The following is a 72,089-nucleotide window of genomic DNA, read 5'->3' as shown; positions in this document are numbered from 1 at the left end:
AAATGATCCAAAGCAAGATGGTAAAATGTTTGGTTCTTCTGCTGAAGCCTCAGCTTCTCTTCATTGTGAGAAGTTGTTGAAGGAGTTAAAGGAAGATTCTTGATCAAATTCCTCTTCTCACAGGTCCCGACGAAAAAGCTTCATAGGGGGCTCCTCTTCGTCATCTTCCTCTCTTCTCCTCCTCCGGGAAGAAGGGCCGGGCCGTGGAGGTCGGTGGTCCTCTTCACTCTCCGAGGAGTCCTCTGGCGGCGCCTGGTACCGTTGGAGTCTGATGAAACGGGAAACCGTCTCAATGAACCGAAGATGTGTTTGAAGGGGGTCATCTTCTTCACTGTCTTCTTCCTCAGAGCTCATGGTATCATACCCAGAGAAGTCACTAGACGCCTCAAGAGACTCACTAGAAAAAGACCCATCCTCATCCTTATCAGAATCCTCTATCTCCTGTTCTTCATTTACCACCCCTTCTGGAACCTCTGCCTCATTATCATCCTCCTCATCATCATAATCCTCTAGCTCCTGCTCCTCGTTTACCACCCCTTCTGGGACCTCTGCCTCATTATCATCCTCCTCATCATCATAATCCTCTAGCTCCTGCTCCTCATTTACCACCCCTTCTGGGACCTCTGCCTCATTATCATCCTCCTCATCATCATAATCCTCTAGCTCCTGCTCCTCATTTACCACCCCTTCTGGGACCTCTGCCTCATTATCATCCTCCTCATCATCATAATCCTGTAGCTCCTGCTCCTCATTTGCCACCCCTTCTGGGACCTCTGCCTCATTATCATAATCCTCTAGCTCCTGCTCCTCATTTACCACCCCTTCTGGGACCTCTGCCTCATTATCATCCTCCTCATCATCATAATCCTCTAGCTCCTGCTCCTCATTTACCACCCCTTCTGGGACCTCTGCCTCATTATCATCCTCCTCATCATCATAATCCTGTAGCTCCTGCTCCTCATTTGCCACCCCTTCTGGGACCTCTACCTCATTATCATAATCCTCTAGCTCCTGCTCCTCATTTACCACCCCTTCTGGGACCTCTACCTCCTCATCATCAGAACCCTCTACCTCTTCCTCGTCATTAATCACCACATCTACGACCCTAAACTCATCATCAGACTCCACATCAACAGAAAAATCCTCCTCTACATCATCCGAGAACAGCCCTACGTTCATATAGAAAGGGAAATCAACCTGATCCGCGATCAAGATCCAGAACTCCAGGGCAGGATCAGATGGAAGCGGGGCGTCTGGAGCAGTGAAGAAAAAAATCATTAGACCAGGAACATTAATTAAGGAACATCAAATCACAATACTCAATGCTTTATTTTAGGTTGCTGAATGTGCCTGTGAGAGTTAGTCAGGTTTAAGGAGATTTAATCAATAAAAACATCAATCTGTGCATACATACATATTTTTATGTATATATGTGTGTATATGGTCCTCGGCATCATTGTGGGGACCTTTTTTGTTATTTCACAGTCACACTGAGGAGCGATTGTCGTAAAGGGAGGACATTTTGCTCGTCTTCATGTGCGTTTTGCTGACAGCTAGGTTTAGAAAAAAGGCTACAATATCCTTTAAATCACGAGACTACCACAAAATTGAAAATGTATTTTAAATTCAAATCTTTATTTTACTAGTTATTGGGGTTTTGATTTTTTTTTCAGGATGTTATCAATATAAAAATACGCTCCAAATGGTCCATTTACTTACTTTATTTCTATTACGCTCCCTACTATTACACTAAACTACCCCTAGGGGGCATGCTTCCACATTTGGGAGCAACTGACCCAGACTATTCATTTGGATTTGTTCAGATTAAAGGACATTTTATGCTGTGAGTAAACCTTTATTAAACCCATACTACGGAATTAGAAAAGGTTTGATCTATTAAGTATTTATTTGTCAGAGAAAAAAAACTGTGTTTCCCTTAACAGAAATAAAGGCTTAAAAGCCTCAGCTTATCAGACCCCTTCCTCAGTGCATCCTAGAGTAGAAATCAAGACCTTAATCAGCACATAGAAAGCCCAGAGCAGAAATGGACATTAGCAAACTATGTAGAATAATTTTGTTTTTTTTTTCTAAAAACTGTAAGAAAGGGTCATATTCAGAACTTTTAATGGGGTTAGGTGAAACCATCAGTGTTGAATGTTTCGAACACCTAGAAAAATAAGTCCTCAATGAATAAATTGTATTATTACTGGTGACAGATGGGATGAAATTATTCACCTGAAAATTCAAACAAAGGCTGCAGAAAAAAAAAGACTAAACCCAGATAAACGTTTAAATAATATATGGTTCTAAAGTGTTATTTTAATTCTACCTTCTCCCTGTAAAAGAAACATATCATCCTCCTTTCTAAACTCTTAATTAAACATTTATTCTCTATGCTTTTCTCACACGGTTAACAATGGCAGCACTTAGAATAAACACAGTCAAGCTCTAAACATGTTACAGCCCAAAAATGTAAAGGATTTCATTTTTATTTCACAATCATTTTAAACCTTATAGTTGTTTATTGTTGTATCCATGGAGACCATACTTGTTCTTCAAGGCCTTCTCTGACAGAAGGGGCCAGATGCCACCTTGTTTTTAAAGGATTGGAAACCAAACTCACCAAAAATTATTCTTTGGAACCACAAACTTTTAAAATCAGTCAAACATTATTAGCACATTTGATCTTCCATTAAATTCAAAATGTCACCTTATCTATGCCACCTTAAAAAAAAGCCTAAAGTTGTTTAATGCGTTCAACTAAGGTATCCATGGAGACCATGTGTTTCACAGCATTTTTTTAAAATCCTCCTCTTTAAAGTTTTAATGTATTTAACAAAACCTATTTTATCCTAAAACAAATAATTTTGTATTTTTTCAACCATTTCCACATTAACTTTATTAAATATTAATCCTCTCAAACCAAAATGTACTTTTTATCTCATTTTATCTCTGTTATCATTTCTCCCATTTCCAACCAATAAAAACTCGATTTAATACATAATAACCCTTAAAAACTTTTTATTAAAACACTAAATAAAAACCTATCATTTCCTAAACACATTTACTAAACTAAACAACTTGAGAATCTTAATTTCTTCTTTTTTCCAGCTGTTATCAGGTTTAAATTCAGCCAACTTACAAAATACTCAAAATGTTCACTTTTTTATTAAATAGAAAAATAAACAGTTCGGCTTGATAACATATTGTGTTAAATGTCCTTCAAATATATTTCAATATTTATTGAATGTAATTTCCCCAACATTTCCACATAGAGCAAAACGCATTTTTTAAAATCATAGAGCTAGCGCCACCTAGTTTTCAAACATTTACTTCTAATTCAACAAAGGTGTTTCTCTCAAACAGAAATAAAAGTTATTTTCAAATCATTAAATCACTGTTAACATTTAATCCACTAAAAACATTTAATCCTGAGATGTCAGAGATGCTACATGCTAAGCTAGCTGCCACAACGTCATGAAAAAAACATCAAATTAATAATTTTTCACGTAACATTTTTGTAATTAACAAAGTAAAAGAGTACAAACAAACCTTCCAGATGATCTCTGGAGTAGTTGTGCTCCTCTGGTGCGTAGTTCATCGTTAGCAGTTTAGCAAACCACAGACTGTAGCAAGTTCAGCTTCAAGGTCCAGGCTGGAAAGTAACCCTTAAAGATCGGCAGCGACTTCAGAGACGCTCCGTTTCCATGGCAACCGAGGAGCCTGCGCATGCGCGTGCGTGAGAAGATTTAAAGAGGCTTGCTAATTGCAGCAGCTAATTAGCCAAGCACAGCACGTTTTTTCTGCAATAAGATAGTTTCATCCTCACCTAAACGTGAGTTCAGTTAAAGCTTGAGTTTAATAAGGCAAAGGAGCGAGTTTTAAAGCTCACTGGCAGCTTTCTAAGGCAGTTTGAAATATTCGACAATAAATCTGAATCTGGAAATAAATTTCACTCTGAATGAGAGAGTTGCATTTTTTTCATCGCCATTACGATTGCTGCCCATTTCAACACACCCATTCAGATGGAGTAAAATAATCCCCGCTGCATACTGTAATTGCAGCAACCTTAAAAGCTTTAGGTACATATCCCTGTAACAGAGATAGATTAATCACATCTAAAATGGAGGAGGAGATCAAAGGGAATACCTCCTTAAATAACCTGGTTGGAACTGGATCTAACATACAAGTTGAAGGCTTTGATGAAGACAATAATTTGGTAATTCAGAAAGTTCAACTGGATCAAAGCAGTCTAAACCCGGTTCAGATTCCATGACTACCTCAGGTACAATCGCGGATAGAGGAGTGCTTATGATCTTATTTTTAATAAGATCAATCGTATTTATAAAGAATCCCATAAAATCATTGCTGCTAAGAGCAGGTGGAATGGACGGTTCAACAGAGCTATGGCTCTGGGTGAGTTTGGCAACTGTATTAAAAAGAAATCTAGGATTATTCTTATTCTCCTCTATTAATGAGGAGAAGTATGCTGCTCTTGCTTTACAAAGGGTCCTCTTATACAGCAGAAAACCATTTTTCCAGACTAGGAAGAACTCCCGCAGGCCTGTGGAGCGATATTTTCTCTCCAGTTTCCTAGCATTTTGCTTCAAAGTACGTAGCTCAGCATTAAACCAAGGAGCAAGCTTTCTATTTTTAACGGTTTTCATTTTCAAGGGAGCTGCGTTGTCTAAGGCAGTATGCACAGAACTAGCAACCCCATCAACAAAATCATCAACCTGTGAAGGGGAATAAGCTATGCTTTTGCACTCTGCAGCACTGCTCAGCGACACAGAGGAGAGAGAAAGTGAAGCAGATTCTTTAAAATTTATAACTGCACTATCTGATAAAGATCTACTAAAATTGAACCTTCTTTTGGGGGAGGAGAACTCTGTTAAAGTAATCCTGAAGGTTATTAGAAAGTGGTCAGAGAGGACAGGGTTGTGAGGAAATACTGTTATTTCTTCACATTCTATGCCGTATGTCAGCACAAGATCCAAAGTATGAAGACGAGAATGTGTGGGACTATTTACATTTTGAACAAAGCCAATAGTGTCTAAGATAGCATTAAAGGCTGCTCTTAAGCTATCGCCTTCAATGTCAGCATGGATGTTAAAATCTCCCACTATGATGACCCTGTCAGTATTTAATACCAAATCAGAAAGGAACTCTGAAAACTCATCTAAAAATTCAGAGTAAGGACCTGGTGGACGATACAAAGTTACAAAAAGAAGAGGTTTTCTTGCCTTGAAATTTGGATGAGGGAAATTAAGGGTTAAATGTTCAAAAGAGTTGTAGGTATTAACTGTTTTGGGAGTAATCAGTAAGTCAGACTGGAAGTTTGTTGCTACTCCTCCTCCTCGCCCAGAACTTCTGGGTATGTGAAAATTTAAATAGCTTGAAGGAGTTGCCTCATTTATGCTCACATAATCCTCTTGCTGCAGCCAGGTTTCTGTAAGGCAAAACAAGTCAATGTGATTAACACAAATCAAGTCATTAACTAGCAGACTTTTAGAGGAAAGCGATCTTATGTTAAACAGACCACATTTAATTGTTTTAACTTTTTCCCCAATTGGAGTTATTTTGATTTTAATTAGATTATCATGATTTACTCCTTTGGGAATCTTTGCTAATTTATTAGATTTTGGTCTAGGCAAGACACTGTCTGGATGGAGTAAAGAGTGGGTAACAGTAGAGAAGCTGCAGAGATGTGTGTTAAACTACAACTCTGCTTCCTGGTCTGCACCCTGGGTGGTCAGGGTTTTGGAGGACTAATAAATGTGGCCAGATTCCTAGAAAGAAGAGCCGCACCATCCAAAGTGGGATGGATGCCGTCTCTCCGAATCAGACCAGGCTTTCCCCAAAAGGATTGCCAATTATTAATGTAGCCCTCATTATTTTGTTAATAATATACACTATATTGCCAAAAGTATTTGCTCACCTGCCTTGACTCACATATGAGCTTAAGTGACATCCCGTTCCTAATCCATAGGGTTCAATATGACGTCGGTCCACCCTTTGCAGCTAGAACAGCTTCAACTCTTCTGGGAAGGCTGTCCACAAGGTTTAGGAGTGTGTTTATGGGAATTTTTGACCATTCTTCCAGAAGCGCATTTGTGAGGTCGCACACTGATGTTGGACGAGAAGGCCTGGCTCTCAGTCTCCGCTCTAATTCATCCCAAAGGTGTTCTATCGGGTTGAGGTCAGGACTCTGTGCAGGCCAGTCAAGTTCATCCACACCAGACTCTGTCATCCATGTCTTTATGGACCTTGCTTTGTGCACTGGTGCACAGTCATGTTGGAAGAGGAAGGGGCCAGCTCCAAACTGTTCCCACAAAGTTGGGAGCATGGAATTGTCCAAAATGTCTTGGTATGCTGAAGCATTCAGAGTTCCTTTCACTGGAACTAAGGGGCCAAGCCCAGCTCCTGAAAAACAACCCCACACCATAATCCCCCCTCCACCAAACTTTACACTTGGCACAATGCAGTCAGACAAGTACCGTTCTCCTGGCAACCGCCAAACCCAGACCCGTCCATCAGATTGCCAGATGGAGAAGCGCGATTCGTCACTCCAGAGAACGCGTCTCCACTGCTCTAGAGTCCAGTGGCGGCGTGCTTTACACCACCGCATCCGACGCTTTGCATTGCACTTGGTGATGTATGGCTTGGATGCAGCTGCTCGACCATGGAAACCCATTCCATGAAGCTCTCTGCGCACTGTTCTTGAGCTAATCTGAAGGCCACATGAAGTTTGGAGGTCTGTAGTGATTGACTCTGCAGAAAGTTGGCGACCTCTTCGCACTATGCGCGTCAGCATCCGCTGACCCCGCTCCGTCAGTTTACGTGGCCTACCACTTCGTGGCTGAGTTGCTGTCGTTCCCAAACACTTCCATTTTCTTATAATACAGCTGACAGTTGACTGTGGAATATTTAGGAGCGAGGAAATTTCACGACTGGATTTGTTGCACAGGTGGCATCCTATCACAGTTCCACGCTGGAATTCACTGAGCTCCTGAGAGCGACCCATTCTTTCACAAATGTTTGTAAAAACAGTCTGCATGCCTAGGTGCTTGAATTTATACACCTGTGGCCATGGAAGTGATTGGAACACCTGATTCCAATAATTTGGATGGGTGAGCAAATACTTTTGGCAATATAGTGTATATATCAGTGTGTGAGTGTGTGTGTGAATGGGTGAATGAATGTAGTGTAAAGAGCTTTGGTCAAGTCTCCTAACTTAAATAAAGGCGCTATATAAGTCATGCCATTTACCATTTTTAAAAATTGAGATTTTTTTGTGAGGAAATTACCACTAGGTTACCACATAACAGTGTCATGATCTGCTGTGAAAGCTGGCCTTAATTACTCATGCCTTTCACCTGCTTAACTCTTTCCAGCTCCTAATTATCACTCATCTCATCCACCTGCCAGTTTCCCTTATATTGGGCTCTGTTCCAGCTATCATGGCCAGATCATTAGATTTTGTTGTCTGTACATTTCTGTTGATTCAAAGGTTTATATCCTGGATCCTGGTGGCCAGAGGAAAGAGGGGTTTTGTTTTGTTTCTGCATGGTCTCCTGCACGTCCACTGTTCGTCCCCTGCTGAGTCCTCAGGGTTTTTGGCTCTTTACGCGGGGAGCATCAGTTTTTATCCCTATAAGCCTGGCTCCAAGGTGGAGACCAGTTTAAAGGTCCTGCTCAAGTTCTGGTTCCATATACTGTCTCGGCTACCCTCTTCCACTGAGCCTCCCTGTCTACACCTGATCCTGTCTGCTCCTGTACGTGTCCGACTGGTCACGCTTTTGGACTCTTTCAGACCCTGAACCTGCCTGAGAACTCTGGGATGCCTGGAAGCCTGGATCCTGCCTGTTCTGTCTGTTCCTGCCTGTTCTGTATCCCTGTCCAGGATCGGCTTCTTGCAGGTCCCCTGGGACTGCTGCAGCGGGGACACTCTGGGTGTCGCTTGCCGCGTCAGTCTTCAGTCCAGCGACTGGATTGCACCCCTTTCCAGGGAGATGGACTGAACTGTTTAACCAGAGTGTCAGAGATTGGGCGGTACCCCGCCCCCCTCCTGCAACACCCGCGAGCCGCAGATCCTAGCAGCTTCACTTTCGTTTTGTTTGTTGTTATTTAATAAACATTTTGAACTTTCCTACTGGCTGTCTCACCTTGAATACTGGGTCCTTATGTCTGGTTTTATGACAGTTTCTATTATTGGCCACCACCTACCAGCAGCTTACAAAGTAAATTGTAACTTTACTTTGAACTGAACTCAAGATACATGTAGATAAGAGTTTAGTTAAGAAGATTTGCTTGCTGTATTCTAGGTTTTGTTTTCTGTTGTATGACAAGTAATAAACTGCTTTTTACTAGATAATAACTCATTAATTTATTGCTGTTGGTGAAATGACTGACTTGTCTCTTTGAAACACAACACTTACCAAAAATCTTCATAAAGTGTTTCTTGTTACCTAGCAATATATTGTAACTTCCTTTGTTATTACCATGTAATTACAGGGCTAGTGATGTACTGCAAAAGAAAGCTTTACCAGATCAATCTCCCCATAAAAGCTGATATAGCTGCAAAGGGTGGAACAGCTCGATATTTAATCCTAAAGTTTAGCCGAGATGATACACATCAAAGCAGTTTTGGATTTAATGTATCATTTATAAATTAAAGTTAAGTTTTGCAGTAGCCTCAGCCGAGGTTTCTGAAGAGGGAAGTTAAGCTTAAAGCAATAGTGAGAAGGATTTTCAACCTCAGGAAATCTAAAAAAGCTGGCCAACAATTAGAACAAGGTTGATTTTTTTTCCAGTTGTTCACTGAGAATAAAATCTCCATACCTTTTTTAATAAAAAAAGGAGTTAAAACCTTCTTTTTAAGATTTAAATGTATATAATTTTATAAACGTAATACAAATGAATAGATGCCATCAGGAAAAATGCGATGTCATGAAGATTCATGAGTTTGAAAAGGTCAAGTGCGTTAATAATCTTGGCACAATTATTTTAGGAAATAGTTTGATTCACAGTTATTCTTCAGCTTCGAGTGAACTGCGGTCTGCTCAGTATAAAAAAGAAATAATCAGTAAACTTTAATCTTTTGAATGAAGATTCAAGGCTGCTGCAGATGTACATTATGTCTTTAGTTGTATTTGCGCATACAAAATGCTTTCTCAAGGACTTATGACAAAATCCAGTTCTGTAAACTGTGCCATAGTTTATGTAGGGGTCAGTGAAAGGAATCATGTGTCACAATAAAACACACTTAGTTCCCAGCTGAGAAAGGAAGCACCTTGAAAACTAATACAAATACTAGATAGTTTAGCTCTCTGGATTGGACTCTGAAGCGTATCTCAGTGGTATTTCTTATCTGTGATTGTTAATAAGGCCTGAGCAACAAAAACACAGCAAAGGTCACCGGTGATTAGAATGTTTCTTATTCTTATTCCCTCACAATATTTTTTTTTTTTTTTTTTGGAGGTGTTATCATACTGTAAATGAAAACTGAATAATATTTGCTAAACATTTCCCCTCTGGTGGAATTGCAGCATTTCTATAGAAATAAAAAGATGTCTCTGCTGGAGCTGCTGCCTCTACTGTGTTAAAATAGGTACACAGATTATGAAGGAGTATAGGGCTTGGTGGTCATGACGTAAGCACTTTGCGTCGCCGCCATCTTGACGGCCTCTTTTACCGTGGCTCAGACTACTGCCTATGACTACTGCATACTGTACTCCTTCTCAGCCGTGTTTTAATTTGATTAATTTCACCTTAACTTGATTTCAACCATGGTAAACCGTTGCTGTATTGTGGGCTGTAACAGCTCAACACATGATCGCCATGGGAAAAACATAGAAAATGGGTTAACTTTCCACCGCTTTCCTGCCTGAAGGCGTAACCATGGAGATCAAGCTTCAGAGATAAAGAGTCGTCGGCTAGCTTGGATCGCGGCTGTAAGACGACCGAACATAACTTTCCACAGTATTCCAATGTCATTGAGAGTGTGTTCCCTGCATTTTCATTCTGGTAAGTTAAAGATGCACGGTTTTATTTTATAGCCTACTTTGTTTCTTTCCTTCAAAGTTGGGATCTTTTATGGGAAAATAATAAAAACGGCAGCGGGAAAAGGCTCAAATACTTGAGAAACCCGGAGGGTTGGCAGTTAACGTTACTAACTACACCTTTGAAACACATAGCAGCTAGTTAAAAGTACATTACATGCGTGAGTGGTTGTTAGCCGTTACTAAACTAGCAGGTTCCAGAGCCCGTCTGATCACGGCTTACCTTCGTACGGATTACTGTGTTCCCACTGTTTGCTGGCTTTATGATGTGCAGCTCCTGAACCCATCCATTCATGAACTGCATATGAGACTCCAAGGACTTGTAGCTTCGGAACTGTTTTGAAGTATAGGCGCTCACTCATCGGTGCTCCACTCATTGTTTGGAACTTCATATGGATCCAAATGATTAATAATGCTGATTTTGTCAACATACCGGTCCGTGGCTTCTCTATTTAATGTGTCCTGGTAAATTCCAGATCTTTTTCGGGATTTTAACATCTTTTTTCTCTCTACTTCTACGTCTCTTCTTTCAACAACAACATTGTATCAGAGCTATGTTTACGTTTGCGTAGCCGTCAATATGGCTGCGACGTCCCACAATACAACGTGGATCCCGAGCCCTATTGCAGACAAACAAAGAACCCAAAACGACTCCCTATTCCATTCTGGTTCAATTTGCATGTTTTCTAAGTCTATACAAGTTTTAGGGCTATTATATAAAGCTTCAAACTCAACACTAATTCAGACATTTTGAATTGAAAAAGCTTCCTGGAAGGGGAGCTTAACATATTCAAAATTGGAAACCAAGTCCAGTGGATTGTTTTTTTTTTGTTTTTTTGTTTTTTTTACTTTTTTGGAATGACTATGACCTGGATGACTGAGAATCATCACCTGCACACATTGATTTCTGTAATCGTAAACCAGTCTGCCCATTCTCAGATTGCCACTTCACACAGTTTACATTGATATTGCTCTTAATTTTCACTATATTTAAGGAATCCATGACTTTAAGGAGCCCCTTTTAACTACAGTAAGTGAAGGATGAAACAGGGAGAGAGTAGCTAGAAAGCGTGCAAAAGGGAAAGTAATCAGTGATCAAATGATGAGGTGATGGAGTGTGAAGGGATTTAGGAAAGCAGGAGAGATATATGATGTGATGAGTAGGAAGATGGAGAGAGAGCTGGAGCTGGTTTGGAGGGGGGTGAATAGAGGGTACAAGGCTTTATTTAGTGCATGTCTGCAGGTGTTGCCTAGTAACAGAAAGGAAACAGATCGAGGATAGAAAGCTTGAGAGCAAATCCTCATTTATCTTTTTGCTCAAACTCTTGCTGTTGGCCTTAACCTCTGGCAATACCCCAGTACAACCGGTACACAAACGAACACACACCGTGTTTCTCTGTGTCATCCCCCTCTTTGCACCCTCTCTTGCTTACCCGCGGCAAAGGCCCAGTCCCTCATTAACAGTCAGGTTGGTTGCTGTCCTCCTGTCAGAAAGACGCCTGGAAAAGGAGGGCAAGGGGAGAAAAGGGACAGATCAAATGGAGAAAAGTCGATTGAGGAGAGAAAGAAAACTGCAAAAGATAGGGGAAGAGGGGTGGTCATAGCCATCATCGTCTTTATTTATACATCCATCAATTTTAATGGAAATCTGTGCCTTGCCAGAGTTAAATGAGGACAGTGCAGAAATTTTATAATCTGCAGCATTTATAGGAGCTCCAATCTTAAGATTTTATAGCAGATTGTCTAAACTCAAAAATACAAACCTTATACCATAACGCACTATAACGCATTGACAGGTCTTCAGACTACAAATATTTCAGAATTGCTGGTTAAGTATGAACCAGTTTTAGTCTTAAAGACTCAAAGACATCCCCATCCTTTTTACACATTTCACAAAACAAAACAGAAAGAGACAACGCCATTATTCATTTGTCCAATAGACTTTTAGAATTTTGGGCCAAGTGTCAATCCTTGACGTTATAGACATAGACACGCTGGGTGAATAATCATTGGCTCTATAAATAACCAGTGCAAGCGTGATAAAGGTTGAATGCTTAGATGATAGAAGGCAGCTCTACTCCATGTCCCCATTCTCCAAACCGCCAGTTTCTGCCACCAACGTTATCCATTTCTCAGGATGCAGTGCTCTACATCGCATGAACTGATATCTTCTCCCACAAGGTAGTAGTTCCAGGTGCAGGTTTCAGTGTTTGTTACATTTCCTGAGTTATTGGGGTAGAAGTACATGTTTTTTGGCCCAGATATTAATTTCTGCAAGACTGGAGAACCAGTTAGAAAGGAAAAGAAAATGCTATGTTCGTGTTGCCTGTATGTTTGGTTTGGTTTGAACGATTTGAAACATTACCTTATGAAGATTATCAAACAAAAAAGCAAAATAAAGTAATATGAACATGACAAGGATCTGTAAACACATCTGCAGGATGTTTTGACTGCAGATCAGCAATCTGCATTGACAGGATATTTACATAAATAAGCAAAAAACTTCTTTATTTAGTTTCTACTGACTGCGGTCTTACTTACTTCCAGGGTTTCCGTTTCCTGTATACATGAGATCGGGATTTTTCAATATTCTTTCACCATTTTCTTCGTAAACAATTGGAGCAGATCAGACAGGAAATGCTCAAACAAGAGAAACACCACAAATGTTTGTTATTATAACTGAAAATAACAGTGTGGTTTGTACAGTGTCTAAGCTTGACTCTGATTTAGTACAGGAGCAGAAGAAGATGCTCTGAATACAGCTGTTCTCTTGGATATTGGTAGATAAGTTTAATGTCTTGAGTCCAGTTGATTCAAGTAAGGCTGCCTGTGGTGTTGTTGAGATAAGAGAGGGTAAATGATGGGTTATTTAACTGAGCTGAAACTAAAGAGATAATGGCCCTTTGCCAAACTGTTTGATTGCTTTGTCTTGAAGACTTGTCTTCTGTCAGTGTCTTTCTAAAGGACCTAATCCTGATTTATTTTAAAGAAGACACCCAGGGTGTCATTTTCTGCAGGTAAAAATATTACCTGTTTAACCTTTGTTTAAATAGAGAATTACTTTAAGGATCCTAAAATACCTCTAGGAAGTCCCAAAATACGGGCTGCTCAGTGGAACAGTTGGTAGCACTGCTGCCTTGCAGCAAGAAGGTTCCCGGTTTGATTCCCAGCCCAGAACAGGCATGGATTTTGCATGTTCTCCCTGAGCATGCATGGGTTCCCTCTGGGTACTCCGGCTTCCTCCCACAGTCCAAAAACATGACCGTTAGGTTAATTGGCTTCTCTAAATTCTGCTTAGGTGTAAGTGTGTGTGCGAATGATTGTTTGTTCTCTTTGTCTCTGTGTTGCCCTGCGATGGACTGGCAACCTGTCCAGGATGTACCCCACCTCTCGCCCGCTGACAGCTAGAGATAAGCACCAGCAGCCCTCAGGACCCCAACCGGAATTAAGCGTGACAGAAAATGGATGGATGGAAGTCCTAAAATATCTGAACCAGTTTAAGTAATTCATCTCCTAATTGTATTTTCTGTAATCTTTTATATCCAAACAAATGTAACCCACCCACACACACACACACACACACACACACACACACACACACACACACACACACACACACACACACACACACACACACACACACACACACACACACACACACACACACACACACACACACACACACACACACACACACACACACACACACATGTTGTGTCACAATATCCTTGTGGGGACCTTCCATTGACTTCCATTCATTTTCCACTAATTTATATGGCCTAACCGTGACCCTTGCCCTAACCCTAACCATTACCGACACATACCTATCCCTAAACCTAACCTAAACTCAATTCACACCTTAGTCCTAAACCTAACCCCCACCCCAAGAAGAGAAACTTTCCTTGTGGGGACCAGTTGTTGGTCCCCACAAGTACCTATGAGTCCCCAAAATGTAGCATATTCCTAGGAAATTGTCCCCACTAAGTATTAAAGACATGGCCACACCCACACACACACACACACACACACACACACACACACACACACACACACACACACACACACACACACACACACACACACCAACACACAAACACAAATACACATCACCTCTGTCTTTAATTGTCTGCCACATGCATGTACCTTAACAAGATATACATGTCTGTAAAAAGCACACCTTTAACAGCATTTGTCTTACTTCATGCATCTCAATTTATCTAAATAGCCCCCTAGACAGAAAGATCACCTTTTGTTAAGACCCAAAAACGCTAAGAAGCAGGGCTTGAATCTTAAACACTATTTACATAAGACCTAAATTTGACTATTCTGCCTTAAAGGAAATGATTGGGAATCGATCCTGTAGCTTTTGCTGGTAGAGTGCAGTCAGAGCTGATCGAATGACTCCAACCTGATCCAGTTGCACATGCGTACATTTGGACAGCCAAATCAAACTAGACCAAATAATAAACACGTCTGGATTCACATTCACACGAAGCTGGCTTCTTGTGAATGCTGCTTGTGAAAGAGACTAAAAATAAATTTTTCCCAAATGCACTGTGCCATATAAAATATTTATAGCCAGCTCTAGTCTGCTGAGAATGGTAAAGATGCTACGTAGAGAGAGAGAGAGACAGAGGGGGAGGACGTGGCTGGCAAAGCTTACTGTAGATCCCATCCTAATGCCAGACCTTACGTAAGAACCGGTTGCAGTTTGGTAGGGGGGAGTACAGAGTTTACTCTGTCTGGGTTTAACACATATGTGTGTGTAGAAAAGGGGATATCTTTCTACAAGAATTTGTATTTATTACTCAAATTTTGCTCTGCTAGCTTTAACATTCAACTATGGTTTTTCAAAGCTTGGATTTGCAGGTGTTAATTTAGATTTCACTCAAAAAAGATGCGGAAATATTTTCTCTTCACTTCGCTCTTTGCTTTTTTTTTGTCTTACTTCAATGCTTCAGATGCTGAAAGTCCGTTCCGTCCGTCCGTTCATTTTTGATCTGATGACAAGGGACAGATTTTAAACCTGTTTTGAGGGTCTGAATGTCCATATATGCAACGAACCCTTTGTATTACATACACAGCCAAGATAGCATGTGCATTCCCCCCCAGTTATTAAAAATTCAGTGTATACCTAGGAACCTCTGGCTTACTCTTGTTTCTGTCACAAAGGTCCCTAAGGGTGTATGTTATCATTGACCCTTAAAAATATCACAAAATTGTAACATATCTCATTCAACTTGGCAACAATAAAGGACAATCATGCCATAATTAAGAAAACATAAATCAATAAATTACATAAATATAAATCATTGGTGAGATAATGGCTTGAAAGTGAGCTATTAAATGCTAAAAAAAACTGATAAAAACTAGAAATATATATAGAAATTGATAAATAATTTTGATATAATACATCTTTTATGTTAACTGTTATATTTTTATCTGAACTTTAATTCTCATTTCTTAATCAAACAATGAATATTTAGTCTTAGCTTTTTTACTGAAATGCTGTATATTTGTCTTTATTTAAGTACATTTAATGCTGTTTTATTTCACCTAACTTTCTTATTTTTTGACCATTCAAATACTTTTAAAACATGCTTTTCTACATCCTTTATAATTTATTTTAGTTTGGTTTTTATTTTTAATAATCCATGTACAGCTAGTTGTAAACGTAAAAAGCAGAGGGGTGGGCTTACCCTTGCAGCTTCTATTGACAAGGTGTGTATATATATATATATATATATATATATATATATATATATATATATATATATATATATATATATATATATATATATATATATATATATATATATATATATAAAATTGTGTGGTATATTTACTTATTTTATACATTATTAAAAAATATATATATAAGTACACATGTATATAAATATCAGCACCAAGTGGCTCTTCTTCGTTAGTAGTAGTTCGCTAAAGGTTGGCTTACAGAACATGCAGCCTAGTGCAGAGCAACAGGGGATTATAACCTTACATTCCCAAATGTATTATTGATAACATCCGACTATAAGTTGGTATTTCTTGTGAAAATATCACAGCTTGATTTTACATTAAAAGATCGTCGTCCGTTGATTGCAAACTGATCGACAGGGAACACATACTGGATATGAGCTGACATCGCACCTTGTCCAAACCTTGCAACGCCCGGCAAATTTACAAAGGTTACACAGGATGATCTACCAGCTGAAAAGTAATGTCTATATACTACCAAATATCTTAACTCATTAATTTAAAAAGAATAATTTAAACTTGTAAAAAACATGATATTCAATTTTTTTTACATGGATCTTGTGCTTAACCCCTGGACCATCACTGCACTCCAACAAAGAAGGGTTTAAATCTTAAAACCAATATTTATATTTTATAACAGTTCAAGCTTTGAGTGGGTTGTTCTTTCACTCAGCGTCATGTTTTAGTGCTCGTATGCTTCAGATAATGATTTGATTTCTAAGTGAGTCAAGTTACTTTAATAATTAATTTATCCAATTATTAAAGATGCACAAAAATGAGTAACTACGTAAAAAAGGCATGTGTCTGGTACTGAGCTCTCACATAGTTGTTGAATTTATTTATTTTTTCTCATATTCCCTTTAAACAGTTTGCTGAAGTTTTTTCTTTTTCTTTTACAGTTCTTTTTATAATGTTTTTTTTTTTCACTCTATAATACAAAAACAAAATGCATTGTGTTCCAACAGCAAAAACAAATTTCAGAGTGAACACCAAATTCCCCAGAGAGATGCCACTCAATCAGTCATGGAAGAATACTTCATATGTAGGGAACAAAATTGCATCTTGCAGAGGGAGACTTTAACTCATCATATGCTGGAGATGTAGCATTGCTCAGCTTAAGCTCACAATTTCTGCTATCCCATACAGCTAAGAGGAGCACAGTATTAAGGTTATTTCCTTGACAATGTTATGTTCATCATGTGGATACCAAACCATTTTTCTAGATTGTATAGACAGCATAAAAATCTATTACATTATAAACTCCATTTCCCACTGACTCTGTGGCCATAGGAAAACATGTATTCTTGTGTGCATGAGAGCGTTACATGATGTGCTTAAATCCAGTGTGTGGGGGCAGAGGAAATGGAAAAACTCCAAATCAAATCTTTTCTAATGAAGTGTAAATGACTGAGAGAAGAAGCTGTTCCTCTCTGCTTAATAACTGACTTTCACAATGTGTATCTCGTTTTTGACGGGCTTGGAGATGGGAACAATTGTTTGTGCAATTTTCAGCAAGACAGCAGAAGTTGCAGTGCAACAGTTTTTCTTGTAAGCACACCACGCTTTTGTTTTTTGAAGAAACTGGTTTGTTACTCATCCAAACCTCTTATTTTTCATATGTTTTAATAATCACATAGTAACAGACAACTCCCAGCAAAGTTTGGACCTCTCTGAACATGGATAATGTTGTTTGGTTGTTCTTTCTATTGCTGGTACTAACTATTTAATCAACCAAAGCTTAGAAGATTGCTTCAATAGTCATTTTTTTTTTTTTTTTATCAACAGAAAGCCAATAGGGTCAAATGCATACCTTATCTCAAAGATTTAATAATAAAGAAAAAAATACACCTCAAGTCTCACACAGAGGAACTATACCTTTAAAGCAACTTTTTATGATGGTTTAACCATCAAATTGTAATTAATTGTAATAAATGTGCTAAATGGAAACACAATCTTAAAAAAAAAAATTCATGTTTTTCGATTAAAAGTTTTTAGGTTTTAATGGGGCGGTTTTTTTGGGGGTGTCTACATTTTTATATTTCTCAAAATTGAAATGGAAACACCTATTTACATCACACAAGGGATGTGATCTTAAACTGGACCTTACTGCATTGTAAAAAGGCAAAGAAGAAGACATGCGTTCGTTGGAGGATGATGGCGCCCCCTGGAGCTGTGGCTCAAAAAATGGACACGTGTTTACATCTGAGTTATTGGGTGAACAAACATAATCAGGTGCAATTTTGATCACAGTTACTTTTTAATGGAAATACCACATTTGCTTTACTTTGCATTTTTGAATTTAGCATAATATCGACATAGTTTTGCATATGTGTATTGGAAATGCAGGTTATGTCTGTATTAAAGTCTAAAAGTTGATCCTTACATGTTTTACCAGTACTATGCAAATGAGAATTTATTTGTTTGCATAATGGGTTAAAGGAATAAGGTGGACACAGAAATCTTGTGTGCTTCTATAAAATTACCACCTTGGTTTGTTTTTTGATAATCACAGAGACATTGTTTTTGGTCCCTTAGGAGAATTTTAAAACTTTCCTTTTTGATAAAGCTTATAGTTAGAGTGGCTAAAGTTAACCTGAGTTATCTTTATAGTTATGCTGCTATAGGCTTAGACTTCTAGAGGACACAGGGACCCCTATTTCATCATTCTGCCTCATTCTATCTCTATTCCTCCACTCTGCAGAATCTGTTAGTTCAATCTCTGACGTTATGCTCTCTCTGCCTTTTCTCATAGTAGCTTCTCCTCATCTGTTCCTGTTTGGCTGTGACTCCATCCTGGAGAGAAATATCAGCTGTGCTGCTGCCATCAGCACCTTTGTTTATAGATGATGGACATCGGCCTGTTTCTCCATTGTAGTCCTGTTTCTCTGACTGTGACTGGCAGGATGTGCTCTCTTCATCCTCTGACATGGGAGCTGGCTCGGAGCTTGTCTGCCTGGCTGTGTGTTTCCTGGATGGGGCCGCCTTTTACAGCTGCTTTTTGTATCTCTATTTCTGTCTCCTTGAACCCCAGTCGGCCTCAGCAGATGGCCGCTCACACTGAGCCTGGTTCTGCTGGAGGTTTCTTCCTGTTAAAAGGGAGTTTTTCCTCTCCACTGTCACTACAAGCATGCTTAGTGTGAGGGATTGTATTCCAGTCAATTAGTCAATGCAATCAACTGGTTTTCCTTAGACAGAAAATCAGTTTGACTGTATGATCTGGTGACCTGTAAAGTGCCTTGAGATGACGTGTTGTGAATTGGTGCTATAGAAATAAACTGAATTGAAGTGAATTGAGAAGTTTGAACAGTTAACTCAGGCAATATATAAAGTTAATGTTTTAGCTAGATTTACAGGAGAAATTCAGGGCTTTTGAGGTGAGTCTTCATCAAACTGACAGCAAAGAGGAAGAACAGTGGAAGCAAGGAACAAACATGAATCGGCCAACTGGTTCCCTGGAGAGGAGACAAGAGGTGAGCAGTGAAGCCAAATGACTCAGAGGTAGTAGATCTGATTTCCAGTCATGGAGCAAAACAACCTTTCATCTACTCCTCTTCAAGCTGCTGAACTCTTCCGCTACTCTATAAACTGCAGATCATCAGGCCCAAATTTGGCCTGACAATCTCCAGCTGTGAGGACACACCTAGTTACACCAGGAAATCAGATGTTTTGACACGCTCACACATCAATCTGCACACTAGCCTGTGGTTAAAATGCCTTGCGTTTGGAGAAAAATAGTTCAAAGCCTTGGAATTGACATTCTTTTAACATAGTTCTTATTTTCCATAACCAATCATTACATTTACACAAGAACAAAATGTGACAGGTGCACCGTCAAGTTATACTGACCATTTTCCCACAGGTTCTTAGTTAAAGTCTTATATGTAAGTTTTTCGATGCTCTGATTTTCATCCTCTATTTCCTTCCGAATATCTAAGCTTGGAGAGTGAACCATTTCTAGGTAATTGGCTTTTTGATCATGCCAACGGAATCTTAATCAAATATAAATCAGATCTAATTAAAATGAGATTACACATTCTATTCTGATAATCTTAAACACAATCACCTTACAGTAGCCATAAGGCGTTATTTAAAATCTAACAAAGCCCTCATTAAGCGCTTAGTTTATTGGCAGTGTTTCTATTTTTCAAGATGTTCTCAATAGTCCAAATGGTTAAGAATAAAACTCTTTCTCTGTCACGTAAAGTGAAACAGAATTACTGTAAAATTATTGAAGAAAAAAACGTTTTCAGCCACCCCAAAGTTTAAATACACCTCAAGTCTCAGACCAAGGAACTATACCTTTTAAAGCAGCTTTTTATGATGGTTTAACCATCAAATTTTCAAAATTATAATTAATTCTAATACATTTGCTAAATGGAAACACTACAATCTCTAAAAAAAAACTCATGTTTTTTTATTAAAAGCTTTTAGGTTTCAATGAGGTGGTTTTTGAGTGGTAGTTTTTTTGGTTTTTAACCGAAATAAAGTAATCATTCATTCATTTCAATCCTATTTGTCTCCTTTTCTCTTATACTGTTTAAATGAGATAAAGTCAGCTCTCGTTGACTTCTTTGCATGCCTGATTTTTTTTGTTACTTTCCTATTTTGTGGATAAGCCAATACACACAAAAATGCTCCACTTTATAATGGTAATGCTCATTTCGCTGTTGTAAGCTGTAAACCTCTTAATTTTGTTTTGTATACACTCAGTGCGTACAAAATGACAATAAAGTTTGTGTAAGTCTAAGTCTAAATGCGGTTTAGATGTAATGAGAGCTTTTGTTATGGTGCTTTGTCAAACAGCTGAGTGTCGATAAATTTCCAAACAGTCATGAGTTCTTCACTCTGTCAACAAAACAAGGCAACTCAAGAATTACTTTCTTTTTCATAACCAGAATCAATTTTATTAGTCAAGCATTTGTGCACAAAAAAGGAATTTGACAGGTTTTTCATTGCTTACATCATAATCAACACTCTTCACCATAACCACGGTATATACATTAGAAAGGCACTAGTCTGCATCTGCTGATTGTAACTGTAGATAACATCTCAAGGTCGGGGATTCCGTCTTTGCCTCAAGCAGACACATGTTCATGTGTGTCAGAGATAGATACAGTAGCATTGGGAAAGCAACAGCTCTATGTTGGTCCGTTATGCATTCATTGCTCTGCAAACCCAACTTGCCGGTAAAAGTCTAAACAACCTCTGATTATGACGTGTGGGGTCGACACAGATGTTAGCAACTATGTTTTTAGCCCTGGACCTGTACAGGTCATGGATGGAGATAAGGTCAGCTCTCTTAGACTTCTTTCCATGACAGATTTTTTTCGTTACTTTCACTTTATCTTGTGGATAAGCCAATACATAGAAAAACAGATTTGAACAAAAAAGACTGAATGATGATTCAGCAAAATACAGTGAAGTTGTGTCCTGGATGCCTTACTTCGAGCACATAAGCTGAACCTCATTGAGATTCAAAACTCACTGGTGGGACTATAACTGCTTGTTCCTGGCAATGCCTCTATAACTGCTTTGACCTGGCAATGCGTCGGGAAGCTTCAAACTGATGTAGAGTTTAGCTGTAATGAGGTGTTTGGGTTTCCATGGATGAATAAATGGATGCAGCATACCAAATCTAAATGAAACTTTACCTGGAAATTATACTGTATACTTGATGACATTATTCCCCTAAAGCTTTAATCACCTCTAACATCTCAAACTGAAAATATTGAAGAAAGCACATTTAAAGACATCCCCGACTAAGTGAACATGTTGGCCTAAATATATGGTCATTTTCCCATGTAATTCAAAAATGCTGTTTTTAATATATTAAATAGTCATAATTAGTTAAAATGTATCTGTTATGTTTTTTACCCACGAAGGATGCTCTTTTTTCACATTTGCAATGCATGCTACATGATGATGCAGTCAGGTCTTACTGAATAGAAACAAACAAGTGTGGTTGGCATGCGAATGACTGTTTAGTATATAAGCTAGAGCTAAAACCATGAGCTTAAATTAAAATCAAACTGGAAGACAATGAACGACTGTTTAAATCAACAGGGAAGCATCCTTCACTTTTAACACATCCTTCTGATACATCTGGGAAATGTTTTATGCTGATGCTAACTGTAATGCTATACGTTCACACAGCAAGCAGCAGGAGCAGCACAAACGCGTGTGCTGCTTCATTTTTTATGCTTGTACAAGTTTAGTTCTGACGCGCGGCTGAAGCATCTTTGCTGCTTTAGCTGCGCGGTGCAAAGTGGGTCTGATGTCCGTTGGATGGAGTTACCCTATCCTTTCTTTGCCCGTTACAATGGCACCTATATTTGCTGTGATTAGTGGGTAAAAAGTAGTTTTAAAATGTTTTTCAGTGAGAAAGTCCTGAAAACTTCATCTGTGCAGTCAGTTCATCCAGATTACCATCCTGCCTTCAAATATTGTTTTGCTGTCAGGGCCATTCAGACCCCCATAAACCGGTGTTGCTCTGTCACTAGGAATCCCATTCAACAGCAGCCTCAGCCCATTCGCCTCTTACTACTGTTTGTGGCGGCTGGAAGTAAATGTTAGCGTTTTTCACGTATGTAATCCAAACTGCAAGCACCAGAATAATAAAATCAAACATATTTTCTGGCAGGTCTCAACATTTGAAGTTATTTTAGGTGTTGATAAACTGTTTCAGAGGAGTAAACATAGCACTCTGCATCAGCAGCGCTGTGTCTGTCTCCCTGCCAGCTCCCAGATCAGCTTCTCTGATCGGTTGATGTGGCGTGTGGAGCAGCAAAAGTTCAATTTTTCCAACTCTAGCAGCTGCTGCTTCTGAAGTGCAGCAGCGAAGCTCCTCACGAGTTCAGAAGCTCGTGAGGCGCTGCTTCAGCTGTCAGACGTGCTGCTCCTGATGCTCAAAACACGCTGCGGGACCTTTTGTTGGGCCAAGATGCACAACAACCATTGACTTTGCATGTAAACTAGCTGCTTCTGCTGCCTCTGCTGCTTTACGTGTGAACATAGCATACGTAGAAACTGTAGCTCTTTCTATTGCATAGCTTTTTAGCTGAATATCCGACTAGTGGACTCGAAATTTCCACGATGCAAATTAAAAAGTAGGGATTATCCATCGTGAATAGACGAGCAGATATATCCCAGAGTGCTTTGTGAGAGCTTTACTCGGGGAGGTGGAGTTACCTGACCCACAGGGAGCGAAAAGTAGCGATCATCTTTCTGAACGGTCAATTAACTGAGTTCACTATAAAGTCTACTATATAGTCACCGCTCGGTGTAGTGATTGAGGGATTTAGGGGTTATGGTGGACATTCGGACATAACCTATATGTACATCCATTTCAACAAGCTTCAGTTCAAACAGAAGAAGCTGGAGGATTTGTTACCTTTTTTAGGTTTGAAGTGACTCATTGCTGTTTTGACTGGACAGAGCTAGCATGCATGATTTATCAAGAATGCAAAACACAGTAAACAACATGCAAATCTCCCTGGGAAAATATTTTATTCAAATTCATATTTTTTAATATCCAACCAGGTGTTGATATCTGCAGGCAGGAAGGATATTTTTTTTAATCTTAGACAGAGGATCCTTCCTACCTACAGCTATTAACACCTGGTTAAAAATAACGTATGAATTAGTGCAACATTTAATTTGCCTCTGGGGTTAATAAAGTATGTTTAAACTGAATTGAACTGAATAAAAACTCAAAAAGCTTACTGTATTTTTACTGAAATTTATTTACACCCAAAATAAATATTTCTTAAATAAAGTAAATCTTTTTAAAGAGGTCGTATCATACAGATATTGTTTACTTTCAATTATATAAAAACAGTAATAACTTACTTTACTTTACTAACTTTTTATGTTTCTGGGTGCTGTTGGAGCTTGTATTACAATCTTGAAAGTTGAACAAATATACTATCTTTTATATGCCTTGTAATATTTTACATCATGCTCCAACCAAAAACTGCATTTAAAGGTTAATTTCTGCCCTATATGGATAATACTCCACTTAGAAGCCCTTAGCCTTTTTAAAATCTTTGAGTAAGCCACTTTCATGTATCTATCTTACTAACCACACAAACTGTTTTCTTCACCAGTTTCCTGGAAGGTGATGTTCGTCATTCTTTAAAAATAAAAGCAATAACCTGAATACATAATTACAGTCACGGTCACCTTTTCTCAGCTCAAATTTGCTGTGTCTTCAAGTCTTAGTGAGGCTGTTTTGGAAAAATGTCCATGTCAAAGTAACCTTGAGGGGATTAGGCATTGTTATCTAATGCAAGAATAATATTAACCCCCATGCTCAAGTAGTACACTGTGATACACATGCAAACACAGAGTTAGCTTTTCTGTATGCTTGTGGTGTTAACTAATCAGAAAATTAAGCTCATTTGCTTGCATCAGAGTCCTCGGAGCACCCAGCAGAAGCTTGGTGTCATCATATCTTCTTGGCTCACTATGATCTGCACCATGTTCACACTCTCTCTCCCACTAATGAGGAGTGGGTAAATATCAACTAGACCAAACCAAAAGAGCTCGGGGATCAATTAACAGGGACGTGCCCACAATGTTAATAGCAGTGAGTCACTGTTAGTGGGTTTAAGTGCCTTCTAGAAATGTACATAACTCATTTCATGAGTTTGTGCTAATACCTAATGACAAAGATCTCGCAACACAAATTAACACAAAGAAAACCTATTAGCTTAATATGTTTCTGCATCTCTTCTCATTATATCTCTCATAAAATCAAAATGATTAGTATTTTCGTTCTTACATGATTTAAACAAAAAGCAATAGGATCAGTTTCCCAGACACGGATTAAGACCAGCCTAAGCTTTTTTTAACTCAGAGAGTTTAATTAAAATGTGCTTTTATCCCAAGACGAGGGTTAATCCGAGTCTAGCTATTGTGTCCGATAAAGGGCAGGTTAATGAGATTTAGAGGAGCAAGTAGACAGATAGAGTTATCTTTAGGCAAAGACACTGGAGCTGTTTTTAGATTGCCTTCTTTAAAATAAATTAAGTTAAGAAGCTGTTATATTCTTTACGAGCAGCAGCTGATCTTTTTTTCAAGGAAAAACAACATAAAAAGCCACTTATACAGCAATAATAACAATAATTTTAAGTAAAAGCAACAAAGTGGTGGTTCTCTGTTAGACCAACAAAACCAGAATACTGAACTCCCTTGAAGACATATTTGATATGTAAAAATGTGATTTAGGGTAGTATGTAGTAACATTTATTTGAGTTAATTAAAAAAAAATTTAGCTTTTAGGAATTCATTTTACATTAGTTCAACTTCACTGTACTTTTTACTTTTACTTAAAGAGGCCCATTACAGAGTTTTCTAATGATACTATATATTTTACAACAGGGTAACATACCTCTAGTGACAATGTCCACTGTTAACTGTGTTATAGTTTCACATACAAATATTTAAGGCTTAGGAGAAATAAATTAAATGTTGACAACCCCCCCAACTAATTGTAAAATAAACTTTAAGTTTCAATTTGTGTTTAAAGCATTGTTACATAAAGCAAGTTTGTTTTTCTTTTAGTAAAGTTACCCAACGTTGGTAGAGTAGCCAAAAAGTTTTACTGAACTAAGAGAGAGATTATTGAAAATCATTACCCAGTAAAACTACACTTAAAACTATAAAAGCTCTTTTTTATGGGAATGTTAAGGAAACAGCATGGTGTTATTTGCACTTACTGTAATTATACAAACCAGTTCAGACAGATTCCTTCTAGTACATTAATGGGTAGTGGACCCTTTTCACTTGTGATATTTCATTCTGTGATCGCTGAAAAAGCAACAGTCTTATTTAAACTCCCCGAGTTAATGCAAAACATTAAAACATATCCATAAAGCTAAAGCCATTAGCTGCCATAGAGCATAAAAATGTGTGCTGAAAATGTTTACTCTGTAACACAACATCTCCTATAACTCCTTTTAAAGGTGTGTATTCATGCTGGTTAGAATAGATTATTTTATTGTTCTGGATGGAGAAAATGAAGAAAAACTGAAGTTTTTTTTAAGTAAGCCTGTTTGATGACCTGCTTTCTTTTTTAAAAAGATCACCCCAAAGATTCTCACCGCAAAGATTTGGCTGAAGGCCCCAATGGAAAATTATGCAATCGGCTGAAAGAAGAGAAATGCTCTTTTGGTTCGTTGTGTAGGAGGCTTTGCATGTGAGTGAAGAGTGCACTTAAAAGAGCACGTAAAACACCCTCCACAGTTATTAACAATCCTTTTCAAAATGGAAAAAAAAGCTTGAGATAAAATAACCTTTTGTTGGAGTGGTTTTAAATCCCAGTAAATCCACACTATGCTATCCAATTAGAAATAAAACCCCTGGTTATATATATAAAAAAGTTTTTATATTTTATCTATATTATATTCATTTTATTAATGTATTTTTCTTAAAATATTAGGTATTGATGAAGATTCTCATTCATCCAAGTCATAGTGAAACCAAACAACCTCTCCACAGAGAGACCCAGCGGGGAATCTACACCTTAAGGACAAAAGACATTCTTTTGAGGACAAGAATGTTCACATTTTGGACAAAGAAGGCAAGTGGTTTAAAAGGGGTGTGAAGGAAGTCATTTACGAGAGAAGAACAACCTTAAACAGAGGGGGTGGATTCAGGTTTCAGATCTCAAAAACCTACAACGCAGCGATAGAGTTGATTCCTTCCTGCTATCATGATATTCATCCCCATGCAGGGGAGCAAGACATCCTGCCTGGTCAGCCAGGCCAACAATGACCCTAACGACCTCCCTTTTCAGAGGCATAAGCCAGTATCTGGTGTTGCAGGCTAACAAAGACCTTAATGAATCCCCATTCATAATGGGTGGACATGTTCTTCCGGTTCAATTTGCATGTTTTCGAAGCCAAAGCAAGGCTTTGTTGCGCGACTCTATAAAGCCTCAAACTCAACGCTAATTCTGACATCTTGAACGTAAAAAGCTTCCTGGATGGGAAGTGAAACATCTCCAAACTTGGAAAACAAAGACCAGAGGTTTGTTTTTAACTTTTTTCTGGAAATACTAGTTATCTAGTTATCAACAGTATTTGCTTCATGTTTGCCACACATTGCAGATTTAAGGATAAACAAAGAAAATGTGTTGATTTTTTTCTCTTTTTTTCCTCTTTGTTGTTAAATAAACATTTTCTGTTTTATGGCAAATTTTTGTCAAAAGATTCTTGAGAAGCTCTTGTTATTTCAGAGTCCACGGTGCCATACCCTATACCAGTCTCCCAGGTCTTTTTGGCGAGATCAAGCCCACATTATAATAGTTCCTCCACCAGACCTAACACTAGTTTTGGGGTGATTTATTTTACATAAGAGTGGAATAGAATATATATTTCCTAATGTTCCACTGTGGTGTAAATCAGAAAAAAAAGAATAGAATGCAGTGGGGAAGTTCAAAATTTCCTCTATTAATAACCCACTGAATAAAAAAAAAAGCCAAACATCAAATAGATTTTTATACACAAAAGAAAATGTTTTAAGCCTTAATCTCCAGCTTTGCAATTTGACTATTACTTGCAGATTATAAAAACTCAAAAAGTCTTGGTGAATTAGTGCACTGTTCGTCATTACTATGTACATAGAAAGTTGAGCGAAAGGAAAAAATGAGATAAGAAAGGGTGTTCGACAACAGTTTAAGAGAATTGGAGATCAAATTTGTTCAAGACTGTGAGGAAGCTTCACATGGAGTGAAGAGAGGATGGAGTCAGAACATCAGGAGCCATTAATTACGGACGGATCTCACTGATACAGATGTTCACAGTTCACCCAGAGACAATGTCAGAGTCATCTTACCTAATCTGAGAGCGAATAATAATCTGACTGTTGGTTAGCCGTAAAAAGTCCTGTTTTCAGATGAAAATAAATACTTCTTTTCATTTTAAAACAAAGTTCTCAGAGTTTGGAGAAAGAGCAGAGAGAACATACTAACATACTCATCTACCTGGATATGTTAGGGCCTTCCACCTCCAGGACGTGGCGTCTGCTCACACAGCCAAAAGAATCAAAATGACCAAGATGTTACAGCTCCTGACTGGCCAGCAAACCATTTCAATATGAGAGATATTAGAATCATCAATGCAGAAAACAAGAAGGTAGCAGTCTAATCAACCTGGCCTTCTATAAGACGCCATCATTGCCACACATGCAGAAATTCAAGCAAAAGGAGCCCAGACTAAACGTTAAGTGCATTGACATGAACCTACTATTTACAAGTCTGGCATTTCTGTTTAAAGTTTCCCCTTTGGTAATTTTTTATATTTCTAATTAACATTTCTAATTTTAGGTTTTCACAATCTGTTAACGATAATCAGCAGAATTACTAGAGGTAAAGGCTTGAAATAGTTCAGAGAGACAGAAAGAGACAGAGATAAAATGCTTGTTACAGAATAAAAAATAAACTAATCAAAAATGTTATCTGACCCAGCTCACAACTATCTAAAGCCCTCCCTACAACTTAAGCAAACTCCATAGATTTATACCTGTGCTTTTAGAATTAAAAAGCCTTTTTTTCCTGACATACCACCTAAGTAAATGCTTAGACTATAGCCAGCGTTAAATTAATGTCATAGGAACTTGATCCAAACATGTAACTCTTTGGTGCAGGTTAATAGTCTGAGCTTTGTAGACACTGCAAACCACTGTGCATGTTGGCAAGATAAAACTGGCAGTTTTAGTGTTGCAGCTTTATTGTACATTGAAGAGGAACAGCAAATATTACCTTTGGAACCTCTGGTCTAGACAATATGATCAGCTTGAAAAATGAACTAACAATTATAATAAAAAAGAAACAACTCAGCTGCAGGTATATGGTAGGTCCTAATCATTGTAGCATTTTCCTTTCTTTTTCAGATACTAGTGTTACTTTGCAAACTAAATTAATGCATCTCAGTTGAAAATGTAACTTTCCCTCTTTCTCAGTATCATAGTCGTCTATACCTACTCATCCTTGTACGGTAAAGAAGGGTTGATGCATATTTTTATTGATTTTTCAAAGACGAATAAAGGATTCCATTATTTTATAATACTTGACTGCATTACTAAAAAATTAAATACATAACTCTTTCTTTTTTATTTTGAACGACATTTAGCTGGCAACAAACACTGGGAGTTGGAATCCAGTCTGGTGTAGTTTCCAAACCTATCATTGCATTTTCATTACCACATGACACGCATTTGGAAATTGCTTAATTGAGTTTATGAAGCTCTATCCATAACTCGTTTTTATAAGCTCTTTATTTTTTGGTACAACAGGTGATCTGCTCTTGCAGAAGAAGCAGCATATCTCCATCTGGCTGACTAACAGCAGCTCATGCACACTGGAAAAACAATCTAGAAATAAGTTAAACATTTCTTAAATCAACTGTATTTTCCCTTAATTTGAATAGGTAAATGAGATAGTTTGCCAATGGAATGAGTATTTTTATTTAAAATAAGATAATTAGATAACATACACTTGAGAATCCAATTGTGTTTTCTTATTTTAAATGTAAAATGTCTTGTTCCATTTGCAAAATGTCTCTTTTTCTTCCTCAATCCAAGAACAAATGCACTTATTTAAAAAAAAAAAAAAAATTACTTATTTAGATTTCGTTTTTTTTTTTCAAGCTTTTTACCAGTCATTAAAGTGGGTCAATGCAGAAGGAGGGGGCAGGAAAAGGACACAGAAATCTAAAATGGATCACTAAAATGCATGAAAGCGTAGCTCGTGACAAGAAACAAACCACCAGATCAGTCGGTTTTCAGTAAGATGTCATTTTTATTGCACATTCGTCTTGCAACGACCTTTCACCTTTTGAACCCTTTAAGACTTCGGTCTCCCAAACACTCTGGCCGGGAATCGGACAAAGTTGCTCAAAGTAACTAATCCCAGGTCGGATTCCCTTGAGAAGTTAGATTTGAAGCAGAGGGAGTCCAAACTGATCCACGATCTGTTACACAGAGCGCATAATGTCCAGGCTGTGTTGACTGCATTACCCTCGAGCCAAATTAGTGTATAGATTAGGACCATTGGGGAAGGGACAGCAGTTAAATTACTAACAGGACAAGAAAGTATTCCCAGGAGTGAGAGGATGTGTTGCACTCCAACAAAGCCATATTTTTTATAATTTAAAGTCTTTGCGCCCTGTAACCACTTCCCCAATCAAAACACACCTTCTCCCATCACATAAATACAGAAGCTATCTTTTTTTTTGTTTACTTTTTTTTTTGTTTCTTCTCATTTTCTGGTGACAGTCCCTGCAACATGCTTCAAATCATCGTTTTGGCAAACCACAAATAAATAAAAACACAAACATTCATATAACACAATGTGACATTTGTTTTCAGGACATTTAGAAAGAATGAGAAGGTCCAAACAGTACAGGACTAAAAAAACAAACAAACTGTATTAATATAAATAAAAAAAAGGAAGAGAGAAGCATTTGCACTTTTGTTTTCTCTGTTTTTCTTGCTTTTCTTGAAAAAAAAACAACGATATACAGTCGCTAGCTACCAATCACGTATCACATGCAGATATATTACAAATAGTCAGTTCACCCAGTTAGTTTCTGCAAACTACCAAGTCTAAACTATGTCACAAAAAAGGTTTGTCTTGGAACCAGCAAACACTCAGCTTTAAAGATATTCAGTCATAACGATTATTCAGATTACAGTTTTCCGCTGATGTTTGAACCTGAAATGAGCCAAACTCAAAGAAGCACTAGCACGCTTTTAAACATGATCACATACCAGATGGTTTGTTGCCTTTCTGTCTCTGTTGCCATTTTTTTTTTTACATTAAAAGGAATTTAACAGGCTTGTTTCTTCACAGGAATTTAAAATTGGACGCACCACTAAGCTAAATTAAAAAGATTAAAAAAAAAAGGGATTACGGACAGAACTGCCTCGCTCGGCTGGCAGAGGCTAGCGACGATATGTCAAAGCTGAGCGGGAGGCCTCCACGTCCTCCATCCTCCTGCTCTTTTCTAATGACGTTCTGCGGAAATGTCAGACCAATTAACAGCGTTTCCTCTGACATTTACCTGGGTTGTAGCAAAACAAACTGGACCGGACAGACAGACACTCCGCCCAGAGAGCCGATGACTGATAATGTTGGCTGTACGCTTGATTTTCGACATCTAGAATCTCCTTTCAAAGGTTGGAACTCAAATACTCAAACTACAGGTACAGCAAATAAAACCCGCTGCTCATCAGTTTTGCAAAGCCAGCTGACATTTTCTCAAGAGGAGGCTGCAGTGATCAAGGCGTTCCCTATTCTCCCTATCCTCCTTCTTCCCTGTCACATCGTCCTTTTCCCCATGCTGCATCAATCAGGAGTTCTCTAAAGCCTTCATTTAAAGCAGCACTCCAGCTCACATTTGGGGGTGTTGGCATCTCTGTGAAGTCAAACCTGTGTGTGTCTGCAGCTAAAGAGACATACAGTTACAAATGCAATCCTGTTTAAAGGAATGACGCAGATATTGTCATTTCTTTAAGCAGGTAGCTAAAGAAACAGCACTCCCTTCAGGTCATGGTGTCATTCACAGTTAGCCACATGTTTCATCGTTTAAAGGGTTGGTTCGTTATAAACACGCAGACACTGAGGCCCGGCCTTCAGCGCGTCCATCTGGTATCTAAATCATGGGAATTAATAGCTTTGTTCCCCTCATACAGACAAGCTGACATGAGAGTGTAGAGAGAACAGAAGAAGGTGACTGTCATTATGTTTATCATACAGAATTTCTCCATAAAGCAACTTGTGACTTTTTTTTTTTATCCATCTAAGCAACACTGAGCTCTAAGTTTAGCCACAAGAGAAGGAAAAAGAGAAACAAAGCGAGTCAAAGAAGAAAGAGTAAGAGCACAGCTCCGTGTAAATTACAATCTTCATGTTGCATTGAACCGTGAGCAACGGCACAGTCAAAAGCTAAGGGAAAAAAAAAACGAAATAGAGAACGAGTGAGTGAGTATAAATGCCACTGTGCTGCCCTACTATTAAACATTAACAGCTTCATTTGTATTTAAATGACCCGAGAGCTGCACAAATGGTTGAATGTAGCCGGTTTAGTGCGACTGGTGAGAAAGATGAGTCTTCTTCATTCAGTAGTCTTTAACATGGGTGGAAAAAAAGTTCGCATATCCAATTTGTCTGAGTGTACGTACATTGGCGTTTGCTAAAAAAAAAAAAAAAAAAGAAAGAACAGACCAACAATAATTCCAGTTGTAGTGACACACATTCCCAGCTGATCTCTTATGAGGTAACATTCATACACAAACACGCTCCTCTCGCTCTTCTACACCACGAGAAAGAATCCCTTGGCAAGAAGGTGAAGAAATCAAAAAACAAAAAAATGAACTCCCCGCACCACCAAAAACGAAAACAACAAATGTCATTTCTGTAGTTGTGTGGTGACAAAAACAATGAAAAAAAAAATATCTTGAGTGAAACAGCCAAAAGTGAAAATGCGATACTTTTGAGTTAGCGTGGTGTGTTGTTTTGCACGTAGAGGGTAGCTCGTTTCGTTTTGTTGTTTTTTTTTTTTCTTTCCCCCTCTGGCTAGGACAGGTGTTGGAGCGATGGCAGCTGGACACCTAGCCGTCGGAAATGGGCGGGGACACCCAGCCGTACTTCTCGTGGGTTTTCACCAGGGACTTGAATGTGGCCTCAGCTTCTTTACGACTGAAAGCTTTCTTGGACTTTCCTGCTTTCCTGCAAATACGGCCCTGTGAGACATGGAGGCAAAGAGGAAAAGAAATCAGAAAAACATTCTCTAACGAAGTTATCACAAATAATTACAATAGATTTAATTAAGAAAATGATTCATGACATTTGCTCTAACTATACAAGGCAGCCATTTTGGACCATAAGGGCTCCCCCTTATGAATAAAAAAACAAGTTTAAACAGCTTCTTGCAACTTAGAAGTAAAAACAAAATGTAACACATACTTCAATCGAATCTTTTAGTCAATCAAGGAGGAGATAGAGTAGTTTTTTAGTTTTTTTTTAGCGCTTTATTTGTTTTAATTAGACAAAATTCCCAAAGTAAATGTCTAATTTAAAATCCGGGCACTGTGGTACCAAAATGTCAAACTTTAAAAGACTTTTTTTTTTAGAACAACAATTCAGATTGTGAGTAAAACTATATATATTTTGCTAATGAGGAGCACTTTACTGACACAGCAAAATAAAGATTACTGTATTTATATTTCTAAAGATTTTTTTTTGTTTTTTACACAACCTTTCTGAAGGAAAGGTAGTAAAAGAAAATTAAACAGAAAATTAAATTGTCTCTTTGTCTATTGGTATTTTAAAGAATTCCTGTTAAGAACAGGCATAAATAGTCTGAGATTATAATGTACAGATGAAACAATCAATCAATTGTAGTCAAGATTTCATTAAAATAAGCGAAATACCCCTTTATTCCAAAATGGGTAAGAATCTCAAATTATATCTCAACTTATATACATAACTACAATTACACTTTTCTAAAATGTACTCCTGTACTCTCTCCATTGACTGGAACATTTTATTTTTGTGTGTTTGTTGTCCTGTGGTTGCATGGCACCCTGAAGGGAGAGCCATGCATCTAACCTGACTCCGCTAGAAGGATTTGCTCCGCATATCCATCTGGAAACCTTCCGTTGAAGTAATTTTGGGAAGGGGCGAAAATACTGGTTAGCTGATTGGCCTATGTTGGTGATAGATGAGCCAAATAAACCAATCAGATCAACGAAGCATATGACGTACTAACAGCCAGGCTACTGCTGCCGAAACCAGTCGGGAGAAGAGTAAAAACATCTTTTCCTCTGAGAAAAGCCTCCAGAGCAGTGTTTTGCTCTTCTTTCAGTGAAGAAATACTAATTCCGATAAAACTTGCTTGATAGCCACGCTAACGCTAGTTTCATGTGTTCTTAAGGCTGAACTGTCGCGCTTCTCGTTGCGTCACACCTCAAACCGCCTCAAAGCCAACGCTGATTGGACGTTCGTTTGGTGAACGGCTCCAAATTTTCTTCAACGGAGAGTCTCCAGACTGATTAGTGAGTGAAATCTTGAAAGCTCGCGAGATCAGGATGGTCTCACGAGGCTACCATGACTCCTCCAGTGCTGTAAATTAATAAAAAAATAACAACCAAATGTTCGATTGATTTTCATCTTTAGTGAGACAAGCTGAAATATAGGCTAAGCTTTGGAACTGGCATTAATTGAGAGGAGGAAGCTTTCACTTGAGACCCGCTCTAATTCTAGGGTCTCAGAATCAATGAGGTTTTACATATAGATCTGTTACTGAGATTTAACTCAGTGCTTAATAAGTATTGTCATGATTGATTACAAGTTCAATCTATTTAAATTTTTAAAAGATTATCTGTTTATCTTGACATGTCAGAAAACGATAAAATAATGGTGAAAAGATTAATAATTTTAAGGTTTAAAAGGGAGAAGAAGCTTAGCGGTGATTGCAAAGTTTGTATAATGGCACAGATTCAACCTTTAAAAAACAAACTCATAAAGAAACTCAAATAATTTGATATAACTTCAAAGAGCTGCTCTCGTGAAAACATCAGCATTTATCCTGCAAGTCAAAAAAGAAAGATGGAGATGGCTCCTTTGTTTAGCAGTGTTATTAAACTCCTACTGGTAAAACAAACTAGATTTACAAAGCTAAAAAAACCCAGCCCACACATGCACATTGATGAAGTTAATGGCAAATGTACTGCCGGGGGGGAGATGTTGACAGAACGAGTGGTCTGAACGCAGGCTGACCAGGGTGAGATCAATGTTTAAAGGCAGAGAAAGAGCTTTTAAGACGTCAGGTTCAATCAGAAGAAAAAAACGCACCCTGTAGGACGAAGAGAGAAGGAAAGTCTAGAAGCAGCAGTGGTGTCAAAAGTACACACATTTGTTACTTAAGTAGAAGTATAGATACTGCAGCTTAAAAACACTCTGGTAAAAGTAGAAGTATCAACTTGACCTTATTACTCAAGTAAAAGTGAAAAAGTATGTGCTCCAAAAACTACTTAAAGTATAAAAGTATAAAGTAAAGTAATTTTTCGACTATTTCAAAAAATTCTTTGAGAGAGGGCCAAGGATGAGGGAGGTCTTGTTGGTCTCTGTCTCCATCTCCCGATACGCTCTTGCCTGTGTCCGACCTTTCAGACATTTAGACATGTTTTTCTGAATCCAACATTGCAGCATGGCATAGACAATTCATCATCCAATTACACTAGTTTTCGCTAGATGTGGATGGCACCAATGATCTGCATTGGATGGCGCACATGACGTGAAATATATATTTATAAAAAAAAACATTAAAGAACGGGTAACTAATAAAAAAATCAGTGGGGTCCGAATAAAAAAATCAACCAGTAAATGTCAGGAGACATTTTTAATGATCTGTTACTTTAAACAGAATTTAACACTGAAATAAAATGACGTATTTATGCATTCATGTTACTTTGAATTAAAAAAAAAAGATGAAAAAATAAAAATAGAAACTGCCAAATATTGCATCCTGTTCTATCTGAGAGGAGTTTACACTTGTATGACTGTATTCCTGTACATCCATCACTAGTTAAAAGACAAAATTCAGCAAATGCTAATTCTGCCCTGTAAAACAATGACAGTGCAATCGTCGCTGTACGATCTGAAGCCTCATTTGGAGATTTTAAACAGGCTTTTGAAAAACTTTGATAATTTGCTGCTGTAATATTAAAGATATTTTTTTAGAATAAAAAACTAGCAGATGTGAATAATCAAAAAAATAACAGAAATACAATTATAGAGCATTCAGTATTGTAGGAAAGCCCACACTGTTTCTGAATAAATACATTATTGTATGAGTTAAGTTCTGTTCCATTTATGTCTCTTTCCTTGTAAGTGTGAAATGTCCCATGCTCCTGAATGCACCATAGCTGTCTGACGCTCGCGAATGCATCACACTGGTGTGTGTAGATGCGCGTTTGATTTTCAGTTGAAGACAACGCTTTGCATTATTAAAACCCACGTCGGCTAATCGCTGTTTATTGTTGTGTGTGAATAACAAGAGATTACAACAAATACATCAGCTTTACCTCGGACAAAATCTTTGGATTTAATGTTGTTCATAACATCGCAGTCCGCTAATCCGTGACCTCTGCTTTAAACCGAAGTCAAGAGTAACGAGTAATGTTTGTTTAAAAAATGTAATGAATAGAAAGTAAAGATACTTGTGTGAAAATGTAATGAGTAGAAGTCAAAAGTAGGAGGAAAAATAAGTAATGGAGTGAAGTATAGATACCTAAAAAGTGTACTTAAGTACAGTAACGAAGTATTTGTACTTCGTTACTTGACACCTCTGAGAAGCAGTCACTGCATTAAATGATGAAAAAGCCATACATATGGCAGAATGAGCACAGAAAACTCTCTTAGTCACTGCAAAAAGCATTGCATCATCTGACTGATCCATTTTCACCTAGGCAACTGGACCCCTTCCCACACAGGGCTAATAATATACATGGGATACGATGAAGGGAGACCTAAAGACAAGAATGAAGCTGAATAATAAAAGCTGCTTCTTCTGGTATTATCTGCAGTAAGACTTCCCTAAAGAAGCCTGCGTGGGAGGGTGAAAACAAAAGGAGACAACTGTCTTCTTGCTGCTAGGAGACATCTATGGCCATGACAACAAAGCTTTGATTCATACCGATGGCTGTAAATGTTCACAAATAAGAATCACCTCTAAAACTCTGCAGCACTGGAAAATAATCCCACATTACGGCAACTCTGTCCCTCCCAGTTATTCCTCAAAAAGGCCAGAAATGTAGCATTTCCTTTCCCCAGCCAGAACTAAAATAGGTTGGGCTATTTTCTTTTTCATGTGCATTGTATTTGCTTGAAAGGAGCCTCCCTGCATCGTTTCTGTTCACCAAGCATGTTTTCTTGGCACTGAGTCTTTGCACCGAAACCAATACTAATGAAATCTCCTTGGAGGTTAGGTCCTCTGCATGCTGCAGTGCAGTGCGGCACAGAGCAGCAACCCTGTATCATCACACATCATCGCACCATCACTGGTCTGATGTTTTTAGGAGTCAAGAAAAGAGACAACATTCCAAACCAACTATCCAGGACTTTGTCTAAGTGGAGGTTATGCTATAGTTAGTGCTCTTTCAAAGACGGATTTACTAGACAACTAGTGTTTGTCTTAAAAATATGTATTATATAATACATAATCATGACTAAGACTTCCACTAAACAGTGAAAATGTGATAAATTATTTTATGAAGATACGTTTTTTTTCCTGTAAAATGTTTGCATATTTTGTTTTGTCAATTGAGTATAATTTTCAGAAACAGGTTCCAGACTAAAAAAAAATTAGCATAATCAATCCTTGTGTTTTCTTTAGATGATCAGCATCCTCCATGTACACTACCTTTTCTGGTCCTCAGATCTATATAAAAAAGAAAGTGTAAATTAACCTGAAAAGTTCCACTACATCATCCATATCGTCCGGACTGAAGGTGGTATAATAGTGGAACAATAATGCATGAAAATTTTGGGGAAAAAAAGGTTGCATGCAAACCATTCATAAAAAAAATATTATTATTTCAAATAGCCATGAATGCTATATGTAATATGTTCCCTAAATCAATCAATCAATCAATCAATCAATCAATCAATCAATCAATCAATCAATCAATCAATCAATCAATCAATCAATCAATCAATCAATCAATCAATCAATCTATCTATCTATCTATCTATCTATCTATCTATCTATCTATCTATCTATCTATCTATCTATCTATCTATCTATCTATCTATCTATCTATCTATCTATCTATCTATCTATCTATCTATCTATCTATCTATCTATCTATCTATCTATCTATCTATCTATCATCTATCTATCCATCCATCCATCCATCCATCCATCCATCCATCCATCCATCCATCCATCCATCCATCCATCCATCCATCCATCCATCTAGACAGACAATAAGTCAAAAAAGTCCATAAACATGTAGAAAAATCTGTATTTTAAAGTAAATTGCTTGTTTTTACCAAAGAACAACACATTATGATGCAACAAGTGTCAAATCATTTCAGTAAATATTAAGTTACTTTGAGTCCAAATAGAAAGCTTTAAAATTTAAAATGTTTGCTAATGAAAAGTTAATGTTTTGGGCGTAGCGCCAGCTCTGATATACTTCATGAAAATATCCTCTTACTATCTAATGGAACACCGGCGTGTCCTAATATGGCACCGGTTAGCTATTTTGGGCTAAAAGCTATGCAGCGGATAAAAGGGGATGAGGTGCTAACAGAATGATCTGGAGATTAGGGCTGCAGTTTCCATTCTCGTAGTGATGGTGGCCTGGTTTCACAGCGGGGCTTAGAGACGCTCACATATATCCCTGCCAAGTTATCTCCGCACCAAGCTTGGCCTATTATCTCTCCAGTTAGACAGTCCATCAAGAACAGTCACTTAATTTTATATGAGTGTGAATCAATAAAAGAAACCAGGTGAAAACATGCAGCAGAGGAGCTGTGAGTACTCTGATTGAGGACAGTGACATCATATTAGGAGCCTATTAGTGCTGCAATCACAAACAGGTTTTTTCACCATTTGTTTTGGAAAAATGAATGCATGACTCAGTGGGTGACTCATTCAGGCAGACATTATGTTGCAGTAATGGTCTGAGATTTACTGTGTTCCTATGTTTCACAGCGACACATTTAGGAATATTAAGATTTTTTTTTTTTATGAACTGACCCGTCTGAAAATCTGCAAACTGTAAAAAGTAAAGAATAAGGTGGAGCTAAAAAGCTTTCCCTTAAACCCGCTTTACCTGAGGCTAATTAAAGATGATTTCCAGTCAAAAGATGCCCCCAGCAAGCAGAAATTAAAAACTAGGGCTGCAACTGATGATTATTTTGCAAATGGATTAATCTGTTGATTATTTTGCGATTAATTGATAAATAATCTGAAAGCAAAATGTTCCCTAAAGAAGACTTTTTGCTAAAATAAACCAGACGAAACTAAAGCTTTTCCACTTGAGGAGTTCTGGATAGAGCATATTTAAAGACAAAAATTATTTTTTCATATTAAATGCAAAATGTTTACATTTCATTTTTAAAATTTTGGTATAGTTGGTCGGTTGATCTGTCGGCTAAAGGCATGTTTTAGAGTCTCTATTTTCCATTACTAAATTAGTTGACGATTATTTGAATAATCGACTCATTGCAATTAATCCGATTAATTGTTTCAACCCTTTCACAAACCCATCGCTTCACATTTATGATACTATAGTTAATAACCCAAGCATTGCTGCCATTATTTTTAATGACAATTTGCAGGATTTTTACGGATTTCTAGACAAAGTTACTCAATAAAAAAAAATTGGTGGACGTTGGTGCACTTGGATAATGGTTTCTGCATTGCACACAAAATCTAGTTTAATTAGCAGGAGTTAAAAAGAGATCATGAGAGATTCAGTGGGGGAAACATGGTGTGTATTTGTAAGTGTTCAGCAAGTGCCCTGATGCTGCGCCATGCCAGTGTTTATCCTGCTCAGCTAAGCGCTCGCTCATTGAGAGGGACACACTCTAGTGTAGAGTGGCTGTTGGGTAATCGTGTGAATGGAAATCAGTCAATGGGCAGAGCAAGGAAGGCCCTGATGCATGTTGGGAGGTTCACTCTTTGGGTTGGGGTGAGGAGGGGGGGATTGCGTAATATGGACATGTGCTCTTAGGGCTGGGAAACACAAATAGGGATCGATGCCATCATGGGGTCAGTAAGGACAGCCCATGGGGCATGTTGGCGGCTCATTCAATGGTAAACAGCTGTTTTCTTCTAAATAAATGATAGAACGTAAAGCAAGACAGTAAAATCTAATAAAAAGTTAAATAATTGCAATTTTTTTAAAGTTTTTTTTTTCATTTCCAAGTGGATATTTTCTGAATTTTAACCCAAAGGTAAATCTTTACGAAAATAAACCTGTAACTGTAATAACTCTTTAAAACAATGTTATTAAGCCAATCTAATGGCAGCACTTAAATAAAGAAGCTGGACTTTTTTAGTCGGGTCCAACCTAAGCCTGCAAAATACGTCAGGTTTTGTCTTGATTATCCAATTCAATCAACTCCTTCCACCTTAAACTCCATTTTAAACAATTAAAGGTGTCACCTTTACTTGTTCAACATATTTTAGGAGTTATTTAGATAGATAGCAACATCACATTTTATGCTAAATTTCCACACAGGACAGGAAAGGACTTCTAGGAAATTCAGAGCTTTACTAAAACACACCATCACCATCTGCTGCTTCCTGACAAAACATCTACACTGAGATATTTAACTGCACAATGACCGAGTTGGAAGCTGATAGTTCATAATCCCTAGTTCGTTAAAGTTCGACATGAGCAAAAATGAAAAATGGCCAAAAATCGCACAAAATGGCCGACTGCCTGTGGGTTTTAGGGCATACCTCCAAGAGACTTTTATTCATGATTTGAAGAGATCTACTTGTGTGGCAAATTTCAAATCTCTGTGACATACGGTTTCCCCCAACTCACTTTAGGGGGCGCTGTGGCGTAATTTGGGGGCGGCCATTTTGGATTCCATTATAGACTGGCTATTTCACCCGGGGGACAATTTACTGCCACGTTTTTGTGAGTTTTTGAATATGCGAACACCCCGTAAAATGCGTTCAAAGTGCTACAAGAATAATAATAAGAAACTTTCCAGATACAATAGGCCTTCGCAGCGCTACGCTTCGCTGATCGGGCCTAAAAAATGCCTTAAATTTAGCCTGATCAGGTAATGGTGTAATCACACCATTCAGTTCTGAGGGTCCTTATAGCTATGGATCGAACTGCAAGTTATATTTTAAGTATTTAAAGCGAGTCTTTGCATAAAAAAGCACTTCATGTGTTCCATCTGTTCATGAATTGTCTATACTCTGTTGTCCTTGGATAGTTACAGGGGGTCTAGTGCCTATCTTAAGCTGTCATTGGGCGAGAGATTGAGTACACCCTGGAAAGGTTGCAAATACATCATGTAGACACACAGATGCAAAGAAATCCACAGGCACATACCCAGGTGGGAAATTTAGTGACCAATTGTTACTGATTTTTTATAGTGTAGGAGGAAGCAACAGCACCCAGAGATGCAGAAAAACCAGGACCTTTTTAGCTGCAAAGATACGATGCTATCACCTGCATATAGGTGCTACCACCTCTGACATTTTCCACTCTGACATTTTCCACTCTGTATGTTGCATTATACATGAGCTACTCAAGAACTCTATTAGAACCATTCTGGGACAAACAGTAACAAGATAGGGGAGGCAGGTTACAGGGTACATCGAATTAACTATCATCCATCTCCATATACAGGTTTTATTGTTCAACAATTCTGTGTTTACAACACATTACTGACATTAAGGCTGTGTTTGTAGCTCGACAGGTGCTTTCTCCCTCTTTCACACCACTGGAGGGGGCTACGCTTACCCACACACATGACTGCACTCCTAACCGGAACTTAGATACCTGTCCTCAGACAACGTGTGCGACCGCATGTGAGAGACAGTGTTGACTCTCAGCTCAGCGATGTGTCACCCCATGTATCCTCTCACACTAAAAATAAGCAGGAAGCTCCTAAATAGGCTGCATCCCTATTGTCAAAGGAAAGCTGTGGCCAAGGGCAGATAAATATATCCTGTGTATCTAAGTATATATAGACATCTCTGTACCCGTTTTGACATGATGCACAGGAGGCGAAAGCATCGCCCGGGTAATCAGGACGCAGCACATCCAAGTGCTGATGTAGACACGTCAACAAATGGATAAAGCAACGCACACAAACAGGAGGAATAATTAATCAATATTGTTTCCATTAGCAGAGCAGAGAAGGAAGACGCTGCAGTATAATTAGTGAAGGCTGCAGGGCTGCTTGCTCATCTCCTCGAACAGCAAATCTAAAACAAGACGTTTCCCTCAGTCCCTTTAAAGGTGGGAAGAGATTTTTTTTATTTTTTATGAATGACCTCTGTTGGACATACACGTGCTTTATGACCACATATGACTCTGGAATAATATTGTGTTATGTCACCAAAGCTCTGTGGGCTGGAGGAGGCTAATGGGGGGAGTCTCTGTGACACTTTATGTAAGCTCTGACACCAAAGCGCCGCGCAGCGCATGCCAAAATAGCTGGATGGTCCTAATACAGATGAACTGATGGACACATGTTGGGTTTTTAAACCCCCGATAGCTTTGAGATCTATTTTCAGCACAATGTCAGAGCTGATGCTGTGAGCTGCAGCAGCGTTAAAAACAGATTTGGCAAGATTACATAATCCAGTCCTCCTAAATCACCGAGGACAACCTCGGCCTATACCTGCTGTCTGTACGCCTCCATCTGTCTCTCAGTCTGTCGTCACGTGTTGAACAATTTGCTTTCTCTGCTTTGGAACAATCCAGTGTGGACTGTTAGACTGTTAGTTTTCAAACCCTATGGAGGTGATGAGAAGAGAGCAGAGCAGGGAGAGCCAGAGTAGAGGAGAGGGGAAGTCCTGTGTAAAATGGCAGCCATAAAGTCCCATAAATTCAACATGTTCTACAGTTTTGGCTTTTTGCTTGGAGGTGATACAAAGTGAGCAGATAAGCAACCAAAGATAATAAACTGCTGAGCCTGATAAGTAACAAGGACTCTTAAAAGCAAACCAGTTGATTCATCAGTGAATGATGAATCCTATTTGCACATCAGTTTCTAAGGCAAAGTGGGATCTCTAAACTATATAAACTGCTCATGTAGGATGATGGTTTTATAACTAAACATTCGCCAAAATAAATTCATCAGTGATGAACCCAGATTGTCAGGATTTTGATGTGTTTGTCTCTGATTTTACCTTGGATGTTTGTTTTTTAGGGGCTCTTGTTTCATCTTGTCACATTTTCTATAGTATTTTGCATTGTTCATGGGATCTAAGGCTGATTCCGAATTGAGTAGATTTCTGTTTGTAATTTCTATTTCTTCACCTTTCAGAGAGTCGACAGTAAGAATGCTATGGTTGTTAGGAAAGGAACTCTGCAGTGCTGAATCCAGACGTCATTAAGAGACAGAAACATACATGGAAGATACTTATTGAACAAGGATTACAACCCCTTGGATATGAAATACAAAAAACAAAATTGACTGACATGTAATGAATAACTGAAGCCCTCCTACTTCCTACTCCTCCCTCCATCCCTACTTTTATCTCTATTTAGACAGCACTGATCATGGCCGCCTTAGTTTCTGTTTAGCTCTGGTCATGCTTCCGTTACCAAACTATTGTCTCCACCTGGATAACAGAATAAGCTCTTTGTTTTATTCTCATCCACGCGTTATTTATTGGGTTCTGTTTTTTTACTCCCTGCCCTGTGATGGACTGATGACCTCTCACCCCGTAGACAGCTGGAGATAGGCACCGGCACCCCTAGCGACCCCAGCAGGGATAAGGGTGACAGAAATTGGATCGATGGATCTTTCACTCCTCAAGTTAATATTGATTTTCAAAAAGCGGCATGTTGAATAAAAATCTTAGTTAACACACTGCCTTCCTGCCACATACGGCTATTTTTTCTTCATTTTATCAAACATAGCCTGGATTAAAATGCCATTTAAGGCTTAACCCATGCCTCAAATCTCTTGTGCCACTGGGGAGGTATTATCTAGTAAATTATTAATTTAAAGATGCTGTTTTTTTTCTTTCTGTTTTCTAACTCTTAGAAAGCCACCACTGAGAAATATTTATACTTTAATACTTAGTCCCGGCCTGCTGCTACCTCCCACCGCTGCACCCACCCACACTTCCCTGACCTCCATCTAAATAGAGCTGCATTTTAACCAGGGACGTGATTTGATTAGTAAATAGTTATATTATGTAAACTAATTCTTCTTCATTAAAAGTCTTAAAATAAACTTGAAACAACAGAGGATGGTGTGTTTAGGTCATAAATTACTGTTGTAGGATTATTGAAACTACATTTTTCTAGTTTTGTCAATTCACCCATTTGCAATTTCTTTTTTTTTACTAAACTGGATCTGATGCATTAAAGAGATGTTGGTATGGGAAGTTATGTATTAACCCTACATTATTTATCAACCACAAAAAAGACATTTTATACCAGACAGCAAACTAAAGTAATTTTCTATTATCTTGACATTATTCACTTCCTGCATATTTTCTGTGTGCATCCATTTAAAATTATCTTCCATCAATAGGTCAGTCTGAGTTAATGTGGTAGGAACGGTGGTCCCAATCTATAATATTTCATAGCAAAGAAACTAAATCAAAACCACAATAAATGTCAATAGTGTCTTAGAAAAATTTATATAAAGAATTTTTTTTGATAAAATAGCAATTAACTTAAATAATCGTGAGACTGAAGCATCATGTGACTTTTAAATCCTAATATATGAAAAATGATTTTTGTTTCAATCATTTTTAATTTTCCTTTTTCATCATTTTTATCAGCTATCTATTTATCTTTTTTCAAATTCTACACATGATGCTGATGCTTTATATCATACAGCTGATGAGGTAAAAAACGATTTTCCATTAATAGTTTAAAGTGGATGTAAACATTATTATATATATTTTAAGAGTAAACCTGTCCAAATAGCAATCGGAACCACAATCGATGGAAATTATTTCTACAGATAACAATATTCATTGTTACAGAACGGGATAATATTAGGGATCCAACGTGGCACCGTTTGTATCAGTAGCTGTCTTTCCGTTACAAATGTGTACAAAACTATGACAATATTCTGCTAATTTTGAAAAATGTTTTGCAATTGCAGTATTTCTATTAAATAACAAATACAATCAAATTTGCATGTAAATTGCATGGTGGATGTAAACATCCAAGTTTCAGCCATAGATCTAGACTATAGACCTATGACCTACCTCTAGACTCAAGAGAGTGCCATCATCCTCCAACTCCTTCCTGTCTGTTTCTTCTTTGTCTCTTTCAGCAACCTATGGCCTTTCTGCATGAAATGTGCATCTTTGCCTTGTGTATGTATGTGGGTTCTCACCAGGTATTCTAGCTTCCTCTAACAGCACGAAAACATGAATTGATATCTGCAAATTGCCCTGTGTGTAAATGCATGGTTTTATGTTTCTGTGTTGCCTTGCGTTGGACAGGCGACCTGTCCAGGGTCCAAGAATTACTGAAAATAGACCCCAACTCTATGTGACACTGATGGACATCTGGTAGAAAATGGATGGATGGATCATATGAATTGTTTTTACATGATAGATTAACAATAAAAATGTAATATCTTAACTTAAACGAAAAGTAAAGCAATACAAAGTGCATTCATGGCCAGTCATGCACAATACCTGTATATATTGTACGTAAAAACGGTTTGACGGAACAAAAAATAAGCATGGCTTCCCAATGGATTTGATTAAACCCTCTCTAAGACGACAAAGCAAAAAGAATACCCTTGTTGTTTAATTTGGAGTTTTGATTTAATACCATGAGACGCAGTGGTGGTTCTAGACCAAATGTACCAGGGAGCCAGGAAGGGGAAAAATTCCAGGGCCGAAAATTGCTCCCAGTCCGAGCTTGGCTAAGGGTGGCCATGGCCACCCCTGGCCCCCCATCTAGCTCTGCCCCTGATCATCAATAGAATTTCTTTGAACATTATGTCTTCAGTACACGGGCCATAACAGGGGCTAGGACATGATCTACAGGAGCGCTGGCCCCCGTTGGCCCCTGTCTAGAACTGCCTATGATGAAAGTGTTTGGGTCCCTGGACCCTGTGTGGTCAACAGTGGCGGTTCTAGACCAAATGCACCAGGGGGCCAGGAGGGGGCCAGCGTGTTTACATGGGGGCCAAGAAAAGCATGAAATAAAAAACAGTGCAAGGGATTCAAATATTTTAAGACAGCTGCATGACGTGAAATTTCTATTCAATTAAGTTAAATTAAAATATTATTAGGTCAATATACACTCAGAATTTAGGAATTTTACGTATTTTGAGTTAAGTTAAAATAACTTAAGTCATAATTTGTATGTAAATGATCAATAAAATCTGAATTAGAACTCAATAAAATCCTAATTTCAGCTGTAAAAATTAGAGTATTTCTTCAAATTTGTTTGGAAAAAAAAACATTTAGCGGATGAAAACTGGGATCCTATCTCAATACCACTGAAGCTATCACCTTATTGTTTTTAAATAATTAATAAAACAGAATTTGTAAAGAAAAAAAACATGAAATAGATCGAAAAGACCTATCAGTAACCATGTCTGCTCCAGCACATATCATCAGTAGAATTTCTTTGAGTATTATGTCTTCAGTACAGGAGCCATACCAGGGGCTAGGACATGATCTACAGGGGCTTTGGTTCTTTAAAGGGGCCGAGCTAGATGGGGGGCCAGGGGTGGCCATGGCCCATGGACCTCAGCCAATCATTGGCCACCCCTACCATTTTCCCCCCTCTAATACAAACTAATACAAGTGGAATATTCTGAACATTTTAATTTTTCATATCTTAACAATGACTTGACAACAAAGTTAATTATGCAATCAATATAATAACATTAAAGATGATAAGTACAGAATTAATGATACTATATTTAATAATCAATTAATGTGGATATTAGTACTTGTAAATGTCAATTTTATGCAGAATGATTATTGATAAAAGTAGTTCAGTAATGCCAATGGAAAAGATGTTCGCCCCAGAACTCAAACCTGAAAGGATTGTATCTACTATACCTTTTATCTAGATGGATGTTAGAAAATATGGATGTTTTGCACGTTAATTTTCCTTTTGGAATAGTGTAGATTGAGCCTGAGGTTCTGGTGCCACCCCTCAGTGTACATTGGTTATGGCCTGGCCACCCTAATAAACATTTTCTGGCTATGCCTCTGTTTGGCCCCTGTTGGCCCCTGTCTAGAATCGCCCACGGTGGCCAACCCTTAAAAAGACCAGATGGGGACCTTGGGGGATGGGGGTTAGGAAGCAGGTGCAGGAAGCAATTACTAATATTAAAAAGTTTCACTCTAAGATGGATACCTGGAAATAACACACATGCAAACAAAGGCATAAATAATATTGAAATATATAATAAATTCATAAGGTTAGACCACCTAATAACCTTTGATCTACAGATAAATAATGTGTCAGATCAGATGGCTGCTGTGGTGATCCAAACCCTCTCACCTGTCCTTTTACAAGGCTGGCAGCAAACTGCCTCATGACCGCCTCCACCGTGTAGGCACTGGACCAGCCTCTGGGGGTCAACAGCTCCATGCAGATGGCCCCTCCGTCCAACACGTAGCCGTTCTCCAGCCGCGGCGTGAGGACCCGCATGAAGGGCGGCGAGAAGGGGAAATTGTCGGGGAAGGTGACGTTGAGCAGGATGAACTCGGTGCTGGTCTCCTTCATGTCCTGCCACAGCGCCGAGTCCTTGTCCACCTGGTGCAGCTTGACGTTCCAGTCGAACAGGTTGTCCTCCACCAGCTCCACCGTGATGAAGTGGTCCCCTAACCTCCGGATCTCCTGCAGCTCCTTCATCAGCCGCCGCGTCCTCACCTGGGTGCAGTGCTGCCGGTGAGGCGCCGGCGGGGGCAGGGAGGAGGCGCTGGGGGCTTTGCTCCCGCTCCCCCCGGTCTGCTGCTTCTCCTTCCCATCCTTGCCCTGCTTGTCTTTGCCAGCCGGCTTGTCCTTGCCGTGCTGGTCCAGCTTCCTCGCCTTGATCTCCGGGGTGCTCAGCAGGTTGGTCTCGTTGGCGGTTTGACAGTGTTTATTGGCGTTGTTCTTCTGGTTCCCTTTAGTCCCCTTTAGCGAGCCCTGGTGGTGCTTCGGGTCCTCCGTGTCTCGGTCGTGCAGGCGGATCAGACCGATCTTCCGCAGTAACGTGGCCATCGTTTGGATATACTTTTACCTCTCCGCTGATCGCCCCCTGATCAGGGGGGGGAGACGCGCTCCTTTTGACTCAGACACAACCTTTATGGATCAGGAACCTTTTATTTTTTTCTTCCCCTGCCTCCTTTATACCGCAGTCCACCCCCTCTCCGTTAGCTGGATGAGCGCGCAACCGGAGAGCCTGGGCCGTGTGCGCCTCAGCGCATCGCCTCCACACGGTTCATCTGAAAGGAAGAAGCAGCAAAAACCCCCAATAAAACAACACGGATAACATTTAGCGTCGCAACTATCATCTCCACTCATCCACCCTCCTTTATAAATAAGCGATCGGACATAATGACTGCTGTTGTTTCATGATAGGACGATGCGTTCCGCAGCAGCAATTAGGTGATCATACATTTCTACAGGAGGGTGCATATGCCTCATCATCAGTGCAAACAAAAGGAAAATCAAAGATGATGTAATGGTTACATGCAGGTGAACGCACCTAAGAAATCCGACGAGTATTTAATATAAAATGTCAACATTCATTTTAAATTAGGATCAGAAAAGGACAGAAATCTAATGTTTGATCCGCCTATCTTTGACAAATCAATAGGCCTGTTTTATTATAGCTTCTATTACTTATAAAGATTATTTCACACATGATATGTTACTATATCCCCTTTTATAATTAATGCCCCGCTTCTTCAAACATAAAGCATTTTAAAGCAGCAATCCAGCAGAGGGAAATGTGAGGTTACCGAGGTCTGTGGAAATGCGCACAATGCGTCCAGCTTCCAGTCCCGCAGCCCGAGCAGCGATCCAGTGCGCGCGTCTGTCTGTGTGTCTATGAAGAAGAAAAGGCTCTACCATCCAGTGGACCTGCTGTCTGAGAGAGCTGCAGTGATGAAGAGGAGGAGGTAGGAAGAGAGGGAGGAGGAAGTTTGATGTGTGTGCAGCTGCAGCAGCTCCTGCTTTAATGCAGCCGTGGATGAACCCCCCCCCCACCCTCCAGTAAATCCCTCTCTGGCCTCCTCACACTCAGTGCTCACTGGTGGAGCTCCTTTTCAAAATAAAAGTCCTTAAAATAAGGCCAGCCATGTGACAGGGGCGGTTCTAGACTAAATTTACTTGGGGGGACCCTGGTTATGCTCTGTAGGTTTTTAATGGTGGGCACGGAAAAAAAGAATAATAACCACACAAAAATGTAAAAAGAGACAGGATCTAGAGGAGCAAAATAGAGTTATCTGGAGCTGTTTTTTAGATTCCGTTCTGTAAAATAAATTAAGTTAAGAAGTTGTTATAGACTTTACTAGCAGCTTAATATATATTTTTTTAAGGACAAACGACATAAAAAGCCACTTATATAGCAGTAATAACAATAATTTTAAGTAAAAGCAACAAAGTGGTGGTTCTCTATTAGACCAACAAAACCCAAATACTGAACTCCTTTAAAGACATGTTTAATGTGTCCAACTGGGATTTTCTGTCATGTACCTGCAGAGTTAGTAGCAGAGGTGAGTAGTCCTTCATAACATTTATTTGAGTAAATTAAAAACAAATGTAGCTTTTAGGAATTAAATTTACATTAGTTCAACTTTGCTGTACTTTTTACTTTTACTTAAAGTCGTAGCGAAACAGTCGTTCCAACCGTTGCATTTCGGAATTCTCTCAAGTGATGCATGACTTTACACGAGTGAATAAAGTGAATGCGATTGGTCGTTTATTAGGAGGGCGGGATTGTCGTGGCGGAAAATTTGCAAGTAAGTTTGATTGTGGCCGGTGTCTCGGGGGCATCTTGCTAACCAGTTAGCAACTTAGTGCTAGTAGGTTCCCAATAGGATTGGGACCAAGTAGCACTAAATTGGTGACTTAGAAACGACACTGTCAAAGGAACGCTATGGACAGAGGAAACATGCAAGAGGAGGAGAGTTTAGTGTCGGAGGTCATGGATGAGTCTCCTCCGTCATACATTTTTTATTTAGAGGAGGAAAGTGGGGACAACGTTTTTTTTTTGGAAGAGGACACAAATGGCGTAAATATCAGTAAGCAGAGTCAGCAGTTACTTACTGGTCCACGACCTCTTAGGGCCCCATCACTGACACCAGGTAGGCCCCCTATGTAAATGTAGACTAGGACGTCTATTTTCAGATGGAATGGTGCGAAAAATTCCTGGGGGATGTTCAATAAGCATCTCCCTGAAATTAGTTTTTGGAACTTGGGATGTCTGTAACATGTGGTGGTGCGCTGTTTTTCCATGTGTGATATGTGAAAGGAACTGATTCTTATTTCTTATTTCAACCGTTGCGTATATTAGCTGTGACATATGAAACAAGATGCTATGACCGAAAACATTTGATTGACAGATGACCGTTAATATATGATTGGCCGAATTTAGGTGTACAAGCTGACATAAAACTAACTGCCCTGCATAAGATAAATGAAAAAAAAAAACATCTTGTTTAATGGATTTTATCAGGATGTGTCTGTAAAACCAATTTGACAGAAAGGGAAATACTAAAGCAAAACTGATTAACATCACATTCACATTCATACAGCCTTCATTTTGATGTTGCTTTCAGCTAAGTCAGTCCTAGTTTATTAAAAATGTGTTTGCCAAGTTTTCACTTTCGTTTGTATAAAATAATTTACATAGAGGCAAATTATTACTTTCTATACTGACTTAACCTGTAAACATTTGCAAGTCATATTTAACTAGGAAAAGAACCAGAAGGCATAGAAACCATCTACAAAACAGTTATCTGGTTATTACACTCTCACAAATTATTTCAGCAAAATTTTAAGTTTAAATTTTATTTTTAGATCATTTTAACTTAATCCTATAAAATAAACCTTACATGAAGCATAGTCATTAGCGTAATATAGCTTATTTATTGAAAGTACATAATTGTCAGGTAAATGTATTTAGAATTGATAAAGTATACTTACTAAAAATTCATACTAATTAGTGTATTTATTTCAAATACATAAAGTTAATTTTTTATTGCATAAGATTCAGGTTATTTTTATGCAATTTAAATAATGAAACACTATTTAGAATTAAAATGCTCTACTTTGAGTAAGGCTACTTTATTAATACTATACTTAAATAAGCTTTATTATACTAATAGATAAGCATCTAATAAGCTTATTTTATAGGTTTATGCAAACTTAATCTAAAAAATTTTAAATGGAAATTTCATCTTAAAATCTTAAAATTTGAGTGAAATATTTATGAGTGTAGGCTAGAATAGTTTTATAAATATGAATACAGAGACTCTAGTACCATTTAATATTTTATATTATTTTTATCTTTTATAAAATATCTTAAAAATGCTTTTTTATTTACTTTAATGTTGAATTGCCTTCCGAAACCTATACAAGAACAGCTTTTTCCGAAACAGCACGACACTTTACGACAATAGGATGATCTGTTACTGCTAGTTTTCATGGTAACGTGGCTACGTCACAGTAAACTATTGGAGCGCGTTGGCTGGTTGTAGGCCGTAAAGTGAAACGGTATTCCGGGGTTTTTGTAGTGAAAGCGGCTCCTAGTAAATAGCTATCATTTATCGGATGGATTTTCGATACGTTGCTGTAATAAAAGCATTATTTGGGTGAACAAAAAGATTAAAAATGGCTGAAAAGTTTGATAATCTTGAGGAGCACCTGGAGAAATTTATCGAGAACATTCGACAGCTGGGAATCATCGTCAGTGACTTCCAGCCGAGTAGCCAGGCGGTTCTGAACCAGAAACTGTGAGTTAGCTTTTATTAGCTACATGCTCTGAGAGCCCCACGGTAGAACCGTGTGCATTAAATCGCTCTGTTGACTCATTTTTCAGGAACTTCATGATATCTGGGCTACAAGACATCGACAAGTGCCAAAAGCAGCTTAATGACATCAACGTCCCCCTGGAGGTGTTTGAGTGAGTCCTGCTGCATGATGGGAGCTTATTTTGGCTGCAGTTTGCTTCACATGATCCCTCAGCTACTCGGATAATTTTCTTTCTGCCTTTACTCCCCTGCGGCTATCACAAATGCTACTATATCTAGCAACGCCGAACTCCATAGCATAATTAATCGATTTGAGATCATTATCGTATTTAGGAGTGCTTGTTGATTCCGTATGGGTTATAATCACAGTATTTACCTCTTATGCCTGTAGGTAAAAATTCGGCATCTGCATTTATAAACATTTCCTGAAATAAGGTCATAGATCAAGAACATTTAAAGCTATACTTCTCAGATCCTTCCTCCCAGCAGCTGTAAGGCTTTATAACCACCACTGTTGCCAACAACCTCTATAAGTTGTTACATTCATGCTGAGTTTTGCACAGTTTCTGTCTTAGATAAATAATACTGCTGTCATTTTGCACAGCTCCGATGTTGCTGCTATTCTGAAATATCCATTACTGTAAAAATGTCCCTAACTTTATATTGGTTATTCATTCTCCAGGTGATCAGTTTTATATTGTTATAACACTTTACAGTACAGTATTTTATTCGTTTATTTTTATCTTCACTATTATGTTATTTTTATACACTTTTCCAAGGTCCATATTTGTGTGACCACTTCCTTTGTGGTGTGACCATAAAGGGATTTTCTATTCTATTCTATTCTATTCTATTCTATTCTATTCTATTCTATTCTATTCTATTCTATTCTTAATGTAGAATTTGGGGATATGGTACTGGAAAAAACTACACATTAAGTTTGTGCTTTATCTGTAAAATGCCTCATCATGACCTGCTCCTGTTTAACTGCGTCATTTTGAAGGTACATCGACCAAGGACGAAACCCTCAGCTGTACACTAAGGAATGTCTGGAAAGAGCCTTGGCAAGGAACGAGCAGGTCAAAGGAAAGATAGACACTATGACGGTGAGAGATTATCACCGGGAATCTCACATTACTGAGAAGCTTCCCATTCAGTCTGAATGGAAAGTTTATTCACAGATTTATTGCAGTTTGTTTATGTTTAGCATAATCCATATATAAAGGGGTCTGAAGCATCCAAGCTAAGGGTTTATACTAACTTGAGGAAAGCCTGTAAAAGGTATGAACACCCTTATAAATTTTTAACAGGAGAAATTTAGCCACATGTTGGTGTCCTTGTTTCGGGATGATTTCAGCAAACACTCTTATTCTGCATTTATTAAATTTGTTTTAAGTTCTAGCAGGATTTGTTCCTTGTCTCCTCGTTTAAACAGGAGCAGTAAACATAATGACGATTTGACTGAATAATTTATATAAATTTCATATTAATGCCATTTTCTTTTTCTTTACTGTTCCATTTTTTAAAGATGGTTAACTTCTAAAATAACTTCAGTGAGCATAGTGCAAAATAAAAAAAACAAAACAACTAAAAGGTTAATATTTTATTTACCAGATCTTAAACATCTAATCTTCAGCATTGAATAATGATACTTATGACTATATTTGAGATGGATAAAACACAGTTTAATAGTAACATACGCAGTTATAGATAGTACAATGCATGCAATACATACAAATGTAAAGCGGTATTTTTAAGACTACATCCACTTTATACTCATTAGGTTTGTGGAAGATGGTGTTTAGTTTGCTCTGCTTGCACTTTATTCACAAAATCAAACAATAGAATACATTTTTTTATTTAAAACAAGTGTCAGCTAAAAATCACTCTTAATGTGATGGAAACAGGCTCTAGATTAACAGAAACATGTCTAACAACGGAACTAAAACCAACATGGAGTAGAACCTCTCAATCAGTGAGCTTTTCATAATGGTGGTGTATTTTGAGAAATAATTACCAAAAGTATCTCAAAATCAGTCACAGATCTGCCTGTATTTTAACCGGGCTTTTAAATTAAATTATTTGGCATGCTAGCAACTTGCTTGGGCTTCTGGTGGCACAACTCTCATATCTCCATGGCTCTGGGTTCCAGTTATCAGTGTATTTAGTCTACCTTTCTTCCTGGTGCTTCTTTAAAAGAGGCTTCCTAGTAGGATGACTGTCATGCAGACCAGTTTGATCCAGTTTGCGGACCGTTATGTATAGAACCTGTCATATTAAACTACTAAATAATCTACTCCTTCATAATATAGTTAGGTTTCAGCTACGATTTTTGTTAACAAATATACAAAGCATGTTTTTGGGAGGAAACTTGCTAATTGATGTTATCCACGTACTGTTTTAGTTATGGATTACAGAAAATAAACTATCAATCTAAACTTTTAAGACTAATTGTTTTTGTTCAAAAAGTTTTGAAAAAATATATTTTTCTGCATCCATTGCTCCTCTAAAAAACAAACATCTACAGGTGCTGGTCATAAAATTAGAATATCATGAAAAAGTAGATTGATTTCAGTAATTCCATTTAAAAAGTGAAACTTGTATATTATATTCATACATTACATACAAACTCATATATTTCAGATGTTTATTTTGTTTAATTTTGATGATTACAAATGACAACAAATGAAAATCTCAAATTCATCATATCAGAAAATTAGAATATTACTGAAGACCAATAAAAACAAAGGATTTATAGAAATGTTGGCCAACTGAAAAGTATGAACATGAAAAGTATGAGCATGTACAGCACTCAGTATTTAGTTGGGCCTCCTTTGGCCTGTATTACTGCAGCAATGCGGCGTGGCATGGAGTCGATCAGTCTGTGGCACTGCTCAGGTGTTATGATAGCCCAGGTTGCTCTAATAGTGGCTTTTAGCTCTTCTGAATTGTTGGGTCTGGTGTATTGCATCTTCTTCTTCACAATACCCCATAGATTTTCTATGGGGTTAAGGTCAGGAGAGTTTGCTGGCCAATTAAGAACAGGGATACCATGGTCCTTCAACCAGGTACTGGTAGATTTGGCACTTTGTGCAGGTGCCAAGTCCTGTTGGAAAATGAAATCTGCATCTCCAAAAAGTTGGTCAGCTGCAGGAAGCATGAAGTGCTCTAAAACTTCCTGGTATGTGGCTGCGTTGACCCTGGACCTCAGAAAACACAATGGACCAACACCAGCAGATGACATGGCACCCCAAACCATCACTGACTGTGGAAACTTTACACTGGACTTCAAGCAACGTGGATGAAGTGCCTCTCTTCTTTTCCTCCAGACTCTGGGACCTTGATTTCCAAAGGAAATGCAAAATTTACTTTCATCAGAGAACATGACTTTGGACCACTCACCAGCAGTCCAGTCCTGTTTCTCTTTAGCCCAGGCAAGACGCTTCTGACGCTGTCTGTGGTTCAAGAGTGGCTTGACACAAGGAATGCGACAGCAGAAACCCATGTCTTTCATACGTCTGTGTGTGGTGGTTCTTGAAGCACTCACTCCAGCTGCAGTCTACTCTTTGTGAATCTCCCCCACATTTTTGAAGGGGTTTTGTTTCACAATCCTCTCCAGGGTGCGGTTATCTCTCTTGCTTGTACACTTTTTTCGACCACATCTTTTCCTTCCCTTCGCCTCTCTATTAATGTGCTTGGACACTGAGCTCTGTGAACAGCCAGCCTCTTTAGCGATGACCTTTTGTGTCTTGCCCTCCTTGTGCAAGGTGTCGATGGTCGTCTTTTGGACAACTGTCAAGTCAGCAGTCTTCCCCATGATTGTGTAGCCTATAGAACTAGACTGAAAGACCATTTAAAGGCTTTTGCAGGTGGTTTGAGTTAATTAGCTGATTAGAGTGTGGCACCAGGGGCCATCAATTTTGAACCTTTTCACAATATTCTAATTTTCTGATATGATGAATTTGAGATTTTCATTTGTTGTCATTTGTAATCATCAAAATTAAACAAAATAAACATCTGAAATATATGAGTTTGTATGTAATGTATGAATATAATATACAAGTTTCACTTTTTAAATGGAATTACTGAAATCAATCTACTTTTTCATGATATTCTAATTTTATGACCAGCACCTGTATATAATCTTAAAATGTATCTAATATTCCTGACTATAAATGGATGGAAATGTTTCCATTCAGCTGTTTCTATCTTCACTCTAAAAATATTGCAGTGTTTATGTGTCACTATCACATGGAATTAGTTTATTTATCTCTAAACTAATTTACAGCAGTAGAAGTCTTAAAGCCTTCCAAAATCTAAACAAAAATCCCATTTTCTATTTTTTTGTCATTTGCAGAAATTCAAGAGTCTCTTGATTTCTGAGCTCAGCAAAGTGTTCCCTGAGGAAATGGCCAAATACAAAGAGAAACGTGGAGAAGACGGGCCTTCCTAGTGACTACAGCACAGCGCCACCCCCTGACCAACGACCTGTGACCCCTGCTGGATGGAAAGTCTAAATGGAGTTCAAACAAGCTGTATGTTCGGTTGCAGCAAGCATGTGATACCTGCTTTTTATTTCTCCTCAAGGTTGTATGTCAGAGCTGCCAATCACCCCCTTCCTGTACAGTGAAACTTATTTAAATCATTCTTGTTGGTGGAAACTAAAGTACCTTTTTTTTTTTTTTTTTTTTTTTTTTTTTTTTTTTTTTTTAATGCCCTGAATAACTTTTCTTCAACTTTTTGAGATTTACGGAGAGAAATGTTTCAAGGCTAGTTTCTAATAAAGTATTAGGAAATAGACTCCATCAGGGTGCACAAAACATATATTTATACCTGTACTTTTTATAATGCTTCTTTATCATGTTGCAAATTTAAAGGATTTTTGTTTTTTTATCATGCTCAGGTTTCTAAGGGCCATGGAATGGAAATTTTGACAATAACTTTGTGCCTCAGAGTGCAATGTGTCGCTTGTTTATATTGTAATGTTTGTTAATAAATCAATTTTTTTGTATCTGCGAACAGAGTCATTTATATATATCTTTTTCTTTTGTTTGCTTTGAAATCCATTGGAAAAATTTGTTTCGGTTAAATAGAAGTTAATCTTAAAAGAATGTAGCTGGATTAAAGAAAAAGTACAACAATACTTGAAAGATTAATTGTGGCTTTTGTTTTATATAAATGACAGAAATGTGAGGATTACGTGCATTTCTACATATTATGCAGCCTTTAAAAAATGTCTGATAAGAGGAACAAATAATTAAATATAGTTACCTAGCAACACATCAGTGAAATGACAAATCCATGAAGTGTTATTACTGGATTGTTTTGAAACTGTAGATACGTAGCAGTCAATGCAAAATATTCTGAACTGGTTGATTACAGTTTTATGTAAGGCAATAATGTTTTAAAAATGTAATCATGGTTGATGGTTTATAAACTTCAACAGGTTCATCAGCTCTGTTAATGAGTTACACAGATCAGATGTTAACGGCTGAACCCCAAACCGGCCCCAAAACACAAACCCTCCGTTTGCGCGTTCTTGCGGAGGGTCAGCCGTCCCAAATGGGCGGATTTAGGAAATTTGGGGCCATAGGCAAAGAAAAGCAGGGGGCCCTCTGAATTGAGAAGACGACACATAAAACAGACCTATTATTAGGGATGGGAATCGAAAACCGGTTCCTGTTAAGAACCGGTTCCGTATTTTCCGATTCCATGGCATCGTTTGGCAGCTCGCTGAATGATTCTTTTTTCGATTCCCGCAGCACCAGAGCCTAGAGCGCTGGCTCTGGGGAGCACGACTTACGCCACGTTTTTTTCCGTAAGTTACGCAAGTTACGCAAGTTGGAAGAACTATTCGAGGAGGAAGACAGCGAGCTGCGGTCACTTTGTGAATCAAAGCCCCGTCTTTCCTTAGCCCAGAGGGTAGATCAGGAAATCCAGCTCTATAAAAGCTTGCCCTCCATCCCCTGCAGGGATAGCGCCACACTGTGGTGGTGGAACAAGCAAGATACGCTGCCCTTGCTATCTGGACTGGCTGAAAACTACCTCTGTGTGCAGGCTTCCTCCACCCCATCTCCACGGCTGGAGACACCATAAGCCCTGAAAGATCCCGTATCCTTCCAGAAAAAACAGATATGCTCATCTTTCTGCAAAAGAACTGTTAATTTTCCCTACTACTGTTTTATAATTAGTATTTTTTGTTATTTAAAATAGGTTATTATCCCATCATTTGTTATTAGACATCGTTGGTTATTAAGTTTGTTCTTGTATTTATTTTTCATTTAAACACAGATGTTACTCCAGTTTCACATTTCCTGTGGACATCTTGATCTTGTTAAGTTTGTAAGATTGTGCAATAGTTAAGTAAACAAAGTTGATGCTGATAATCAAACTGTTTGTTCTCCTTTTCCCCCCAAATTGGAATTGAAAAAAGAATCGATAAAGAATCGAATCGTTTCATAGAATTGAAAAGGGAATCGGAATCGTGAAAATCTTTTCAATTCCCAACCCTACCTATTATACAGATACAGAAATCTTAATAGCATAGACATCCATTATTTGTTCTATGTTTTGTCCCTCTTTTCTTGTCCCTTTCTTATTGTTTTCCTCTATGTTTTGTTCTCAGCTGACTTTTCATGCTGCCTCAAAAGGAATGAAATATTTTTTCCAAGTACAAAGCTCACTTAGCTGATTGCTCCTTCTTGTGTTTCCAAAAAGGCGAGGGAAAAAGTAAATAATACGGTCCTCCTTTTTACTGTAGACAAGCCATGATCTGCTTATCTGTTCTCCAGTTTTCACTTGTTTGAAATAATAGTTTCATGAATCATGCCAGCAGACAGGATAGGAGAGCAGGAGGCGCGGTTACCAATCTACTTGCTCTGGAGAGCAGAGTTTGGTGCTTTTATATGTTGTCTTTAGTAGCAGAAAAAAGTCGCTAGATTTGATGCTAGGCACTGTTTTGAAATAAAAGTGCTAGAGGGGTCTGAAAAGTTGCTAAATATAGCAACAAAAGCGCTAAGTTGGCAACACTGCTCTTCGCACCGTTTGTTTTCATATGGTTTGCTGCTGTCTGTTTGGACCTTTCTGAACATGTGCAGCAAATGGACTGATCCAATGTAGTGGACACTGAAGGGGGGCTGATGGCATTTAAACAAAAGGATTTTTATCACAAACATAATTAATGTGCGCAAATAAGGAATAGTTGTATTAACCGTACATGTAAACAGTTCTATTGGGCTGCCAGGAACTTGGGGCTGTAGGCAACTGCCTAGTGTTGCTAAACTTTAGATCCCCCCCAGCCCCCCCATCCAAAACCACATATCGGGCAGGGCAAGTGGACCATTCAGCCCTTAAATGGCGAGTGTGCATCAGTGCAGGCTACATCGCTGCATCAGTGCAGCGATTAAGGCCCCGTCCACACGAAGCCGAACCCTGGCCTAAACGCACAAATTTTTCACCAAACCAGCCTCTCATCCATACGAAGCCGGCGTTTTGGGGGTCTGTAAACAATCTTTTTTTTATTAAGCCTTCAGAGTGGGAAGATTCTGAAACGCCATTTTCGCGTTTCCATTTATAAGCTCTAACCGCATTTTTTTTTTTTTTTACACGCATGCGTCATAGCGTACCTCTAAACACGCATGCGCGACACAGTATCACAACAACAATGGCGTCGTACTGTGTTGAATGCTTGCTGCTCATGCTACTCACCCTGCTGTCGGGCTTACAACAGAATCTTCTTCTTCTGGAATATCTCCAGGAAGAACAGAGCAATATCGACGACATAGTTCAGCACCTGAATTTGACTGAACCACGAAAATGGACCCGCAGGGCAACCATGTATAAATATTAGTGCGCATGCCCAACATTTCGCCTATTTTTGCTTTGGCACCACAGTGCCACTTACACGCCTGGCATACATTTTGCAGCGTTTTCATGCATTCGTGTGGACGATCACATTTATTTTACGTCTCCGTCTTTACGACAAACGTCCTGGAAAATATTAGCGTTTCGTGTTTGTTTTGACTTCATGTAGACGGGGCCTAAGTGGCGGAGGAAACATATGCATCCAAATGCAAGTTCCCCTGATTTCCTTCAGCTTCATTACACTTACAATCAAAAGTTGGGGGGAAAAAAAAAAAAAAAAAGTGACTTATCACCAAATGGGAGCTCCCCTTTGAAATAGTTTTATTTCACTGGATCGATTTATTTAAATAAATTTTGATCTCATGTTAACCTGGGTCAAAGAGCTACAGCCACGCTATACAGTGTCACTGTGTTGCCATAGGAACGACTGCTTGCCCTTTCTGTTGAAGGGAAGAGGCTGTCCCATTTATGTTTATATACCCCCCATGTACAATCCAGGCGCCCTCCACAGCTCTAAGGGAGACTTGATAGTTAAGCGTTAGTGGTTGGGGGGCGGTTTGGGATTCAGCCGAAGATGTTGCCCTTCCCCTACCTGTTGCTGTGTACTGCTGGTTAACTGGCTGATAGAAAGTCCCTACAACTATGTGGAACTAATGTAGAAATGATTTCTCTTTAAACTTCAAACAATAACTCTTATTAGATCAAAACAAAAAATCAATTATAACTTTAAGCTATTAATACCCTTTGTGTGCTACTGTGAGACTACTGGAAGGTGCTTATATGATAATATAAAATTAATTACCTTTCAAATTTCCTACTTTGAATTAAATTCTCTTTGAATACATTTAAAAGAGTTTTATAAATTGTATAATCTTTAACTTAACACTGTACGACAAGCTGTGTAAATGATTTAAGAAAATATCTAAGCTGCTTTTCAATGAATAAAGGCACAGATCTGTCTTTGTACCGGTGATGTCTGTGGGATTCTTCAGCTCAGGTCGCAACTTGTGTGAAATTATATCCGGGGTTTAGGAGTCTGCAACACCGAAGCACAGAGGGACACACACACGAGAGATAGAGAAGTCTGCGTCATTCCAGCCCGGTGTGCCTCCACCTTAAAGGATTAACCACAGCGTCACCTTCACCTGATCCCTGAGGCTCGATACTCTGAGACAAGAGCAGGAGGAGGTGAAAAATGAGCCCTGTTATTGGTAGGTTATGAACAGTGTCCCTTATTCACATTCCAAACACAAACCTTGTTATCTGATTTCATGCGATAGACCAACACAAAGTCATACAGCAATGGGAAGAGATGCATGCTTTTCTGTATATAAAGAAAATAAAAAAAACTGTGGTGCAGTACATATAAAGACTTTTATTTGTAGGCTCTGAAATGCGACCCAGTCCAGATATTCATGGGTCACCTAATAGGAAAATGAAGCCAACCTTTGTGTCATCAGAGAGGTCTGATAGAGATTATTTGCAAAAACAAAGAAAGATGTTTATCTGGCCTAAGCCAGATTGATTCCCATCCACAATGAACCTTTTGCTCCACTGAATAGCAGTCTGCAGATACACCAGAGCAGCCCTGTTTGTTTTTCTGGTTGACGTCATACAACTCATTTCTTTTCTTTGGTTTGAAACATATCCGTATTTGAGGCTAATGCATCTATTAGCTTCTGGCAAGATGTCATTTTTGGAGTTTGTGAATTCACAAATCTCACAACAATTCATCTTGCTTGACAGATGCGACTTGAATGCAAACCTGCCTACGGTCATAAACCTGATATGACGGTCAAATAAGATGATGGCTGTTTGAATAAGCAGTAAAATGGACACTAGAAGAACAGAGCTTTTTCAGTCAGAGTTTTGTCCAGATCCAGCAGATCCTTCACAGCCATCAGCAATTACAGCAACTTATGAGTTAGAACAACTTTCAATTCCCTCATGGGATTAATTATCTTTTAATTCAAATTAAACTCAGTTGAAGCCTCTTATTACTCTGGAGGAGCTGCAGAGTTTCCCAGTTTAACGTCACGTCTATCAGGGGTTTAAAATGTAAAGTGGTTTTAAAAAGAGCTGAAAGATGGCCGCTCACACTGAGCCTAGGGCCGTTTCTCAATATGCGTTCTTGAGCGTTTTCGTGTGCTCTTGTACTCGTGACACGTCATCAGCCTCAGCCCGAGTACCGTTCCAATTCTCGAGAACGCCAGATCGAGAACGCACCAAATCCCCGGATGTTGTTCTCGCCCCGCCCTCTTTATCGAGCATGCATCAGAGCAGACTTGTGCGTTCTTCAGACTGACCGCTTCCCCAGAATGCCCCGCGGCTTGATTCGAGACAGCGCTCACAGTGGTAAGTTAAACATTCCCTTTTCTGCTGCTGTTGTTCTTCAAAAGTACGTTTTGAAATCGTTTGATGCGATAACATTATACATTTAAGCCTTCCTGTGTGGCCTGTTTACAGAGTTAGTGCGAAATAAAAAAAAAAGTCTGACGTTGAGCGTACCAGAGTGACCAGCAGACCTCCGAGGGTAACTGCAGCCAGGGCTAATGTTACCCCGTCTGTAGTGCACTTCTCTCGGTCTAGTTATGTGTGAACTACCGCTCGTTCTGACGGCGGTTTTTTGCTTTAATTCGGCCAAACGTCCATTTGTTTTGTGTTTATCTGACTCAGGTCATTTTTTAAATGTTTTTTAAGCTTTAGAAATTAAAAATATTGTTTTCAAAATGTTTTGTGTAGGGAATAAATAGTTTTGACTGTTAAAGAAATGCTAAAGAACGTTGCATGTGATGACGTCATGAGTACGCTTCTGTTCCAATAAACATTTGCGCTTGCGTGCTCGCGTTCTTCTAAGTCCGATCTTCCTGCGTTCTCGCCAAGAACGGACTTGACGAGAAAACGACTACGTACTCGCGTTCTCGTGAATTGAGAAACAGCCTAGTTCTGCTGGAGGTTTCTTCCCATCAAAAGGGAGATTTTCCTCCCCACTGTCGCTACAAACATGCTCGGTGTGAGGGATTGCCTTCGAGTCAACAAGTCGATGTAATCAACTGGTTTTCCTTAGATAGAAAACTTGAAATTAATTTGACTGTATGATCTGGTTGAATTGTAAAGTGCCTTGAGAAGATGTGTTGTGAATTGGAGCTATATAAATAAACTGAATTGAATTGAAAGGCACTCATGGAGTTTGACATAAATTCATTTTAAAAAGCTCCGTGTGCCTGAAAAGTAGCAGAACAAATTACTGCCAACATAAAATAAGGTAGGGGCAGCATTGGACACTATGAATCCATCTATAAGGTTTATCTTTGCATATTTTTTTTTTGCTTGACCATGTTAGAACCTTCAGAAAAGTAAACTTCTTATCATCGATCCATAACTGGTACTTCTGTAATGATGAAAACAGTTGCTGTTTTTACCCCAAGCACGTCGAGCATCATCGATTGGCCGTCAGCCGCCTGCCTGCGTTCCTCTGCTATTCACTTCTCTCTTATTTTTGTTTTACCCTTTTGGCCTTGCTTTCAGGACTCTGGATGACAGGCATCCTAACTGCATCAGCAGCAGCAGCAGCAGTCAAGGGCGCTCTTTCACTCCAGTAACAAGCCAATTCACAGAGATCAGATACTAAATTAAATAGCGCTTTTATATCATCCAACTTTTCTATTGCTGGGTGACACCGTGTGGGTGAACATTACTTCGTGATGTTTTACTCAGCAGTGAGGAGGAAAAGGAAGAGGCAGTGAGTATTGTGCTGCATTGATGCCTTCGTATGCAGCGCTGAGGTGTGCTGGATGACTCATCCAAAGAGTCTTTCACCTCATCTGTCCTTCTCACAAACAACCCCTTCTGTAACCCTCCATCCCTTAGACTTTTTCCTTTTCCTTACAGGGGAGCCAAGATGTACCCTGAAGGATGTGAGTGGGGTTCATTGAAGTGACTCATACATAGGAGGCTCCTTGTCCCTTACCATTAGCCCTGATTCTCTCTGGATGTATTGGTCCTTTGATAGAGGAGTTCATGAAAAACAGAGGGGGGTAAATACTGGCAGAGCCTGCAATATTTCATTTTTCTTTGCAAGAGGAGCCCACTGTTCTCCTGTTTAATGGAAAGGGGGCACTAAGAGAAATTCATTTTTTTTTCCAAACAAAGGCAGGTATCACTCTGGATGTGAGTGTTTGGTGGAGTGTCGGGTGGCATGATGCTCCGCAGGTCCTAAATACTTAATTTACTTCTCTGAAAACGCGGAAATAGGTCAGGGAGAGAACTGAAACGATGAGTGTGCTTGCTGAAAGAGAAGCATTACCTCCATCCCTTTTTTCCACATTGTTAATATGCACTGTCAAAACTATTCACCCCCTTCAAACTACTTCTGTGCATTACATCTGCTATTGTTTGAGGGGATTATGCTTTTTTTTTTTTTTTTATCCAAGAGAAAGGTCGGCTCCCATTTGTATTTAGCCCCTTTTTACACCGAAAACCCAAAATAAAATCAGCTGCAATCAACAGAAAGAACAACCTCTTCAGAAAGAAAATGGTGGAGAAATTTAAAGCGGGGAGTCTCATACACACAAACATCTACGCACCGACGTACTGGAACATAAATAATCAAAAAGTTCAAAGTTCATGCAAACACAGGTTACTATTACAGCAATGTGAACAGGTGATAACAACAACACAGGGTAGCTTTGGTTGAAATACATTAGAGTAACCTTCAGGTTGATATCTGATTAATGGCATCACGTGAGTAACAGGTTTTACAAATGTTTTTTAAATTTAAATTTTTAGACTTGATATAGCTCCCAGCGATTGTTTGCCTCAAAAACATGACTCTTTAAACCAAGGCTAACATGTTGGCAGAGTTGATTCATGATCACACCTGCCATCTTGTCAGCTGCCACTGGGGAAGCTGCGGGTTAAGTTAGTCTTAATTAGCAACAATTTAAATACGGACTGGCAAATGTGTTGATTATTTCTGCAGGTATTAATTTCTAACCACTTTCTATGACCACTACGATGTCCAGAGACATACTAGACGTGTTGATGATAGACAAAATGGCTTTCAGGGAGTGCAGGTTAACCTAGATCTATTCATTAATATGGCTTAAACTCAACATACAACATTTCACCCACACTGTTCAAAAAGGAGCTTTAAAAATAGACATATTTCTGATTCTGTGATGCAGGGTTCATGGGTGGTTCTAGACAGAACTGAAATACTGTCATGGTCTTGTTTCCGCTGTTCTTTACTTTGCTCCTTGTTTTCTAGATTTATTGGTTTAATTCCAGTTTTGTTGTATTTCTAGATTTATATTAGTTCTCATGTTTTTCTGTTGTCCTCTTTTGCCCTCTTGTGTGTGTGTTCCTTTCCCCTTGGCTCCCTCATTGTCTCCTCTCACACCTGCTCCTTGTCAGCTCGTTAGCCCTCCCTTTGTCTCTCTCTCCTATATATGCTCTCCCTCTGCTCTCACTCTTTGTTGGTTCCTTGTCTTTGCTGTCCTCCCATGCTGTTATCCACGTTCCTCGTCTCTCCCTGGCTCCTCGTGTTTGGTTTCCCCCAGATGTCTCCATAGTTCTGGTTTGCTTTGATTATTAGTTGGATTTTTGCATTCCTGCCTTTGTTACTGTTTTTGCCCCATTAAACTTCCAAGAAATCTCCTCAGCCTCTCTGCCTCTGCATTTGGGTCCTCTACCACAACCAAACCCTGACAAATACGAAATAAATTACTCATGAACATATGTGCAGGGGCAGAAACCTTTAAAGGACGGTCCCTTGGATCTATTTAATATTTTTACATTAGTAAAAGTTTTATTTCAACAATGATTTAAAAATGAAGGTCTTGCACTTTAGCTTTAGCCATAAAGTATTGAGACAGGATCCCTGTTTCAACGATGCTCTGACTGCAGTTTTCTAGATGATAATCACTCTTAAAAAAGCATGACATGCCGATTCCAATTTTTGTAAAATGGTAAACACTTGTGAATTGATAAAAAGATATTGTAATGGCACAAAATAAATACTTCAATAATCTCAATATAAATTTCTCAAATATAGATGTATAGCACTCTAGTAGTGGCTGATGTTAGACCTTTGCAGACGAGGATAATGCCCCATTTTTACACTACCTCTTTGAAACCGATCCGTGCTGAGTTCTGACCAAGCTTGGAACTGTTAACCATACCGAGCTTGGTTCTTACAAACATTTCCACGTCCACGATTCAACAGCTCTAAAGGCGAAAATTAGGCAAACAGAAATGGAGGCGCCCATAACATTCAGGAACGTATGTGCCTGGATAGCATCCTCCTCCCAAATTTTAATGAGAGCCTCGGTCTCAGGATCATCCCAGGTCGCGCCTCGCTCCTTAGATGCCGTTTATTGTTAATAGGCTGAGAAGAAATTTGTGTTGTAAACAGGTGAAGAAATCTGTGAATTACAAATACATGCAGGAAAACATACGAAATGAGTCAGCTGACTGTAAATAGGAGACGATGTGGTCTGCTCATGCGCTCTTTGCTATCAGAGAACTGAGCCACAACTGAACTAGTACTAGTACTGTTGAACTAGTACTAGATTGAGCCTGGTTCGGTTATGTGTGGTACGGTCCAGTTCAGTTGTATTCCTTTTACACTCAGCAGGTATCTCGGTTACCGTGCTCAGACTGTTCTCGGCGTGGTTTCTAAAGGGAAGAGTAAATGGGGGTTTAGATTGGTGGTCAAGATCAGTTTCAAGTATTGCCTGATCAACAATCTCCTAAAAAAGAACATCAGGGCAGATAAATTGGTGCAGCCCTTTATCTCCACAATCGGCTCTTTGATTCTGTGGCCCATTTAACTTTTCAAAAGATTAACTGAAGATGTGCAATAGCTTGGTGTTCTGCTGTTTTTTTTTTAGGGTAGTATGTTATTTTCTTTTTATTGGATGTGTTATAAGTGTGTATGTAGCCTAAGTGCACATCCCTAGATGGTATTTTTTATTTTTTACATGTATTTACTGTTTCTAATGGCAGCTACTGTATATACACTGCACACTTCTCAGTCCATGTTTTCCCCTAGGGGACAATAAAGTATATTCTATTCTGTTATATTCTATTCTATTCTATTCTGAAGCCCTGTTTTTTTGTGAAATTTGGTCTAGAACTGCTACTGGTAGGGTTTAAACTAGAGGGTTGAATGTGGCCTTGTTTTTACAAATATCTCTATATCTTCCAAATCTACTGGTCCAAACTGGTCTGTGGTAGCAAACCAGTTTGGACCACACTGATTTCCAACGCTGGGGTCATGGATCATTCATTTAATTTCATTACAGAAATTAAACTTATCAACAACAAAATTAGCTATTTTTTACTTGTTTAAAGATATTAAAACATCACATAATTGGATAAAGTGGTTGTTAATGCTGGTTTTATCAGTATTATACGCATGATATAGTGTTTTATTTATTGATTTATTTATTTATTTGTAGATTTATATTGTACTTCAACCAATAGCTTGGATAATGAGACCATTCTGGTACTATTTTGTGTATCTGAGGCCAAAAGAACCTCTACAGTCTTGCGCTCCAAAACATAAAGGGAGACTTTTTTTCCTTTTGTACAGTGCAGTGTTGCCAGTTGCTTTCTGGGGTGCTAAACCTTAAAGTTACAGGTCTATTGCCTAAAAGTTACACAGTGTTGCTTTAATAATTCAGCAAATTAAGTCTACATGTATCTTTTTTGCTTTTTTGCAAAGAAAAATTGCCCTTATGCATGTTGGCAACCTGCCCCTGTATACGGCCTGAAATACAGAGTAAATGAAAGTGAGGGAGAATAAAAGAAAAAAAGGGAAAAGCAGCTTTGAAATTCACTTGAAAAAGTATAATTCTACTGCAAACCGACCGAGATAGAGCCATTCAGGCTAAAATGATGGGCTGGGCAAAGAGAGCGTTAATCATAGAGACAGGCAAATGTGGATCAATAAAGTATTGACTCAGGGAGGCTAAACATAAAAAGCTCTCTAAACTTTTAAGAGCGTAATCTGTAAAAACATTTTCTTTGCACTTCATAATTTTTCATTGCTTTGCTTTGCTCTTTTACTCTTTTCACAACAAATCCCAATAAAATAGATCAAATGTGCTGCTCCAGTGTCAAAACATGGTAAAACTTCAGCAAGCAAGTATTTAAGCAAGGCAATGCTTTATGTTTTATTTCTCTTAAGTTATCCTTTTTTAAATTGTGTTGCACATTACAGATTAAATCCATTTACCATCTGTTTGGATTGCATGGTGATTCCTTCTGTGAGACAAATGTTGAACCTTAGGACAGCAGAAAAAGATCAGAAACCATTTCATTAGTACTTTTACTTTGGGACTACATATTGGTGTTTTAGAATATCATACTTGAGGTACCTGCTTTTCATCCTGTCGATTTCAACATTTTAAGCTCTGGTTATTGTTTTTTTTGTGTCTGTCTAAACTATACAGAGCAACTCCTCCCCCTCCTGCCTGGATAGTTCAACCCTGGTTCTTGTAGACACCCACCTTGAATATATCTGCTCCTTTCAGTATCATTGTTACATCTATTTCTCTCTCATTTACATAAGTATACCTACCCCGCATCCCTTATAATGCTCTGTAAAATGCAGCTTGAGTTTGCATTATTTGTCTGCAAAACTAACACTTGTTGACAGTTCCTGCATTTGTGATAGTAGGACAAAGCATGCTTCCCACATAACAAAAGTATGGATGTTTGATGATCCAAAGAAGCGGCATTTCTAACCAATAACTTGAAAGATTTGATTTTCCCCTTTTTCACTCATTTAGCCATGTAGCAATGGCTAGTAAAAATGTTCTATGTAGTGTTGAACCGATAACGAGAGCCAAAAGTTTATTAAACTATTGTCACTTTCCAGGTAGGCAATAAAAAAGTTCTACTGGATTTACTTTGTATTAGTCTTTTTCCTCCTTCACAAAGGTAGGCAGCAGCTTGACAAAGCCATGATGGAAATTATTTTACATCCAAGTAGTATGCAGTTCTTCATATATACACACACATCAATTTCAAACATATGGTATCGGTATCTGCCAATTCTGCACTGCCAGGTAACGGGTATCGGTATCGGGGCCAAAAAATGGCATGGGCGCAACCCTAGTTCTATGTCATGTAAATCCCGGGGAAACAAAAAGTCAAGGCTTGCTGTAATGTAAAATAAATAATAATAATAATCTAAAACATATTAGCTTAATTTGAGTTGATTTTATATTTATTTAAAATAGTATCCTAACATTGGATCTTTGTGAGTTCATTTATTTAAAGGCTTCCATTCATCTTTACCAGAGGTGCAGAAAATCTAAATCACATTTTAGAGATGCTGACAAGATGAATGATGCAGCTTTGAAGAAGAGGGCTCAGAGATTATTGATCAGGGAAATTTGCTTGCTGTGGGAAGCTAAATGAGAAATCTATCCTGTTTAATTCTTTCGATTGTTTTGTGTGCTTACCGGTGCACCAGTTGAAATGTAAAACCCTGTGGTGTCCTTGGGCTGGTGCAGGAAACACAAAAGGCAGCGGCGGCTGCCTTGGATGCTATTAGCATAATGTCTTTCTGATGCTAATGGGAAGTGCCTTGGACTGACCGCTGCAGCTCACACGACCCACAGCCGGGATGTGCTTACATGGCTGCGGATCGCTCTTCTCTCCACCCCATTGTGTCTGCTGCCTGTTTTTCCTTTTGGCTCAGTGACACTCATTCACCTTCTCAGTGAGGGTCAGGAGGCAGACCCCCTATTCCTTCTGTCGACCAGGTCACCATGGTAACACCACTCCCATACTGCATCTCTACTCCCGGGACAATACCTTTTGCTCTCATGTCTATTTGCTGGAGTGTTAAATGTTAAAAGTGTGTCTGTTTGCCGTGGTAATCAGCCCAGCTTGGAAGTATGAAGGCTTTCACAGCAGTACACTTCAAAATCGTGACATGCACAACTTATAATAATGATCTGTGGATGCCAGACCCATCATGATTAGAACCAGTTAGCCTTTCTTTCATTGCACTTTCATTTTTATTTGGCTGCACTGTTTTTCTATTTTTAATAATGTCTTTTATTATTTTGAGCTGCTAAAAATGTTTTGTACCCTTGAGAACCAATGACAAAGACATCTGATTCTGAATAATTCTGATAGGGTTTGTTAATGATTTTTAGAATAAGGTTCTGTTTAATGTTTCTAAACATGCAATATGTTCTTCTTTTATTTCAGTTGACTCTACTTTTCACAAAACTCAGAAATTTAGAAAATATTTTATACATAAGAAAATCACAGTGGAAAAGGCCATGCAGATTAATGAGAATAATGTTTCATAAAATATTTTTTCTTACCTATAAAGAAATTAAGGAAATGGTGCACCACCGATGATCTTCTAGCATGGCACACATATTTAGAATTAAGAATGAGTCAATCTGTTAGAGTACATGTAAAAAAAGTTGCACAGTGGTATGAAAGAGTATTCAGAATAATGGGAAACTTCCTATTTTTTAGACTGATTTTGGTTGAGAAAAATCTGCTGCGTTTCCATTTGCAATGTGCTTATTTTGAAAATGCAAAGTTTCTCAATTGCTGTATTTCCATTAGATAATAAATAGAACTAAAATAGCAGGCGAATATATTTTTTACATGATAACTCTGAAAACAACATGGCGGTAATTGATGTAAACAAATGAGATAAATCCATGTTTCCTTCATAGCTCTAGAGCTCATCTTCGCAAGCTAAATGTAAAGAAAAAACAGTCTTCCCATGAATCCAAATATGCCAAGCCATAATCCTCCAACTACTTCCAGACTTCATCTTTTTACATTGAAAGTGAGGTTCAGCTGTAGATCAAGCACCGCGTTTGACCCGGGACACATGAAAGGTGGGGTCAATTCTCATAGAATGAGGAAGCTGGAGGCATATGGCCACTGGGTTCACCACCTTGGCAATGGGGAACAGCTAGATGAACCGAGGTGCCAGCTTCCTGCTTTCCACCCTCTCGGGCAGGTCCTTGCTGGAGAGTCAAACCTTCTTACCCTCCCTGTAAACAGGTGCCGGCGGTTAGCGGTCTTGGTTTGGCTGTCTGATGCAGGGCACAAAGCTCTCCTAACCTTCCTCCAGGCTTGCTGGCACCTCGAAGCGGAACATCAGAATCCTTCTCCTGAATGGTGAACACCTGTGGCTGAAAACCATAAACACGAAGAGAGCCCAGTGGCGCTAGAAAGAGCAGAGTTAATGGTGTGTTCAATCCATGGTAATTGACTGGACTATCTTGTTAGATCAGACTCACAGATTACACAAAGTTTGGTCTCCATCTCTTGGTTGGCCCTCTCTTTATGGCAGTCCATCTGAGGATGGAATGGACGATAGCGAAACCAAATGGACCATTTTGGAAAACCTGTCGATATTAGTAAGAATATAGTTGTTATAAAGTATTGCCTTTGGGATTGGGTAAACCAGTGATAAAATCCATAGCAATGTTAGACCAGGGTCGGTGGCCAGCTGCCACAAACTCCTGTACATTGGAGGACAGAGAAGGCAACCAGAGTTATGCTTGAATAACCCTGATTGTTCTGGTTACACTAGGATGGCAAAATCAAGGAGAAAGATGGCAGAATTAATGGCAGGAGTCCGAAAACAGTTCAGTCAAGCAGATCAGAATGGGGACAGGCCGGCTCAGAAGTCCAGAGATAGAACGGGTCACGATCAGGCAATCAGAAAACACTGATAGCTTTCCTGTTCTACTTAAATTGCAGTGCCCATAAAATCTGTAATACTCCCTGCATGAATTATCATAAAGCCATTTACATGCATAAATCAAGCAGAACACTATGGCGATAGCTGTACTTCTCCACATGTGAAAGCAAAATAAGCTGGGCTCTTTTTGGCATCAAGATAATTATTGTTATTGCCACATCACCAGACAGTACACTGTTAAAAAACAAAAACAAAACACAGGTACACTAGCAAACTTCACAACAGCTGCACAAAATAATCTGGCACTGATGGCTGGTCTGAAGGCTGGTTAAATAAAGGCCAAAGTAGGTGGATCAGATGAGCGGTAATGAGAACTGGGTGGACATAAGCAGGTGAATGGAATGAGTAATCAGACCAGCCATCAGTGCCAAGATCATGACAACAAGGCCTTGATTAGCCTGAGGAGTTTTACCTGTTTAAGTGCCATACCAAAGAAGCAAAGGAATGACTATTTAAAACTGAACTTAAGGACTAAACTTTAGGCTGTGTGGTGTGCCCAGTGAGACTCTGAATTGGGTTTTGTGGACTGGAAGGAACTGGACGCTGGCATCCAACCAAGCTTTCCACACAGTCTTCCCATACCAGTCTCAACTGTGTGCAACTGCTTTAATTAAAAATTTACTGCCATAACTTTCTATGAAATAACGACTTTGACAGGTAGTATGTGTTTCTCAGAAGCAGATAAGTAGTGTTTCCAGTTCTCTTCTGCAACTAATCACTAGCTTCTTTATAAAGAAGCACATAAGGTAAGCATGACCTTGAAATAAAGCTTTCAATGAATGTGTTTGTATAAACTATCATTTTTGAGATTTTTTTAAACCAAGACTATCAATTCAATTTGTTCCTGTTTTCCTCTAGCTGTAGCCTTTAGATTTGGTCTCTTCCCACAGAGAAGTTGGCTTTTCTAAGTTCACTATTTGATATTAAGGAGCGAAGAAATTATAAAGGTCTTTGGAGCTCACC

At 38.6% G+C, this 72,089-nt stretch overlaps 2 protein-coding genes across 2 annotated transcripts; one reads left to right on the top strand and one right to left on the bottom strand.

The window, feature by feature from the left end:
- Positions 1-29,596: 29,596 nt before the first annotated feature.
- ube2ql1 (ubiquitin-conjugating enzyme E2Q family-like 1) lies at positions 29,597-48,709 on the bottom strand. Its single transcript, XM_038299803.1, has 3 exons — positions 48,488-48,709; positions 47,040-47,968; positions 29,597-32,561 (listed from the first exon to the last, which is right to left on the bottom strand). Exons 2-3 carry the CDS (start codon positions 47,742-47,744, stop codon positions 32,430-32,432), a joined length of 837 nt encoding a protein of 278 aa, XP_038155731.1. The 5' UTR covers positions 47,745-47,968; positions 48,488-48,709; the 3' UTR covers positions 29,597-32,429.
- A 2,507-nt stretch (positions 48,710-51,216) lies between these two features.
- Positions 51,217-56,173, top strand: med10 (mediator complex subunit 10). The gene is made up of 4 exons (XM_038299790.1): positions 51,217-51,484; positions 51,571-51,654; positions 52,506-52,608; positions 55,860-56,173. Exons 1-4 carry the CDS (start codon positions 51,363-51,365, stop codon positions 55,953-55,955), a joined length of 405 nt encoding a protein of 134 aa, XP_038155718.1. The 5' UTR covers positions 51,217-51,362; the 3' UTR covers positions 55,956-56,173.
- Positions 56,174-72,089: the final 15,916 nt, after the last annotated feature.

The sequence above is a fragment of the Cyprinodon tularosa genome, unplaced genomic scaffold, assembly GCF_016077235.1.
Source record: "Cyprinodon tularosa strain WSP-4 unplaced genomic scaffold, ASM1607723v1 ctg435, whole genome shotgun sequence".
Taxonomy (NCBI): domain Eukaryota; kingdom Metazoa; phylum Chordata; class Actinopteri; order Cyprinodontiformes; family Cyprinodontidae; genus Cyprinodon; species Cyprinodon tularosa.
Note: the sequence above shows the minus strand (reverse complement) of the source record. Positions and strands in the feature narration are given on the sequence as shown.

What these genes read in the sequence shown, in the direction of transcription:
- ube2ql1 (XM_038299803.1), bottom strand. Translation starts at nt 47,744, where the DNA reads ATGGCCACGTTACTGCGGAAGATCGGTCTGATCCGCCTGCACGACCGA. An exon ending in CCAGCCTTGTAAAAGGACAG is followed by an intron (nt 32,562 to 47,039) that starts GTGAGAGGGTTT and finishes CATGTCTCACAG; the next exon opens with GGCCGTATTTGCAGGAAAGC.
- med10 (XM_038299790.1), top strand. Translation starts at nt 51,363, where the DNA reads ATGGCTGAAAAGTTTGATAATCTTGAGGAGCACCTGGAGAAATTTATC. An exon ending in GTCCCCCTGGAGGTGTTTGA is followed by an intron (nt 51,655 to 52,505) that starts GTGAGTCCTGCT and finishes GTCATTTTGAAG; the next exon opens with GTACATCGACCAAGGACGAA. An exon ending in GAAAGATAGACACTATGACG is followed by an intron (nt 52,609 to 55,859) that starts GTGAGAGATTAT and finishes TGTCATTTGCAG; the next exon opens with AAATTCAAGAGTCTCTTGAT.